The following is a 54,894-nucleotide window of genomic DNA, read 5'->3' as shown; positions in this document are numbered from 1 at the left end:
TGACGGCGAGGGCTCCGTGTGGGTGTGTCGGGTCGTTGAGGTGGGTGTCTAGAGGATTTCAGGAAGCCAGGTAGCCCCGTCCACTCTGAACGGGCGACAGGCCCAACAGTGTCTGCCACGTTCGCCCCAGATCCCATCTCAGAACCAGTGAGTCGGAAGTGACATTCAAGCCCCATTACACAGTTTCCCAAGTTTTGTCACCTACGTTATACCCTCCAGACAGGTGGACGAGGGAGAGAGAGGCCCAGAGACAGAGGAAGGGGCCACAGGGAGACTTTTGTCCCAAACGGAAAACTTCAGCTGAAGAGACACACGATGTATCTTTCGGAGGAGCTGGGAGCTGAGCAAGGGAGATGAGCGAGGGAGGGCGCAGAGCGGTGACATTTGTGCAGCTCTTCGCGGTTAACCCCGGCAGGTGGCGGGTGGCGCAGACCCTTGCTGGAGTGGCAGCTTGTCCAGTAAGATCAGCCCCCCGTATGCCATGTCCCCCCCCAGGCGAAGCGCGCAGACAGGAGACAGTAGGAACACACTCCGCCACCCTCGGGGTGGTTCGGGCGCAAATCCTTCTCGGTTCCGCTCTGTTCAAATTGTCGGCCGCGGGGAAGAGAAGAGCATGATGTCGCGTTAGCCCTTCTCACAGTTCTCAGTCCTTTTCCTCGTGAGTTCGTCCGCTCTTCCTTTTTCTCTCTTTCTTTCTATTGCGGGAGAATATGCCTAACGTAGAATTTCCCACGCTCACCGTTTTTAAGCGTACAGTTCGGTCTCATTAAGTACATCGCATTGTCTGTCGTGCGGCCACCACAGCCACCGTCATCTCCAGAACTTTTTCATCTTCCCCCAAATAAACTCTGTCCCCACTAAACACTGGCAACCACCCTTCTACTTCCTGTTTCTTTGACTCGACTGCTCCAGGGACCTCACGTAAGTGCAATAATACAATGATTTGTCCTTTTGCGACCGGCTTATTTCACATAGCATAACGTTCGAGGCTCATCCACGTTGTAACGTGTCAGAGTCACCTTCCCTCTTCAGGGTGAACACTCGGACATTCGGTGGACATACCACATTTTCTCTATGCGTTCGCCTGTCGATGGACCTTGGGGTGGATTCCACCTTTTGGCTCCCGTGAATAATGTCGCTATGGACATCGCTCTGCAAATACCTGTTTGAGTTTCTGCTTCCCGACGTTTATTCGGGGATTTTCATCTGTGTCCTCCTCCAGGCTCGGCCAGCTCCTTGGGGTCTTGTCTTCAAGAAGCTTCCAGCCAGGTGGGGAGAGTGTCACAGTCACCTTGGGAAGCTTCAGGGGGCTGGGCGAAAGGAGATGCCACGTCGCCAGGGCCGACGGGGGTGGCTTCATGGAGGCGAACTCCCAACCGTGTCCGGAAGGACGACATCCGTTTCCAGACGGAGGGAGGGAGTGGGAAGGGTCTCACGGAGGCCAAAGGAACAGCACAGCGCAGAGCCGTGCGGGTGACCAGACGCCCAGAAGGCGCGAACGGGCTTATGAGGGGCATCGGAATGTGCGTGGGCCCCAGGTCAGCACTTTGGGGTGCACGTCCTCACCCTGCCGACCTTGGACAAGGCACTCTACCCCTCTGGACCTCGATTTCTTCACGTGCAGCGCGTGGGTGACGACAGCACTTACCCCGGATGGCATCGTGCGGATACAACGAGGGAACACATATAAAACGAGCCTCAGGACGCCTGCCCTGGGTTAGACCCCCAGGGGGTGGCGGGGAACCTCATGGTCGAGGTCGCCGGTTCTTCTCTTGGGCGTTGAGTGGCCACTAACGGTTTTCAAGCAGGTAGTAGTGACGAGGCCCGGTGGGGACTCACTGCAGGAGCACAGTGCCGGGCAGACGAGGGACTGTCCTCCCTGTTTTCCTTGGCACCATTTTTGATAATATGGGAGACAGAATGAAACGTCTCAGTGCTGCGGCAGGTGGGCGTGGCCAGCCAGGCGTCTGGGCCCGACCCACTTGGCCCAGCCAACCATCGGGCCGAGCAACAATTCAGTCGTTTGTCCAGCCCTGTCCCTCCTCCCTCCTCTTAGCGCCCCGAATAGCGCCTGGCACAGAGAAGGCCCAGATAATTGCTGCACGGACCAGCAGAATTCCACGGCCGCGCCTTTTCCCCTTCACGCCTTCCCTTCCACCCCCTTTCAACCGGGGTGCCAGTCGGAAACACAGGAACAAAATGCCCGAGCCAGGAGCCTCGAGGTTCTGGGCCGTAGCAGCCTCTGAGAGGCAAGCGGCAGCTCCCGACCCAAGACTGCCACTCTGTGTCCCGGCTTTAAAAGTCAGCCTCATGAAAGCCGTTTCCAACACGCATTTAAAATCATCCATCCAAAAGATAACTAAATCATGGCCATTCATTATTCTCGACCCATCACACTGCAATGAAAACATGTATTTAACTGGGAAAACACAGAGCCTTCACTCTCCCTGGCCTCTGCTTCCTTTCTTCTCCCTTCCTTTGAGGGCTCGAGATGTTAGGATTCATCTCAGCCCTGCCCCAGGCAGCAGTGAATTGCAGGCTCAAAGAGCCAGAGCCCGGAGGGGTCCGGGAGAGAGCGCCCCTCGGCTCATCCTGCATTCTCTCTCCGGCCAACTGTGTTTGTTCTTTGACTTCTTTTGATCATCCCTAGAACAGTAGCCAAGCAGAGGAAATTAAGCTTTTGTGTTTTAACTACTCCATGACCCTGGATAATTTGTAAGAGACATCTATGGGAGGGCGGGGGAAGGGGTGTCAAAAAACGAACCCTCCGACTGCTCTGCTCGGCGTGGATGCATCCCAGCCACCCCGCGGCTCCCTCAGGGGTTTCGGTGACGAATGGAAGAATGTCAGGGTGTGCGGTGGCCTTTGGGAACAGCTGTCTAGGCCAACGCTCTTGGTTTGAAATACGGAGAAACTGAGGCTCGGATTGGGGGAAGTGACCTCCTCAGGGCCCTAAAAGGAGTTTGTGGCTGAGTAGGGATTTGCTGTCCTAAGAGAACTAGATAATTTAGCACGACGTGGCCCTGTGCTTGTTAACCTGTTACCCGACAGCTACCACCTTCGGCAAAAGCACCAGCCCGAGTCACACGCTGTGGCACCTCGTTATTCTTCAGCAGCCTCTAAGGAAGGGGTTAAGGGTCTGACGTCAGGATTAGGGGTTTGGGCTCTGGGATCAGAACATGTGCATTCTCCCGCCCCGGTCCCTTGGAGGAATAAGGAAATTTGCCCCTCCGGCTGTTGGAAGCATGAAATGAGTTCACCCCTGTAAAGCGCTCGTGGTGATGTCCAGCCCCAAGAAGCTGAGCTTTTACAGCAATCCCCACCTGTCCCGCTGTCCTTCTCACAGAGGACAGCTACAGAGAAGGACGACTACGAATACCAGGACCCTGGACCTCATATCAGCTTCCTGCGCCAGGTTGAGACGCCCTGACTGCAAGGTAGAAAACGCAGAGCCTCGTGGGGTCGGGGGGCGGACGGGCGCACGAGCCCCCGCCCCGTCACTGCCTGGCTGTGTGACTCCGGGCCAGACCACCAGCTCTGTCTGCCTCAGGGGTCCCACCGGTGAGGTGCTCGCGTGTACCAAGGACTGCCGGCCGCTCCCTCGGGGCCAGGCACGATGGCAGGCACCTGGGCTAACCAGGGAACAAAACAAAGATCCTGCCCCTTGCCGCTCACATTCTAGCGGAGGAAACAGACGATAAATCAACAGAAACACATAAACCGACACCTTCTTTCGGGAGGTGAGATGAGCCACAGGTGGTATGGAGACCCCCCCCCAAGCTTCCTTCTAACTGACAGAAGCCAGTATCTGCAAGGCTTCTTTCTCCTTTTTCTTCTTCGTTACAGAAATTTTCAAACATACACAACAGAGAGAAAGAGAGTAGAAAGAACTCTGCTCTCACGCGCTTCGCCAACGATCCCCTTTTCCAGGACTATCTCGAAGCGAACCTCAGACAGTGTATTATGCAGTTCATAAACATCTCCCATGGATCTCTGAAAGATAACACGCTATTTAAAAACCACGAGCCCAATGCCGTTATCCCACCTAAAAGTTAACGATAATTTCTTATTATCATTAAATAGCCTGGCAGTGTTTAAGTCGCTTTGTCTCATAAGTTTTAAAAATTACAGTCGATCGAAAGTAGCGTGGAAATGAGATCTATACATCGCGCTCTGTTGCTATGTCTCCCCAAGTTTCGCTATATCCCCACAGCGTCATTAAACAGGTTCCTCTGCCCCCCCTCTCCCCTCCCCCACCGTACTTCTTAAACATTGTTAGCTCTAGAGGCGAAATCAGATTAAGTTCTACTGTTAGAAAGACTATTTTATAGATGGTATTCTATTCACAGGGCCCTTTATAAGCTGGTCGTCTCCCTTTTGGTGATAGTTTAGAGCTGATCAGTTCCTAGATCCACTACTTCATGGGGGCCGTGACCGAGTGACATCCCAATGATATCATTCCCTAATCATTTATGAGCCCTAATCCTTCCTGAAAGAGAAACTTCTCTCCATCAACTGTTTGGTTGTTCCGAGGCACAGATAGTACATAAAGGCAGGAGGAAGGTTTGATCCTTTCTCTTTAGTTACCATTTTTCAGAAGAAAGAGTAGGTCTCACAGCTTTCTCCAAAGGTCAGCGGGGTCATGGCCTTAACTCTATTCTATGTCTTACAACCCATTCCAGTTATTTTTCTTGATGCACGTATGTATGGTCAGTCCCTCTTTGGCCGAAGTGAGCTTGTTTTAAGTTGGATCTTGTCTTCTTAATATAATTTCAGTAATCTTTTGAAAGTCTCCTGCTTGTTGGTAAAAGATGACCCAGCATGTCTGGTACATTTCCTGCCTCAGACGTGGGCTCGGCCATTTCTCCAAAGGTGTCCTGGTCCCTTTTACAGGGGAAGGGAATTCAAAGTCACGGTCCGGGCACGGAGGTGCTTACGGCTGGGCATCGAGCATGCGGAGACACGAACAAGGTGGATGTGGCACCTGCCTTCGAGGCTCCCTGAGTGGACGTGGAAGACAGGAGTGGAGAACGTAAGGAGAGAGGGGTTCAGGGTCGGGAAGGGCAAGTTCAGGGGGTCACGTCAGTGCTGCGGCAGGACCTAGTTCGGGATGAGATCTCAGGAGAGACTTACGGAGACAAATAGGGACTAGAGGCGAAGCACTTCCTGCCTGGCCTGTCTAGTTGTATAACTAGACATTGAGCTCTCAGAGGGAGACTTCAATGAGGTAGGCAGTGAAGCCGATATGCAAAACGTAACAGCTAGACACTGAGCCTCTAGCCCTGGAATTCAAAACACCCAGCCCGTGGGAAGGGCTTTGTCCCGGTGGGCTAAATATTGGCACCTTTCAAATCAAGGAGGGCCGACTTTCTTCCCTAATAGCAATAATCAATTACATGTGCGCGGTCTGATTTAATCTTCACAACAAGCCCTGGAGGGCAGGCCTTGTTTTTGCCCATTTAAGAGATGAAGAGTCTGAGGCTTAAGTGAGATTAAGGAACTTGCAAGGTGACCCAGCTAGTAATTAGTGGTGATAGGATTTGAACCCAGCACTTCCTGAGGCCAGAGTCAAGGCTCCTTAACCACTCACTCCACCTTGCTCCACCACCTGGTAATCACATATAAGTTTTAAGTCCTTTTTAAAAAAGGTTAAAAATCACTTACTTCCCCCCCAGCTGAGAGCCTAATCCTTATCTCCTCAGCTCCCAGTGCTGGCTTGTTCCCTGCCCCCATGAGGCCTGGAGCTGCATCCCAGCCCTTAGAAATGCTCTGTGGCAGGGAGCGAATCCTTCCACCTCTCTCTCTCTCTGAGCCTGTTTCCTTATCTGTGAAATGGGGATAATAACATTGATGTGATCTAGACACAGCATTTCACACAGCGAGTGCTCAATACACAGCCATCGTCACTGCAAATGATGAACCAATAGCTAACCTGTACATACACCATCGGATGGGCATTACAACTAGAAAGGTAGGTTTATCTTTGCCTCATGTTATAGAGGAGGAAACCGAGATGCAGCAAGGGGACTTCCTGTGGCGAAGGCCACAGAGTCAACGGTGGCTCGGGCATGGGAACCCAGACAGAGCCCTCGGGTTTGATTAAGCATGCTCTGTCGCTTTAAGAAGGAGTCTTGTCCAGCAAGGACAAGCCTTGGGGCCCTGTCGGTTGAGCCCACTATGCTGGTAAAAAAAAAAAAAAAAAAAAAGGGAGGTTTGCCCAGAGCCAAAGGTACCTGCTTCGGGAGGCCTGCCACAGGTGGACGCGAGCGACCCATGTCGCAAGTCCATTCTGCAGACCTCAGCGGCCTGGAGTGGAGGCGGCGCTCAGCCCGACACCAAGGCACGGGGTGGCACTCAGTGACTTCGGTGACGTCTGCCTCATACATGGCTTTTCCTTCCCACAGAGCTCAAAACGAAAACATGTCAACTGCTAGTGCCGCCCGGCCCGGGAGGAGGGTGGATTTTAAAAATTAACTTTGCATTCAAACCTTCGGGTGAGGCCGCAGATTTTAACCGCTGCTTCAGGAGAGGCTGCGGAGAGGGAGGGGCCCGGTGTACGCGAGGGGGCAGGGCTGGCGTTTGGGGAGCAAGCTGTCAGTCAGATGAGCCCCCTCCCTGCCCCGGTTTTTTTTTTTTTTTTTTTCTTTTTGGTTGTTTTCACAGCTCCATTTCTTCAATCCGCTGTTACGAAGAACATAGGTTTGAGTCTGCAGGAACAAATTCTTTTGGCCCTTGAAGGAAAATATTTGAAGGGGGGTTTTATTAGGCCGCATTGCTGGATAAACGCTGCAACATGCTTTCCAGCATGAATCATCCGAGGAGGGCGACGAAAAAGAAGCTTGAAAAACCAGGCAGAGCCAAAATATTGGCAGGCCTCAGCCACCCGGGGCAGATTTCAGATCGCATCTTCTTTAAACCACCCCCTCAAAAAAAAAAAAATTAAATTAAAATTTAATCTCGTGGTGACAATTCCCAGGGAGGAAGGACGGCTGCAGTATTTTGTCTACGACCCTCCAGCCGCCTCGGAATCGGACTCCCGACCATCGGAGATGGAGAAGCGCCCCCCAAGGGTCACCTCGGCTGGCCCCTGGGCTTCCTCCTCCCCCTGCCCAGTGTCCCTGCCGCGCTCGCTGGGCGGAGGAGGAGCGGGCTGGGCTTTGATTAGCAACACATGCGCGGGCCGCGGCGCTCGGGGACAGCCCGGCAGCCCAAATGGATGGCCCTGGGGCCGCGACGAGACAGACGCGCGCGCGGCGCGCTCAGGTGGACAGACGCGGGCCGCGGCGGCGGGCGCGGGTTCCCAGGCGCCCTTGGACGTGGGGCGCGGGCGGGAGCGGAGCCCGAGCCAATGACTGTACGTCTGTCTGCACTGTACCGAGGGTCAGCCGGGGCGCGGGGCCGCCGCGCAGCGCACAAAGGCGCCGCGGCCTCTGAATGAAGGCGCAGGGCAGCCGCGGCGCCCGGCGAGAGCCGTGACTTAATTCTCCCCCTTTCAGCGGTGCTCAGACTGTGACATGCACACAATCGCGCCCTTCCCTCTAAGGGGCGGCAGGAGAGGGGCCGCGGCCGCGCGCCCCGCCGTCGGCTGGGCGCAGGGAGGGAGAGTTCACTCCGGGGACAAGGGCGTCGTGGCCCCCGGGGCTGCCCGCAGCCGCGTCCCCTGCGCGCCCGGGGCGGCCGCGCCCCTTTTCCCGCGGCCTTTCGGGACCTTTGGTGTTAGCAGCGCCCTGGCCGGGGCGTCGGGCCTGCCGGGGGCGCGGGCCCAGCGTCCCCTCTGCGGGCCACTCGCCGGCGCAGCTGTCCCCAGGCTCCACGGGCTTGTGAGTTTCCCCCCAATAATCAAAACAAGAAGAGACGAAGAAATACCGTAACCACGTAAAACCTACTCCCCTGTATTTAAATTATTGGCATCGAAAAGGTGTTCTTTGAAAAATAATCTGTGCTATTTTTTTTTAAAATGCAAGCACAGCGCCTATGAATCTCAAGATGATTACAGGGTTTAGAATATATATTATTTATATTTATATTTATATTTATATTTATATTTATATTTATAATCAATCTCATTGTGCCTCCCAGGTGCCTGCCCAGCAGCCGGGACCCAGGTCTGAAGTCGGGTGACAAACCGCACACGTCCTTTTTCAGTATCTCTACAAGGGATTGTGTCACTTCACTTGGGGAGACTGTCACAAGGGTAAATGGATCTTGGGACAAACGCCTCCCAGCCTCTCCTCTAGGCCCGGGCTCGGGGGTCGCGTTCATCCTCTGTAAGTACCCACCCAGCTCCTGGCGCCCAGCATCGTCAGCCCGGCGGGATCCTCGCAGGGGCCTGCTGGCCTGCCTGGTGCCACGACTTCCCTCCCAGTCCTTCTCACCTCCCTTCCGGTCGGCAAAGCCGGGCGCAGAGTGCCAGGACCACGGAGCCACCCCTGGGCCTGTGTTCGTCGCACCCGGGGGGAATGGAACGTGCCTTAGTTTCAGGAACGAGGGGCACAGGTGCACCCACTTCAGCGCCCCCACTACCACCCCTCCCCTCGGAAGAGGAAGGGAGTGGACATTGATCAAGGACACCTGCCACCTTTTGTTGAGTACCCGCTACGCACCAGGCACCTGCTCGGAATTTAGCATAGATCGTCTTTCGATGACCACAAGCCCCCAAGGACTGGACGCTATTGGGCAGGAAGGAGGTACGGGATCCCTAAAAATCACAGGCAATAAATGGGGGTGAGTTTGAGCCCCTGTGGGAATGATTTCCAGGTTCTTACTGACCATGCCCGTGACCTCCTCTCCATCCCCTACTAGGCAGGGCTGGGGACATCACACACTTTCTGTCACTGGATCCCCCGTAATATCCTGGGAAATAAATGTTTTTCTCATTCCTCTTCTCCTCATTTAACAGATGAAGAAATTGAAGCTCATGGATGTTAATTACACAACGCAATGACATCCAGGAAGTGGCAGGACCAAAGCCAACGCTCTTTGCTCCGTGTGTGTGTGTGTGTGTGTGTGTGTGTGTGTGTGAGAGAGAGAGAGAGAGAGAGAGAGAGAGAGAGGGGTGGGGAGGGGCAAATGGGGGCAAACAGGAGGGGCTCATTAGAATCATATAGGAAGCTTCTTTATGACATGGAAGTCCGGCCCCATCCCTAAAAATTCTGATTTAAAATTATGTACAAATTACCCTCAGCCCCATCATCCAGGAAGCTTCTGTTAACAGTCTGATGTGTTTCCTCCCCATTTGGTGAAGAGTGTGGGTGCTGGAGCCCCGACCGTCCGGGTCCAAGTCCTGCTTGCTTGCCCTCCTCCCTCCCTCCCTCCCTCCCTCCCTTCCTTCCTTCCTTCCCTTTTTTCTCTTACCTTCCCTCCTTCCCTCTCTCCTTCCTTCCCTCTCACTTTTTCTTGCTCTCTTTCTACCTATTTTCCCGTATACATATTCCTGCTATGAAAACAACCTTGGGAAGGTTCTTTTTTCTTTTAAATTGAGGAAAAATTCACAAAAGATACAATGATACAATTAAGCATTTCGAAGTATACGATTCAGTGGTATTTAGCTCATTCGTAGTGCTGTGTAGCCATCACCTCTACCTGCTTCCCAAAGGTCTTCATCGCCTGGACAGGAAGCTCTGTACCGCTAGCGGTGGGTAACTCTCCACCCCCTACCCCCTACCCCCAGCCCCTGGCCACCACTAATCCGTTTCTTTCTCTACGGATTTACCTGTGCTGGATATTTCTATACATGGAATCAGGCAATATGTGATCTTTTGTGTCTGGCTTCTTTCACTTAGCATCAGATTTTCAAGGTTCATCTATAGTGAGTGTAGCATGTGTCAGAATTTCATTCCCTTTTGGGGCCGGATAATATTCCTGGGACAGATACACGTTTTGTTTGTCCATTTATCAGTTGATGGACATTTGGGTTATTCCCCTATATTGGCTATTGTGTGTAGTGCTGCTATGAACATTTTTGTAGAAATTTTTGTTTGAATACCTGATCTGAATTCTCTGGGATTTACACTTGGGAGCGGAATTGCTGGGTGGGTGGTTCTATGTTTAACTTTTGAGAAACTGCCTGTTTCCCACAGCACTGCACTGTATTGTATTTCTACCAGCAATATTTGGGAATTCCGATTATTTCCACATTCTCGCCAACACTTATTCTCTGTTTTTATTTTATTTTTAAAAACTGAAAATTTATTATTATTATTATTATTATTATTATTATTGCCACCCTCGAGGGTGTAAAGTGGTGTCTCATCGTGGTTTCCATCTGCATTTCTTTAATAACTAACTGGTTTTTGGCCATTCATGCATCTTCTTTGGAGAAATGGCTATTCGAGTTCTTTAACCATTTAAAAATTTGGGTGGTTTTGTTGTTCTTGAGTCATAAGAGTCCTTTATATATTCTGGATACTAGGCCCGTATCAGATATATGTGGTTTAAAAATGCCTTCTCCCGTTCTTGGGCATATTCTTAACCTTGCTGTTTTTTAATATTCTCGTCTAAAAGGTAGCCATGATCTGCCTTGCAAGGACTGTTGCGAAGAGGAAATGGAATGATGATAGTCCTGGCATCATGCCTGGTATATATAAGTGCTCAAGAAATGTTGCTTGTGGCTTCGTGGGCATCATTCTTACAGAAAGTCTCCTATTGGGCTCTTAGTCTTTCATTTAAGGTTATATCAGGGCACCTTCCCATGGCATCCCATATTCTTTGATAATATGATGATTTTTTAATGACGGTCCAATAGTCCGTCATTAGAATGAGGCTTAACTTATTTAAACGACCCCCTATCGGTGGGGGTTTAGCCCCGTCCTTCCCTTACCACTTTAAATCCTTTGATTTTTGTCAAGTTATTCGTGTTTCATATATGTGTGTATGTATATATATATATATATGTGTATATATATATATATATATATATATATATATATATTCCCCTCCCCCCCCAAATGGATGACAGGTTCGGTAACATGACAAAACTAGTTAGCTAATGACTGAAAACATAAAACAGTGAGCACCTTTGATGAGAAAACTTTTTCAAATACTTCGACGTTTTCCACGTACAGATTCTCTCTCTCTCTCTCTCTCTCTCACACACACACACACACACACGGCAGTAGGCAGCCAGCCTCTAAGACTGCCCATGCAGTCTTGGCGTTCATACCCGTGCTTTGAGTGCTGACTGGACTCAGGGTTGTTTCTAATGACGCGAATGAGGCAAATTTGGGGGCCGTAAAAGCCAGTGTGGTATCACTGTCTTTCTGTTTCCCTCTTACTCTTATGCATCACCGGCTCTGAGGAAAGCCATGTCGGCAGCAGCCTTAGGGAGGCCAGTGCCCGTGGCCGGGAACTGAAGCTTCCTGCTGACAGTCATGTGAGTGACCTTGGCAGTGCACCCACCAGCCCCCTGGTCAAGACTTGAGGGTCTACAGCCCCGGACGCGAGACCCCGAGCCAAGACCCTTTGGGTTCTTAACTTTAAGAAACTGTATGAGGTAATAAATATTTGTCGTTATGAGCTGCTTGAATTTTGGAGCGATTTGTGATGCCTCAATAGGTAACTAACATGCACGACGCACGTGGACAGACTTGCTCCAGAGACAGAGCCGTGCCCTGGAAACCCGCGTGTGCGCACACGTCTGTATCTACAGTTCGGTGGGCCAAAGTCTCCGATGCTTGCTGGCGGATCCAGTGCCTAGAAAAGATCGAAGCGTGACCTCGGCGTGTAGTCGTGGGCGGCGGGAGGGTGAGACGTGTCGCTTGCACTCACACAGCTCGAGGACCTCGGCGGCACTGTCATTGTGCCTTGCTTGTGCGGCGGGCATCACTCTATGCTGTGGATCCATTCCCAGAACGCTGCATGAGCGAATAATGGCTTTTTGTCAACCGAATCGTGCTGACGGTTCGCTAGGACTGCGAACTCGAAGGCGTCTCTACTGAACTCTCTTGCACCTGGAATACATTTGGTAAAAAGAAGGAGGCATTTCCTAACTTGTCAGGATGGGAGTTTAATAATACATTCCGTTTTCTTCAAGTAGGGCACATCTGCTTTATTCCTGTTGCCATCAGTATTATCATGAGCATAAGTATAATGAACAAAATCCATAGGCTGCAATCAGATTTCCATAACCGGGGAGTTCTGACGCGAGTCAGAAGGGCATGGGCAGAAACGAGACCCTCCTACGACATCGCGACATCACACATCCTCCGCCTGAGGAGGAGCAGTGCAGGCTGTCAGCAGGAAAATGACCTTAACCTTGAAAACAGAGGCTTGTGGGGTCTGGCTGTAGGAGAGAACTTGGGGTAGAAGAATCTTGAACTGACTTTTCTGCCGTGGGCAAGCGGCAGGACCTCCACGATCATCACGGATGGGGTACTTCCACGGCGGGGGAGAGTTCCCATTACATTAAAAAAAAAAAAAAAATACCGAAGCAGGTTAACCAATCTCATGCTTTAGTGGGTTTCACTCAGACATAACACGACGCGCTGTAGCTGTGCTATTTACAAGGCGATTTCAGAATGTACAAAAGTTTATTCATAATATGCTGTTTGGCTGGTGGGAACCTATAACTTACAGTTGTTTGCTGCTTCGTGTGGCTGTGCACAGGCTAGTGATTCTCAGACTGAGCCGGACTGCTTGCTGTAACGCAGATGGCGGGGACCCACGGGCTGGGGCCTGGGAACCGATAGTTCTAGCATGTTCCCAGGTGATGCTGCCGCCGCTGGCCGGGACCACACCGAGAGCCGCTGGCTCAGACTGTCTCTGGAAGGCGTCCTGGGAGGCCGCCAGCAGGGTTTGCACGGGACGAATCGGGGGGCTGGGATTGGAAGGCACACTCCTGTCACTAAACACCCTTTCCCCGTAATGCCGAGTGCTCTACTTTGTGCATGTCGTATCCGTTCACGTGGTACTCCGAAGCTGATGTCCCCAGCACACAGGAGGAAGGTTGTCATTTTGTCGTTCCCTGAGAGGCGGACTCGTTTTGTGCTTAGGACTGGGGACTTATCCCGTGGCTCGGGCACACTGTGACCTTGTCTAAGGTGGACCGCTAGTTTTAAACTAGGCCCACAAACTCTTCTGCACTCTTCTCTTAGGGTGAACTCCTTTTAACAGACACGACGTGACAGAAACGGCCTCCTGTGACCTCCGAGATTAGGCCGTCGAAGGCGCCGTGGCTTCCTCCTCGGTCTCCCCCTTGGACCGTCCAGCCGCCATGTCGTGAGGGTGCTCGAACATCCCTGCGGCAAGGCCCCCGGGGTACAGAACTGCGGCCTCCGGCCAGTGGCCATGTGAGGGAGCCCCGTGGCTCCTCCAGCTGCAGCCCAGGGAACCTCAGCCCCAGCTAACATCTTAACTACGACCCTCTGAGAGACCCGCAGGCCCGAACCACTCGGCTTTGGTGTTCCCAAGTTCTCGACCCACCGAAACGCCGAGATAATAAATGAGCGTGGTTTAAGCCGCTCAGTTTTGGGGGTAGTTTTAAACACAGTCATAGAGAACAAACATGGGATTCGGGCCTTTCTAAACCTCAGCTTCCTCCTGTGTAAAACAGGCTAACACGGGTGTCGATGCCACACGGTGTTATGAGGTTTAACAGAAGGGCACTTGGCACAAGGAAGCGCCCAGCGGTGGACAGTTCTTGTCACCGATGCCCGTTTGCGTTTCCAGTCAGCGAATCTCCCCAGGGGCTGGTTCCTTCCTCAGTGGTCAGGCCTCATCCAAGGCAGTGCACAGGGAGCCACACACTTGTCACCTTCCCGTGGCCATTGGCCTCTGAGCTCTGTTCCTTCCTGTCTTCACCCTCAGCTATGCTGAGCCAAGAAGATCCATCCTAAGGGACCTTGCGGAGACAGCCAGTCACTTCTCTGCGACGGGCTGGGAGACCCGGCACCGAGGCGCCTCCCTGGAGCCCGGAGGAGGAGAAAACCCACTCTCCTCCCTCTCGCGGCTCCATCATTGTCCCGCCCCTGCATAAGCCCACTTTGTCCTCGTGAGTTTTCCCGATAGGATTTTAAAATCAGGGCTTTGCGAATCAGGCTGGATTTTAATGACTATTTTAACTGTCAGAGCCTTAGAAAGTCTTAGCCCGTCTGCTGCTTATAGCTATGGCTTAGGTTTAAACGATCCCCATAAGGAATTTATTTTCGGTTTAATAGTCTACCCCAGGTCTGACTTTCTCAGTCATTTCTCTGCCAGATACAGAAACGGTGTCCAGAATCTGACACGAGCCGGGCGGGCTGTGATGAAGCCGAAAGGTGCTGGTATGCGGACACTTTGCCTCGAGATGAGCGGCCGGGAGGGACACAGTCGGCTTGGGGAGCACCTGCAGGGTGTTCTCAGATGCGGGGCCCACGGGACAAAAGCCCTGGTGCCAGGGACCACGAATATGGGTACAGAGCTGGACTCAACCCCGACGTCCGGCTGAGAGCCGAAACTGAGCTCGAGCCCAGCCTCGGACGCTCCCTGGACCCCCAAGTCTGCAAATGGGTCCACCGGGTGGTGGGGCAGAGGGTGAGCAGTAGGGGGTTTAAGACACTCTCTTTCCAGAAGAAATGGCAGTAAACTCAGGCCTGTAAGAGTTGGGGCACAGCGAGCGAGGTTACAAGCAAGATAATGAAGACGGGATTTTTGTTAGTTAAGACTATTTTTTTTTAAGTGGCGGAAACCCAATTTATATTAGTTTAAACAGAAAAGAAAAGGTGTTGAACAGAAATGAAGAATTTACACGAGAGACGGCCTTCAGGCTTGGCTTGATCCAGGTGCTCAGGTCCTGACATCAGGATGCTTTCACCTCGACTCTCAGCCCCGATCCCTTTCCTTTGTCCTCTTCGTCAGGCAAGCTCTCCCTGGGTGGTGACGAAATGGGGAGCAAGGGCTCCAGACTTCCACGCGGTGATCTCGGCAACACCCCCGGAAAAAAAGGGGCCCTTTTCTTAATGTTCCAGCTAAAGCCATAAGTTTGACCCCGATTCTTCCCGGCGGGGGTCTCCGGCCGATCCCGGAACCTGTGGCTGGTCTGGGTCACGTGGGGTGGGGGGAGGGCTGCCCCACCAAGTGCCTCATGGCCTGAGAGAGAGGGGTGGTTCCCCAAAGGGGGGATGGACGTTGGGTGGAGGCACACGCCCACCCCAGTTTGCTGACAGCTCCCCCGGAGAAGGCAGGGCGCCACCTTGGCTTAACGTGCCCACAATAGGGCAGTTTTGCCTGCTCAGGAAAAAAAATGGTTTGTTTGGTTTTTTTTTTTTTTTTTGGTTGGTTGGTTTGTTTTTAATTTGGAGACGAATTTCCTAACAGGCAAGCGATTAGCTAGTCTGGGCTGCCTCCTTAGTGTCTCCTCACTGTCCAGACCTGTCCTCCTCTCAGACTCCTTTTCCGGAATTCTCTTCTGTGTCATGATGGGAACAGCCTGTGTTATGCTGGGCACATCGCGTCCTCTCTCTGAGTCTCAGTTTCTTCAGGTGGAAAAACGAGACAAGAACTCTCCCACAGGGCTTCCTTCGAAGGTCAAATGAAAAAAAAAAAATCGATACCAATAACAAGTATTTAGTGCCACAGTAACTGTGTGCCAGGCACTGGGCAGAGGACCGTGTCCTGAGCTGGGAATTGTTGTTGCCACCCATTGTGTGCATGAGGCATCGAGGCGCAGAGAGGTTAAGCGATGTCCCTGGGGTCACTCAGCCCCGCACGTCAGCAGGGGGTCGAGGTGCGTGCGTGTGAATATTTGGCGTGCGGGGCTTCCCGGCCTGGCATGTACGAGTTCCCATCCCGCACGCAGGGGTGCGTGAACGTGCACAGGGAGAAGCAAAACCTTCATGTTCACTAACCCCGACCTGAGATGTATGTAGCGTTTCCTTTCCTGATGAGCGTGGGCCGCACACCAAAAGCTCGACGATGATCCTGACGCCCTGAGACTCACGGGTGGTTAGCTCCCTGTCACGTTCCATTGACCGACACTTTGTAAGATCGTCTGTGCTCATCACTGCTTCCAATCACGTGGGACGTTGCCTCTTGTTATTCAATGTTCTAATGAGGAAAGCGCATAGCTGATTGCAAATTAACAAAAATATTTCTACCACTGGATTTTAGTTGCTTTCCTTTGTAATTCAGAGTATTTCATGCCTTTAAAACCATAGGTTTTTGGTCTGGGGTCCAGTCCAAGGCACCAGAACCCCAGGGGAGGGGTGAGGAAGGGTCTAGGTCTGTGGGGCAGGTTCGCCCCAAACTGTTTCTACTGAAGGCGGCCCCAGGGGGCATTAGCCCCAGGCAGGGGCAGGGCCGGCATCCTGCTGACTGACTCACCCCCAGCTGTGAATTCCCGGTTGCCAGGAAGTTACTGGATGTGACTGTAGCCAAAGGAACGGAGTGGCCTCTGACTTAACGGCTCCAGTGACACAGGTTTTCCCAGCGCCTCGGGCCTGCGGCCGGGCCGAGGGCCCATCCTCGGAGCACCCGCGGCGCCATCGCTGGGGAGTGGGCAGCTGGTAAGTCAGACAGGCACAGGGCCCGGCCTCGGGGGCCCCATCTGAGAAGTGCGCACGTGATTGCTGCCCCCCAGGGATGGTCGGGGCCTGTGTCCAGTAAGGAATTTAAAGTCCTCCCTCCGTAAACTGTAAAGCCTGTCCGCGTGCTGGCGATGGTTTTGTTCCTGTCTTCAGGAGGCGAGGAAGGACACCTGCTCGTGAAGGTCGTGGGAGGATGGGGGCGGGGCTAACAGGTGCTGCTTGTCCCTGCCCTCCATGTATCTGGCTACACCTGCTCAGTACCACAGAGCGTGTGAGGATGGGAAGTTTAGATTCTTGCACCTTCTCTACTTGCGAGATCTACTTGCCTGTTCACGTCTATAGAAGCTCTGTGCATGAGCACGTTATATATTTATGTCCCCAAAGTCCCGCATGTCTGAAGGGAGGAGGGTCAGATGCGTAGGACAGAGCCGTCGTTAGTTGTTTTATCGACAAACAGCTGGAAAGTGAGGAACACAGGAGACAGCCGGGCAGAACGTGTGGGAGCCTTCTCTAATATTTATGTTAGACCCCCGGAAGATTTCTCTGAACTAAGCGTAGAGGGTGCACTTCCGAAGTGTGACTCAGGAAAGTGAAAGCGGCACACACGCACACCTGTGCACGCACGCACGCACCACACACACACACGCACACCTGCGCACGCACGCACGCACATTCGGCTTTAATCTGAATGGACGCCTATCTGTTCGTTTACAGTCTTTTCCTGGTACTGCCAACCTCACGCGAAGCAGGAATCTGTCCACATCCACCTCCCTTTCCTGGACTTAGGCTCAAACTCCAGGAGCACCCGATATGGGATGTTCGTCCTTGAGCAAGTCACTTTGCATCCCTGGGTTTCAGATGGCTCCTCTAAAATGGGGATGACGACGGCACCTGCCCGCAGGTGATCTGCGACAGTCAGACGGGATGGCTCAGAAGATGGGCCTGGCTTGCGCCCCGGCAAGGAGGCGGAGCCGGCGGCTGCCGTCTGTCCCCGCGTGGGCAAGGGCACAGCGTGCTGAAGGCTGAGCATTGCCGCAGACAGTGTGCCGGGGGCCGCGGGGACACGGGTGTATTAGGACAGCGTGACTTTGTACAGTTCAGAAGCCGAGGGGCAGACAGACGGGGTCACTCGCCCGAGACACTGGGCTGTCCGACCTTTCCCATTCCACACCCTTCACACCGGTCACATGTCCTCGGATCTGCCCTGGGCTCGGAGGACAGGTACAACCGACGGTTGTTCGTGACAGTGAAGGCATGTCTTCATAACCGCAGGCGAGGCTGATCCTGTATCGCCCATAGTGCGGACGAGGAGACTTGAGGGCCGGGAGGGGGATCCCCCGGGGAGCGTGTGTAAGGGGCAGGGTGGGCACCCTGCTAGGTGCACAGTCCCCAGAGTCCCCACGTCACCACTATGTCATACTGCCTCCGACACAGAAGGAGGGCTGAGAGTTTCTTTCCCCAGGTTAGTCCAAAAATACACGGTCCCTTTCTACCTCCATTTTGGGTTTAAAAGAGCTCACTTCGAACCTGACGTCTGTCAAACAGGGGTCTTGGCACCACCCCTCGCTGCGGCGCGGCCTTTGGCAAGACCCTTCGGCCTTCTGAGCTCGGTTCCCTCTGCTGGGAAACAGGGATGGGGACTCGGTGATCGCGAGCTGGCCGCGGGCTTTTCGGAGCACGTCTGGGGAGAGGCTCGCGTGGGTCAGGGTCTCGCAGGGCTCCCGTGAGCGGAGGGAGGGCCAGCCCCGGCTCCCCCGGTCCCGGTGGGACCGGAACAGCCAGTGCGTGCAGGTGAGACAAGCTGACGCGCCTGCTGCTCTTCCCACAGTCCTGGTGCTGAGCGCGCCGAGGAGAAGGGGCGGCTGCGGGGATGGGGGCACCCAGCCCTCTGCCCCTCGCTGCCCGCCGCGGGCACATCTTGAACCGATTTAGACCCCACGTGTAGCCCCGCCTGTCACACACAGCCCTCCGGCCGCACAGGCTCGTTAGGGGTGGCATTCTTAATAAACCTGGAGCGGAGTTTCAGCACTGGGAACTTTGTGCTCCAGGCGGATGGCTCCCCATGTCACCTCGGGTCCCCTCCTGCAGCCTCTGAGTCTGACCCCTGCCCACACCCTCCGGCCTGCAGGGCCCAGCATTTTATTTTTATTTATTTATTTCCACAGTGTTTGCCTCCTTTCGATCTGCTTTCACAACGCAGAGATGCTCATGCCCAAAGCCCCAGGCCTGGGTTCTGAAGCTGCACCCTCTGCAGACCTCGGCGTTTGGGACCGGGCTTTGGAGGCACTGGGAAGCGGGGGGCTCGGAGGCCTCCCCGGGGCTTTCATTCCAGCCCAGCAGGTGTTTGTGGGAAACCTTAGTGCTGGGCTCCCTGAAAACTGGTTAAAAAGGACAATGAAGTCACAGGCTCCGCCTCAGGGCACCTTCGGTCTGCAGACAAGGTAGGAGATTAAATAGCATATTTCGACAAAATGCCCTAACTGCAGAGATCCATCTGTCCATCCGTTTGTCCATTCTTCCATCCATCCATCCATCCATCCATCCATCCATCTGTCTGTCTATCCATCCATTCATTCATTCATCTTTCCATCCATCCATCCATCCATCCATCCATCCATCCATCCATCCATCCGTCCATCTGTCCATCTGTCTGTCCAGCCATCCATTTATCCATCTATCCCACAAATACTGAGGGCCTCCTCTTATCTCCATCTCTCCTTCACTGGAGACAAAATAGTGAACAAAATAGATAAGTCCCTGATCGTGTGACAGATGATAGGCCAAATAATTGAGGGGAAAAAGTGTATTTACTATGCCAAGGGGTGATAAATGCTATGGAGGGAGAATCAAGCAGAATAAGGGGACAGGAAGAAATCGATGTGTGGAGAGGATGGTGTGCAGGGCGTGTCTCTGTGTGGGGTGTGTGTGCATGTGTGTGCGTGCGGTGAGTGGGCGTGTGTTTGCGCATAGGCTTTTTTTTTAACATCAGATTAGGAAGGCCACCCTGAGAAGGGAGACATTCAGCAAAGACCTACAGAAGTGAGCCTCTTGAATGTTGGGGGGCTGTGGGGGGTGTTTCCAGACAGAGGGATTGGCAAGTGGGACGCAGGATTCCCAGTTTTCAAGACAAGTGGAAGCAGCAGATGCCTTAAAACAGGGGACCAGAATGTCACAGCAAATATGGTAAAACAGAGTGCGACGGGGACTTTATCTGGGAAAACGAAATAAAAAAGTTATCACAGGTGTGTTGATCGTATGTTCAACAAAACAGAGACGAGGACCCAGCTCGGGTCACGTGCTGTAACGAAAGAATGACGCTGGGTGTTAGCGTCCTGCAGGGGCCATCGCACTGGACCCCTATGGCTTGTCATCGTAGGGACGGCGGTTCTGTAAATATATTCGAGGATTTCATCCGTCTTCCTAAGCATCATTTTAAATCTCTCGCGATTGGCATCTGTTCGCTTTTGAAGCGCTGTCATCTAGGGCGATCTCTCCAGCCGCCGTCAGCTGTTCTGACTCCGACGTGACCCCACCTGTTACACCCTTGCCGAGTGGCTGGGAACCGGCGCCCGTCCCTCTCTGACTTCCGGAAGCGCTGTGTCTTCTCTGTGCTGCATCCCTCGGTGATGGCACAGGACAGTCAGCAGGGAGGACCCTCCAGGCACCACGGGAGCTGGACCTACGTGGGAAGCCGTGTCTTAGCGTGACTCGGTTTAAGCGGCCAGTTCACGAGTGGACACTTCTGCATTCCGATGGCCTATGCTTCGCCCCGTGGGCTCTCGCCAGAGGGTCCGTGATAGCCACATGCCAGGAGGCCCCTGAGTGGCAACAGGGTGTGATGGGTGCTCAGAGGAAGGACGCCTGTCTTTTTATTTGTCCCTGAAAGGACGGTCTGATCATATAAACAAAAGGAATTAAGTGACACTCTGTTATTTATTAAGGACCTTACCTAATTCTCTAACTGAATTATCCACCTCCGCTCTGTAAAACTGGTGATGTTATGATCACCTTGCCACAGGTTAAGAGAGGCTGAAAATTGAAGTGACTGCCCAAGGGTTGGTGACTTTAGACTGGAACCCAGACCCCTGCACTCCCAAAGTCACCGATGTATGCCCCTTTTCTTCTCTCTCTCTCTCTCTCTCTCTCTCTCTCTCTTTTTTTTTCTTTTCAGACGAGCCCTGAGCTCTATTTGTAAATGGGATGGCTTCACTGGATAAATCCCAGAAACTGAAGCCGCCTGAGGTGATTTTCCTCTGACTGCCGATGACAAACATTCCCGGAGATGACAGAGCTGAGTCCTGAGTGCCTCCTTAGCACCAGACATGCTGCTTCTGCTGGATGGGCGTCCTCTGATACATCCTCAGGCAACCGGGAGGCAGGTATTCTGAGCTCTGGTCTGCTGACAAGAGCAAACAGCTTTGGCAAAGGCCCCCGCAGCTGGTCTGGTGGAGCTGGAATTCACACCCAGGCTCAGGCGCTCTACCAGGGGCCCCGGGGGTGAACGGCCGTCGTCAGACCCCGGAGATAGCAGAGAAATGGGGTTTCGACATAATGCTCACGTATCTCTTGGGAACTCTAGAGCATCGTCAACGGTTTGCAATGAAGGATGAGTTTGTTCTGTGTGGGTTTTTCACTCCTAATCCATTGTGGACCAACACTTCTACGCGAGGCCGTAAAAACGAATTTCTGGGAAAGCGGTCCTACCTACGACGCTCTCTGGGAAGTGCTAAGATGCCGCGGCCACGTTAAGTGGCGCGTGGTGTTTCACACACTCCTGTCGACCTCTCGGGCGGAGGGGCGGGTGGCAGGCAGACCAGCGTTTGCGAGAGCGGCGGTTTCTCACCGACTCTGCCGTCTCCTTACCTATCACGGGAGCGAGGGCCCAGGCGAGACTTTCCACCAGGCGGTTCATAATGGCGTGATTGTATTGATGGTGATGGAGTTAATAATAATAGCAATAATAAAAAGAGCCATTAGCATTTATTGCATACCTAATATGAGCCAGGTGCTGCAGCAGGCATGTCACGCAGGTTTATTACACAACCGTTATACGGTGGTGGGTGTGAAAGCCCCGTTTTTATTATGACCAAGCGTGTAATTTATTTTTAACTGTCGGAGGAAGGAAGAGATGGACCTTAAATCAGGGAAGTCAAAGAGAGGGATTGTCAAGAGTTGGAGGGGCTCGCGGACGAAGCTGCGGAGCTGGGAGGGATGGAGGGGAAGCCGGGGTCCACAGGGGACAAACGGCAGGGAAGGAACGTGGCTGGACCCTGGGCCGGTCAGGGGAACCGGCTTCCGAGACGCCACCCCACCGCCAGCGAGCCGCGTCCCGGGCCACTCAGGACTTGCACTTCACTTCCCGTCAGAGCTGGTTTGCGTGGCCGATAGGATACGGTGGAAGGATGGTGCGTGACTTGCGAGGCGAGGCCGTCAAAGGCCGCCTGGGTGCTCCTTTGGTCCCTTGGCTCACTCGCTCCGCGGGAAGCCAGCTGCCACGCTGCGCGGACAGGCCTGACGGAGCACCAGTGAGGCCTCCCACGGACCGGCAGCTGCGTGATGGCTGATCGCTGTGGACGGATCTTCCGGCCGTCACATGACCGTGGTGGCCCTCGCTGACACCTGACCGCGTCCTCAGGAGTGAGCCCTAAGCCACAACCGCCCGGCCGAGCGGCCCCCAAATTTCTGACCTACCGAAATTACGCAATAATAAATAGGACTATTATTATTTAAAGTCACTAAGGGTTGGAGTAATTCGTTATGTGATATATAACTAATACAGTAGTTCTAGATGAATCTCAGGGAGACAGAGTTTGGCTGTTTTGTTTCTCCTGAGCGAGATTTGGTCCTTCTCTTTGAACTGAGTGTGCATCCGTTAAAAAAATAAAATAAAATGTTTCCTACTGTTTATCATCTCGGCTGCCTTTGAATCTGGGTCGCCACCTGGAATGTGGGGCCCGATGCTGAAACTGCGACACGGACCTGTGTTTGGGCGCACGACTCTGGGGCCAGGAGCCACCGGGGAGAACCCAGACGCCGACGCATCAGAGAGAGGGCACTTGGCAGGCGCGTCCTCGGTGGCCAAGGGGGAAGGGGCAGAAAGGAAAATGAGTGGAAGAGAAAGAAAGACGCGAGGAGCCGGAGGAGGGCCGCCTCCCTCCTAGATTTTGGGGGGAGCTCGCTGAACTCGGGGGCGGGCTCGTGTTTAGCGGAGCGCCCACGGGCGCCAGAGAAGCGACACTTTCTGTGCTGTTGGAGGGCTGGCAGGGGAAGCGACGGAGACCTCGGGCTGGAGGCGGAGATTGGGGCGGGGACGCTGGAACTTTCGCTGGGGGCGGGGCTGGGGAGGTTTGGGGGAGCCGGTGCGGAGCTCCGCCTCCGCCTGCGGGATTTCCCAAGGTCAGCGTGGGCCCCATCAGTTACTCCCCCACCCGATTTGCCCTTTCCCGTCCGACGTGACCCGCTTTTCTCTCCGCAAAGGCGCAGGCCCGCGCGGAACTGCAGGGGAGCTGGACTGGGGGCTCCCGGGCAACGGTCGCGGCCTCTGATGCGGACGGGGGTCCCGGAGACCAGGGCGTCCCCTACCGCCACCTCCTCTCTCCCCTTCTCATGACCCGGTGCTGGGCGGCCCCGAAAAGCCACCGGTCCCCACGGCTCCCCCCGTGAGCCTGTTCACTATCAGACCACTGAGGTGAATAAAAGTCGCAAACGCTTAAGGTGTGTGAGTCACCGTCACGTCCCACCCCGGCCTCGGCGCCCAAAGGCCCGATTCCCTCGTAAGATGTGTAAGTGAAAACGGCTTCTCTTCGGTGTCAGAAGCCTTTAGGAATCATAGCGAAAGTGTGAGAGGCCGGGCGGGCCCGGCGGCCTCTCCCTGGACCCCTGGACGGGGCTGCACGGGTGCCCGGAGGACCCCCCCACACCCTGGGGGTCCAGCATCACGACCCCGCCGCGGCGGTGAGCGTGGCCGGGAGACTCAGCGGCTCGCTGCCCCTGACCTGATGCGAAAGCGGAGATCAAACCCGGCCCCTCGCGGAGGCAGAGGCTTCCTGCCTTCTCCCACCGTCCATCAAGCCCTGGGCGTCGGGGTCCGCCTTCCCTACCCTGCCCTATTTTTTCACGGCTCCGTGTTTTCTCACGATGCGTTTGCACTGGAGGATGCCAGCCCCCGCCCCGCCTCCACCTTCGCCATCCTGCACTGCGCACCCCCGGTTCCCAGCGTGGGGTCATGCCGTCCCTCCGCGCACCTCTGCCCAGTTTCCACGGGCCTTGGCTCCTGCTGCAGTTTGCTCCCACCCACCCGCCCTGTCCGTTTGCATCGCCCTCTCCCCTAAGAGCATAACCTCCGAGATCAGAGATTAGCATGCTTTATCCACAAGGACAGCTGCACATTACAGGCTAGTTGTGTACGGCCCCGCCACCCTGAACAAGCCCGATCCCGCCTGATCTCAGAAGCTAAGCAGGGTCGGGCCTGGTTAGTACTTGGATGGGAGACCATCTAGGAGATCAGGTGCTGTAGGTGTAAAAAATAAAAAAAATAAATAAAAATAAAATTAAGGGATTATAAACTGACAAGGTCCTTGCAATCTGTGAGGTCAACCGAGGGTTGCCTCGCCTAAAAACCGAGAAAGACAAATGTTGTATGATGTCACTCACGTGTGGAATCTAAGACAAAAAAAAACCCAACCCTGAACTATACACAGAGGAAACAGATTGGTGGTTGGGGGGGGGGGGGGCGGGAGGCGGTTGTGGGGAGTGGTGAGAGAAATGGGTAGATCTTTATTTTTTAGTTTAAATAAATTGAATTTTTAAAAAAGGCTCCAGCCCTCCTCCCCTACCGCCCCCCCCCCCAAAAAAAAGACAATTACAAATCACTGAGGAAGAAGAGCATTTGGTCAAAAATTTTTTTTAAGAGAACAAACAAAATTCCTTTTTAATGATTTAAGTCCCCACGACTATCTAAATTTCGAAAGTCCAGAACAAAGCCTCCTTTATTCGCATCCATTTGCAAGCATGGCCGTGATTCTCCATTTAATTCCGAAGGCAAGACGAATCCCCTTAAAAAATATTTGAAACATCAAGATTTCCACAGGACCGTGTGTCAGGCACATATCATAACCATTAATGTAAATATAGAATCACAGTTATCTCATGCTTGTGCTGGACTTTTTTTTTTTTGCCCTTTCACACTAGAATCCAAGTCATCCCAGTATCCAGGGGGCACTGGTTCTAGGACCTCCCCCCGAACACCTGCATATACCAAAATCCACAGATGCTCAAGTCCCTTAAATAAAACGACGTGGTGTTTGCACATAACCTATACGATCCTCCCCGATACTTTAAATCATCTCTAGATTACTTCTAATACCTAATACAATGTAAATGCTACGAGAGTCATTGTTGTGCTGTGTTGTTTAGGGAGGAAAGACAAGAGAAAAGTCTGTATTTGTTCAGTACGGACACAGCCATCATAAGCCAAACTACATGGCACCTGTCAGCAACGATGTAACTTTAAAAAATATGTTTCGACCTGTGCTTAGTTGGATCTGTGAATTCGAACCCAGGGTTGACTGTACATATAAACTCATATGTCATACGTGATGCTGTCACTTGGCTTGTACAAATGTATTCGTGTAATCCTGCAAAAGTATGCAAAAGGGCTCCCCCAGGCAGATGTCTAGAGGTGCCGGCAGTGAATCTATTAACTTTTTCCTTCGTATGCTTGAACATTTATTTCGCTGTTGCGAAAAGCACATATCGCTTTTACAATAAAAACAATAATGACATATAATCTAAGAAAACTCTTTTGTTGTGATTTTCACTGGAGTATAGCTTTTCTCTAGACTCATTCTCAAAAGAGGACATCTGGCTTCCTAGCGAGAAACCGCATGTAAATATGGACTTAGCCAGTGAGTGATGATGTCCTGCGTGCATCTGCTAGCTTGTTTATTGTCTGCCTGTCTGCACTGCCGTATCGGCCCCATGAGAGTGGAAGACTGGCTCGGCTTCCCCTCGGGTCCGCGGCACTGAGGAAGGAATCTGGCAGACGGTAGGCACTCCATAAACTTAATGATCTTCACCTGCCTTTATTTTGCAGCGGTGAAGTGTCTTGCCCAGGGTCACAACCAGCTTTTCATGACAAAGTAATCATTTGTTCCTTGGATTTAATAAATAGTTATTCAACACCTACTACGTCCTGCTTATGAAATACCTCCTACACCCCATGCAAGGCTCCTGGCACATAAAAACAAGTAGGAATAATGAGATGGATAACGTCCCTGCTCTCCGGAAGCCTCCAGTCAGTTTGTAAGAGGAGAATCGCAACCAGCATGATGTCCTGTTACCGTGTGAACATTGGAACCCCCCAGCCCAACCAACTCAGCTGCGTGTTTCAGAAAAGACTTGCTTCTGGAAGGTAGGACAGCGAAATCTGCTTATTTACGAAACTTAAGAGATCCAGCAATTCCACTCCCGAGTATTTATCTGAAGAAAATGAAATAGCTATCTCAAAAAGATATCTTCACCCCACGTTCACTGCAGCATTATCTACAATAGTCAAGACATGGAAGCAACCTCAGCATCCATCGACGGATGAATGGATAAAGAAAATGTAAACTAGCTATACATATATATGTTCAGCCATAAAAAGGAGATTCAGAGATTCTGACTTTTGCGGCCACATGGATGGACCTTGAGGGTATTATGCTAAATGAGATAAGCTAGAGAGAGAAAGACAAATACTGTACAGTCTCACTCATATGTGGAAACCAAAATAAATAAAAACAAAAGAAAATTCATAGATACAGAGAACAGATTGGTGGTTGGGGGGTGGGCAGGTAAAATAAATAGGTCCAAGGGATCAAAAGCCACAAACTTCCTGTTACAAGATAAATATGTAAATAAGTTCTGGGATCTGGCGCTCAGCGTGGTGACTACTGTTAATAACGCCGTATTGTATATCTGAAAGCGGCTAAGAGAGTACATCTTAAACGTTCTCATCACAAGAAAAAGAAGTTTTTTGTAAGTGTGTGTGGTGATGGGCGTTAACTGAACACAGTGGAGATCACTTTGCAATGTACGCATATGTCAAATCGGTACATCGTACTCATAAAATAATACAGCGTTACATGTCAGTTACATCTCGGTTAAAAAAAAAAAAAAGATAAGGGACAGCTTGCCCTTCAGGACTTGCTTCAGGACGCCTGCCCTGCCGTGCCCGCCAGCTGAAGACTCTGATGTCATAAACTCTGCCCAGTGGCGGCCAGTTCCCTGCCTTGTAAGACCTGCCTTAGAATCACCTATCAAGGCCCCTATGAATGCCTTCCTCTAAATTCCCATTTTCAAGCACTCCTGAAACAGGCTGTACCCTCCCTGACGCCAGGACTGATAAACACAGCTTTGCTGGATCGGCAGGTTTTTCTGGTCGTCTTGTGGGGCTCCCACAGTCAACAGGAGGGCGGACGACATTTAAATAGGCAAATAAGCTAACGAGATCATATCGGGAATGACGGCAACTCTCAGCGGCAGAAGGGCGAGGTGACGGGGACCCACAGAACTTGAGTGGCAGCACGGGGCACACACACAGCTCCAGTGGCCGGAGCGGTCTCTCGGAGGAGGGGACTTGTCAGCGGAGACCTGGGCCATGAGCCTGGGGTGATCTGGGGAGTAAACGCTCCTGGCCGAGGGAACAGCTTATCCAGAGGTCCCAAGAAAGGACAGCGGGCGCTCAGGAATGTGCCCCGCTGTGAGCAGACGGAGTTAGGGGCATCCAGGCAGGGAGGGAGCGGGGGGCCTCACAGGCTCCGGGAAGGAGTTTGGGTGTCCTTCCGAGACCCCTGGCAAGTTGCTGGGGTCTTGATGCAGGGAGCAACTGTCAAAAAATACTATAAAAATAGCTGAAAATGTGACTCTCATTCGAACGTTATCATGAGCCGGTGCCAAAGTTTCATTTAACTCACTGAAGCGGGAGCCGGCCAGGCAGGTGGTAGGTAGAACTGGAGCAGAGTGTTTGAGGAACACAGCCCCACCCCGTACCCCCCCACTCCCGTCCCCCCCACCACACCCCCGCCCTGGGACGGTGATGCCGAGAAGCGTTTCTGAGCTAAAGACAAAACTGCTTAGGGCCGCAGCGCAGACGGAGCACTTTGCGAACATCACCTTGATTATCGCTGTTCTTTAGTTTATTTGTAGTCTGTTGGGAGGTGGTGGGTGCCCTACCAGCCACCATTCTGGCCTCTTGACGTTATTACATCGGGGCCCGCATAGAATGGTCAAACCTCCTTTGCCTGAAGTCTGCCCAGGGCGCAGCGCTTGAAGCACAGAACTGTCCCGCCCCGGGTGTCCAGACGGCTCTCCTCGTGACCTGCACCGATGCATGCGCTCGCTGGCGAGGTGGCCGTGCAGGGGCCGAGGGCTTTCTGTACATCTTCTTACTTAATCCTTACCATAACCCAGTGGTTCTCAGTGGGGAGGGGGCACCCCAGGGGGCGTTTGGCAATGTCTGGAGACAGCTTAGGTTGTCACGGCTGGTGGGGGGAGGCGGATGCTACTGGCATGTCTGGCATGTCACAGGTGTGGCCACGTGTGCTGCCGACCACTCCGCAAGGCACAGGACAGCCCCACAACGGACAAGTAACCTGTCCGATTTGTCGACCACTGAGGCCGGGAAACCCTGAGCTCATGCCAGGAGGATCCGGTCTGACTCGCAGTTTACTGAGATTTAGAGTCAAATCTGCTGCCCCCGAGGCCCCAGAGCTTAATATTTTAACCCAGGTCGTAGCTTCAGCCGCCATGCCAGGGACTGTTACTCCCACGGCGTCTCTGAGCCAGCCGAGGAGGGGCCAGCCGCTAGATCGTGTCAGTAGGAACGTCACAGGGACAGGTTTCTGCGGGGGAAAGATCACCGTGGCGTGTGGAGTGGCGGGTGGGGGCTGGACGGTGAGGGGCCAGGGGCCGGCGGTTGGTGGGGTGGACCTGGGGACCGAGGCTCTTGGTGAGGGCAGCGTTTTCCACACTCGCCAGGTCAAGAAGTGCAAACATGTGTGTTAACGCCGCCACCTCGATCCAGCCCCGCAGAGACAGGATTTCCCAGGCTGGCAAGGACGTCTGCTCGGGGGAGAGGCCCGGGCGGACTTTGTCATCAGATAAACCGGTAGATACCACGGTGCCCACTGGGCCTTTTGTGAGATCCGCACTGAGCCCACGGGGATGGAGAAGGGGCGGACGGGGCACAATTTAGGGACCGAGTCTAGGTGCTGGACACACAGCCACGGACAGGCAGACAGTAATCAAATGAGTAAGCACAGACAGCTCCCGCCTGCGATGGTTCGACTTACGATTTTTCAACTTTAGGGTGCTGTGAACGCAACGCGATACGCACTCAGTAGAATCTGCCCTTTGAATTTTGAACTTTGATCTTTTACTCGGGCTAATGAGGTGCTTTGCAGAACTCCCTCCCAATGCCGGGGGTGGCTCCATGATCGTGATGGTAAATGGCTGGTACTCCACAGAGCACTGCGTTGCCGGCGTTTTCTGAAGTATGGCGTTTTGTGTCTATAAAAGGCCCATCGATGTCTTCTGCTCCTGGTGAGAAGAGGAGGGAGGCCTTGCTCTCGAGATGAAACGCACGGTAACGGCCCAACTGCAGGCGAATAGTACAGCTGTTCTGAGCTTGTTCGGGGTGGGCTGGGCTGAGCTATGATGTTTGGTAGGCTCAGGGTATGAAATGCGTTTTGACCTAGCAATATTTTCAGCTTTCAATGGGTTTATCAGGATGGAGAGCTGTCTCCAATCAAGGAGCGCCTGTAAACGCCATGTGTGAGAAAGAGACAGAGGCCTTGGAGAAAAAGAAAGGATGGAAGTGGGGGTCGCAGGGAAAGTCTGGGATAGAGCCACATTCCTAACAATAGTGTCTTCCTTAGAATTTCTTTGGAATTTCACTGGAAGTCTTTGCAGTCAAGGATAAACTCTTCGTGACCCAGTTTTGGCTCAACTGGCCATTCAGCTGACGAACCATTTTGGGAACTGGCCTGCCTAGTTCCCGGAGTGGGGGAAAGGGGGGCGGAGCCCCTCGAGCACAGGGAAATCAGTCTGGTGTGTGGGGGACGGCCCCCAGAGATGGGGTGAGACCCAGGAGAGTTTTGCTGAGCAAATGAAGACAGGAAGAGGCCAACCGCATGTCCGGTCCACACCTGCCGTCCTGGCATCATTGTCAACGGGACCTTCATACTCTCGAGTGTCCAGGTTAGCAAGCAAGGTTTGCGGTCAGTCTAGAGACGGCCATGGGCTCCAGGGAGGGAGAACTGGTCGCCAGGGGGCAGGAGGGCCTGCAAGCAGGGAACTTACGAAGGGGACTTATGAAGGGGAAAGAACTCTCCAGGAGGAAATGGATAGGCATGCAGACAGAATACTGTCCCCCCACCCCCCAAAAAACAAAACAAAACAAAACAAAACAGAACAAAACAAAACCCTCGGACCAGACGTTGGTGTCAGTCCCAGCACACAGGTAGAGCTCGGAAAGCCGCTGGTGCTCAGCCCAATGTCTGGGCCTGCGGAGCGCAGATTTCCCTGTTATTTAAAGGGCAATTACCGAAGTCGCCACTCTGTTTCAACAAGAGACCAAATTAAAGTGGTTACTTAATTAAGCCATCTCCCTGTTGGAATAATGTTTGTCTTTGCAACGCAGAAAACACGCGATAATGTGATGAAGAAGGCGCGGCTCCTTCTCCTTCTCTCCAAAAGTCCTCCCCGGACCCCCCAGCTCGCATATCGCGGGGTCCAAGGTTTGCATCCGGCTCCGACTCCTGGTCCAGGTCTGAGCGCCTCCTTCGCGGCACAGCGAACGGCTGGCTCCAGCGCGCCCCCGCGCGGCCGTCGCTGAGAAGCTCACTTTCAGCGGAGGGAAAATCTGGTTTTGATTCAATTCGGTTAAGTCGGGGGCTTAGCGAAGTCTGGTTGGCTTGAGGCTCCGGTTGGTCAGGGACGATAAACAAGAATGTTTAGGCTCGTGGAGTGCGGAGGGGGGCACGTGGAGACGGATAACTATGAAGATGGGGTTAAGAGTGAACGATGGGAACCAGGCTGTCTCAATTACTTCTCCTGTCGCTACTGGAGAACTGTGACTTTGGGCAAGTCGTCGACCTTTTCCAAGCTGTCTCTTCCTCACACAGTGCTTGGAACACAGAAAGCGCTTGCAAATTGTTAGCTGCTACTATTACTATTACTATTATTATTATTATTATTATTATTTCTATTCATATCGCGGTGGTCTTTGTATTACATACACTCCCCACTCCCGTTCTCCATCCCAATATTAAGTTAAAAATATTAAACTTAATATTTTTGTAAAAGTAATGGAGAGAAATTTCAAAAAATGGCATCACACATGGCTACGATTAAATCATTTTCGGTTCTTCGAGCATTTGTTTCCCCCTTAAACTAACTCAGACCCAGGAGAAACGGAAGTACCTATGTTATATAATTCACGTTTAAGTCCATAATTAGCCATGGTCACTTCCTTCCTTCCCCACCCTCTGCACTTTCTGGGTGGCGGTGACTGTGCCATGAGCTGGCCTCACGTCCACCCTTGAGACTTACGTAAATAGGAACACAAATGGTTGCTTGATCTGAATATTAATAGATAGCATGACTTTTTATAAATTACTACTGACATTATGTAATTATATAGTAAGTTACATAATACTAATTAATAAAGTCTGTTACTGTTGAGTGGGGTTTCAGCACCGTTGGTAGCTTGGACCGCATAATTCTCTGTCGTGGCGGGGACTGTTCTGGACATTGTAGGATGTTTGTTAGCATCCCTGCCCTCTGCCCATTAGATGCCAGAAGCAACTCCCCAGTTGTGACATTGACAAATGTCCTGGGGGGGGACAAAATCGGCCCCAATTGAGGAGCACCGTTAGTGTGCTTTTTTTGTGAGATCATTGAGTTAGAGCAGATAAAAGGGAGAGTCCAGCTTGCAGCATTGTAAGGCAGCGGTTTGGGGATGGCATGTGGCCCCGCCTCCCTCCAGACGGCTGGCTATGATGTGGGAAAGGTCCCCACGACCCCTGCAGGGCTGGAATCCAGAGCAAAGGAAGTGGGAATTGAAAGCTGTTCCCAGGACCCACAATTCTGCCGCGTGCAGAAATCTCATGACAATTCTTGGAATCTTATTAGAACACAGCTAGTTTATAAAAAATGCCTGTTATACTCATCGTTAAACCAACATTATAATATGAAAGGAAAATTAATTTTTTAAGTGCCACAAAATCCTCATGTTCCTTGCATACTTTGGCTTTTATTTTTTGCAGGGTACTCGTGGATCTTCTGCACCAGAAGCTGGGAAACTACAGCTTATGGGCCAATTCTGGCCGGCTGCCTGTTTTTATAAATAAAGTTTTATGGGCACACGGCCACGTCCATAACTTACACGATTGTCTGTGGCTGCTTTTGCTCCACAGCAGCAGAGTAGTTGTGACAGAGACCACATGGCCGGGAGAGCCTAAAATATTTGCTGTGTAGCTCTTTATGGGAAAAAGCTGCCCATCCCTGCCACACATCACCCACAAAACTTCAATTGTATCACACTATTTATATGGCGCAGATCAAATTTAATATAATTTGGGTGGCAGGTCACAGGGCTTTCCTGCTGACCAAAACTCATCACAGCACCACTGCTACCTGATTATCACAATGGCCAAAGGAGGAAGGGAGGTATTGTCAATATTTTTCCCAATGACTGGAAGAAACAATGGAGCCAAGAAAAATGACATGACTGGCCGGAGGTCACAGCTGGTAAGGTCAGAGCTGAAATTCACAGGCTCATCCTGTGCTACCTGCCCCAAGCTGTGTGACTCCATCATAGACCGTGCTGTAACCTGCCATTCGCTTTTGGGTAATTTTATTATAAGCTAATTTTTCTAAACATGTAGCTTTTTAATAATCAGTGCCTTTTTTTTTTTTTTTTAATTCTTTTTTGGTTGGCATGTTTGGATTCTTAGCATGATGACTTACGGTAGAAATTTCCCCAAACCAAGGTCACTTAATTTTTCCCTCATTGTAAATAAATTAAGGCAGATATATAATTCGTCCCTTGTTTTACAAATATGAATGCAGAGCAAGGAGGAGACCGGGCTGGTACAGCATCTAAAAGCAAAGTAGGACTCGTAGGACTTGCATAGGAGGCTTATTTGTTTCTGCCCTGGCACAGAATTAACTCAGATATCTGAGATACTAGCTCTTTAGGCCATATGTAAAGTGTAATGTATGGGCAAAGAGAGTTGGGGGGCGCGGGGAGGTTCTGCGGTCCAATAAATTTGGGAAACACCAGTTTAAACACAGATAAAACAGGTTTATGCTGCGAGACTTCTCAGAGCCTTTAATATGCTAATGAGCACGTAATGCGCACGTACCTTTCCAGGGACCAAGGTGTGCGCTGCATTTGACAGCCTCCTTGGTGGTGGCCTGCTTGCTCCCACGCACATCGGCCTTTCTGAGACCTGAGCCATCTGTTCACGGGACGCGTTGACCGAAGACAGATGATCACCGTCCCCACTCCGCAGACGGACAGACGGGCTCAGGCTGGTTCCGCATTCCACTGCCAGCCGCCCACGCCAGGCCTGCGGTCCCAACTTCTGCCCCTCCACCCCCCATCTCCCGTGTTAATTGAATCGATCACATTCTTCTGCTTCATTAAGGGAATGGGGGGGAGGGTGGAAATGGTTTAACTTTCTCTCTGAGTTTTTCAGACTTTTCCCTGAGAAACTGACCTGCTTTGTGGATTTGTCGTGTTCCGACATAGTTTGAACGGACCGGAACATAAGCGACAGCCTTTCTGGCCACCGCAATGGCCATGATGAAGTCAGCTGGGTCCGATGGTTCTTGCTCTCAGTCCTAAACTTCAAGGTGGCCCCCGCGTGGTCACACAGAAGCGTATTATTTAGAATTTTGGGTTGCGAGTGAAGAAACCCAACAATTAAGTAAAAAGAGGACTTTACCGGCACACGAGTTTAAACAAGGGCTGAAGAACCAAGCTCAGGAAGGGCGGCGACTGCTTGCTCGCGGAAGTGCGTATGAAAGCGACCGAATCTTGCCTCTCAACTTGTATCTTGTACCCTTGCCATAATCCATCGTCAGTTCCTGAAGTCTTTTTTTAATTATTAATTATTTTCCACAGAAATACATGCATGTTGTGTTCCAAAATATTGCTAAAAGACGATGATAGTCGGCAGTTCCTTTCTCCCCAAGAATCTGAAACGAAAGCACATTTTCTAAAACCTGTTTGCCCAGCTATTGCTTGATGTACTAATTTCAGCCATTTTTTACCGACTTCCTATTATGATATACGAGATGTTCGCTCTCAAGTTTCCGTCCTCCTAATATGGCTCTATCCCAACTGCTGCTTACATCCATTCTCAGTGTTTACATCATCATACGCGGCTGAGCCAACCTGGGTATCGTCGCCTCTCCACTTCTGTCTTTCCCAGCGTTATTACTTGCTTCCCTTTTCAAACGTTTCTACGTGAGTTTCTTCGGATCTCAGACGGGACCTTTCTTCATCTTCCGAAGCCTCGGGTTCCCACGCCGCCGAACACGTCTGCTGGACTGCGGTCCTGTCTTGCTCCCCTTGGAGAAATCTCTCCGAGCTTTGAGAGCATCCTCCCAGGGTGCCACATAACTGTCACTGTCACCACCCAGAGGGCTCCCTTCTCTCCTCCCCTCTGTCACATCGGCCCTTTCCTGGACCTTGTAGCTCCATCTTTTCCAGTCTGTTCTCCTGTTTCCGTGGTGCTCATTAGCTAAAGGGTGAAAGGAAAGAGTCCTCTTTGAGAGAGTTTCCTCTTTACCCTATTCTTATCCTTGGCGGACGGTCTGGCTTCAAAGAGAATCTCAAGTTGACGATTTATCTTTTCTTAGGAAAATAGTTTGGCGTTATGTAGTCAGGTGTAAAAGTGTGCTTCCTTTTTATTTTTTTCCCCCCCAGAAATTCCACTCCCAGGGATAAACCCTGGACACAGTGTCACACGGACTCAATACTTATATGAGAATGCGTGTAACTTACTGCGTGAGCAGCGCAGTATGTGGGCAGGACTCACGGGCACACTCGATCCCCGAGCACTTGATTTCGATATTGCATAATGAAACACGCTGACGTTTCAGAAGTTCTGCTCGATCCGGTGAATCGATACAAAATCACGTCTTGGTAAAAGATCCCCTCGAAGCGCCAAGTGGGCCAACAGATTTTAATATGACAGGAAATGAAAAGTTTGGGGAGCCCAGGTGTGATGAGCTGCACCCCAGGCACCCTATGGGCCCACGAGCCCGAACCGCAAATGGCAGTGTGGATTACAGATTCCACGTCGCCACCAGTCTCGAAGAAGCAACCACGTGCACACTTTTGACATGGTATTAAGCAAGAGTATCCACCATTGTTCGTAAAAACCTTTGAAATATTCCTCCCTCTTCCACTCCAGATCTTTTCGCTACATTTTTGCTCATTTTGGAAAAAAAAAAAACAGGTATTTTTCATAAAAATATGTTAATCGTGCCTGTAATGACTCTTAGTTGTTATTTTCGAGCAAACGAATCAACATTTAAAACATGTCTTGGTTTTCATTTCTAAATATTGACGGATGTAACCCACATAAACAAAATCTCCATAGAGTCCTCAATCGTTTTTAAGAATAGTGAGGGATCTTGAGGCCTAAAGCTTGCTCTGCTGTGACGCGAATGGGTCGCCCCAGTGGAAAGGCCTTGCTGTCTCCCACTGTCCGTGCGTCTGTTCTCGTGGGCGGTGCTACGTCACTTGTCATAATTTTTGTTCCCTCCCTCCCTGTCCTGGCCACGCTCTGTGGGAGAAGAGGTAAAATTAATTTTGGCAATCTATTTTACTTAACCTAATTTATCCAGAGTATTATTTCGACCTGCAATCAACGCAAAAATTATGAAGGAGACATTTTCCGCGGGTGCCGCGGACCACGGCCCCGACCACTAGCCCCCCGTTCCGTGTGGGCCCAGCGCTTGCATCAGGTTTTCCGCGAAGGGATTTGCAGGTTTGACTCGAGCCCTCCACACCCTCCGCGTCCCGCCCCCGTTTCCACGAGGCCCCTTTTCAGTGTGGATGGGCCTGTCCCCCACAGGGCCCCACGGAGCCCCACCACCCCACCCTTTAAAAACAACATCTCAAATCCTTCTCATGCAGCCTGAGATTTCTGAGCCATGATTCATTTTAAATTTCAGCAGGGCTTAAGTGCTTTACTTTCTTTTTAAATAGAGTCGGGAGGAAAAATAAATAGCTCAATAGAAAAATGTGCAAAGGATATTAACGAGGGATTCGCACACAAGGAGGTACATCTGAGCACCGTGACAGGACGCCCGGCTTCTGTTCGCAGGTGACGGCCAACGCCCTCGTCAAACGGGGCTTTGACAGGGCGGCCTGTCGGTGAGCGTGGAGAAATGGGCTCTTCCAGAAACTACGCGCAGGCGTATATCCAAACGGCCCCTCTAGAGAACTAGGTGGCCTCAGGTAACGCTGACGAGGTGCGCACCCCGTGACCAGCACTTCTCCGTGGGGGCGTCTTCCTTTAGAGAACCCTCCTACCTGGGCGCCAGGAGGCAGACGCGAAGATTCTCACGGTGGCGTTGTTTGTCCCCCGAGGAATCTGGAATGACCTAAATCTGCTCGGACAGGGGGATGGATCATTCCTCTGGGGTGCGCAGATGCGGACCACAACGTGCCAGCGAAAAAGGATGGGCTAGCACTACGCGGAAAAGTCACACGGTCGAGGCGGAAAACCAACTCGCAGAATGGCGCGGGGAGTACGGTATGATCGTGCAAACGGGCCACGCTAGGCAGGGCTCAGCCGTTTTTACGGATGCTCACAGAGGAGTGTTGCCCAGGAGACACGTCAGCTCGATGGCGGGGGACGCCTTCGGGGACACGTGGAGGGAGACGGCCTCGGCGTGGTGCTCGGAAGGGACGACGGCTCCGTCTGTCGCCCGACATGCTTTCGAGGGAAGCGATATTCGCGCTTTACTTGTGGGATTTAAAATCAGTGAAGAGTATGGGCCCTTCTTCGCCGTAAGAAACAGAGGCAAACCTTCCTCCTTGGGGGCCGTCTGTCAAAGATCGTGGGTCCTGGGGAGGGTCCTGGTTCCCATGCCCTAACTCGTGGCATGACCTTGGGCACATCGCTTTCTCTCACACAGCCTTCGTCTCCTCTCTCCCGTAAGACGGATGCACCAGAGGGTCCCTTATACTTTGCAGCTACGATGGGTTGAATCCAAATGACTGCATGCACACGGCTGCTTCCGCGAATCAGAGGGGACTCACTGATCGCAGGGGCCGTTTCCTCCACCTGAGCTCGGCCACCCTCGGCGCAGCTGCTGCTTCGCCAGGAAACAGCGTCACCAACCGTGACGCTCACGGTAAGTTGTCAGAGGCTCGTGGAAAATGCTCTCCGGTGTCACATGTCACACTGGTGATTCGCGACCGAACGCAAGCGGCCTGACGCCCCCAGAGAACTGGGGTGTCCACTCACTCGGGAGACCACGAAGCGACATAGGGACAGCCAGAGAGAAGCCCTGGGACACAGCACCGAAGAGCCAGCCAGCCAGCCAGCCAGGGGACGCACGTCGCTCTTGGACCAAGGGCCCGGCTTGCGGTGCTCCGAAGGTCCTCCGGCTCCAGGCCACCTTGCACTGCTCCCGCCCCAGGCTGGTCCGATTTGGTTCCCTCCAGGACGTCCTCGCGGACTTGAAACTGAGCAAAGCTTCTAGAAGGGGCCATTTCAACTTGCGGGCCGTAGCATAACCTTAGAATAAAATTGTTTCCATTGATTTAGACTCACGCCCCAAGGCTGTCGTATTATGTGAGCTCATGGACCAGCACAAACGGTGATTCTGTCGAAGAATCGATCCCTCCTTCTCTGCCCCGGCTTCAGAGATCCAACTCTCTCAGCTCCCTTTTTCTTCCATCTTACTTTTTTTAAACGCGAGGAAACAAAGAATCCGCTTCTCCTTCCACGCTCCCCTCGGCAGCGTAACTTCTTGAAACGTTTCTCCCCTCGGTCTCCCATTCGTCCCCCGGTCTCTCTGCGGCCAGCTCCCAGGCCTCCCCTCCTCTGTCACCAACGCCGCGCTTGCCAAGGCCACCGGTGGCCTCCTCACTGCCGAATGCAGTGGCCGGGCCTCAGGCCCCACCCCTCCGGGCTTCTCGTCACTGGGCGACAGACTCCATTGCCTCCGCCTGGACGCGGTTTCTCTGCCTGGTCGCCAGGACCTTCCGCTCGCCTGGTTTTCCGACGCGGCTCACGCCCCGCTGTCCGGGCCGGTCCCTTCCTTTCTCCCTGACCACTCGGTGTCGTGCTGCCCCGGGCTCTGTCTCTGATCAGCTTCTCTTCCCTGACTACGTTCATCCCCATGATGATCGCTCGCCTTTGAACTGTTCATCTACGTTCTGGTGACGGTCAGGTTTCTGCCTCCGCTCAGGCCTCCCTCCCCAGCCCCGGCCGCCTGCACTCGCCACCCACGCGACCTCTCCTCTCGCCCGTCTGAGAAGCATCGCGCACTCAGGGGGCTCGGCTCTCCACCTCCCGCTCGCTCCAAGCCGTGCCCCCCACCGGCTCCCCGTCTCAGCTGACGGCAGCTGCCACAGTCCAGTTGCTCGACACCCCCAGTCACGAAGCCATCTCCACCCTCGACTCCTTCCTCTCCATCATATCCGGGCCATCGGCTCATCTTCCGGTTCTACCTTGAGCATTTTCCGGAATCTGACACTTCCGCTGTTCCCAGCCTGGTCCAGGCCACCCTCGTCTCTGACCTAGATGACTTCACAGTTTCCTTGATTTTACCCTGTTCCCACAAGACGTTCTTAACGGAGCAGCCAGGGTGAGCCTTTTGGAATAGAAATTAGATCGTGTAACTAACTCCCTTCTGCTCAAGACTACGCAATAGCTTCCCATCTCATCCAGAGTATAAGCCAAAGGCCTTGCTGTACCCCCTACACACACACACACACACACACACACACACACACACACGCATGCACGCACGCTAGACTATTAGCTCCATGAAGCTGGAGAACATGGTTTTATTCACAGGGTGGGCACCTGATCAACGAGGCTTAAACCGTTAGCTAATGAATGACCCCCCAGAGCACACGCGGAGGGGGCGTCTCGTCGGGGGGGAATTGTGAAGAGGGGTGAAAGGCACGGGTTTGGGTTCTTTGGGCTTAATTCTGCCCCCCTTCTTCCTTGGTGTGTGATCTTGGGCGACGTCTGCAGCTTTGGGGCTCCGTCCCCTCGTCTGCCACGCACAGATGATAACACATCTCCCTCACAGGCGTCTGGGGGGAAGGGAGAGACTCCACGCGAGGTGCTTGGAGCGAAGAAAGGGCTCACGGACGCTGCTGCCTGTCCTTGGAGCCTCGAAACGTCTCAGGATGAGGATGCAATGCCTTCCGACACCGACTACCTGCAGCCGGGTTGAACTTCACGGGTCAAAGTCGCCGTCCTTCACCAGACCGCCCTCCCTTCAGGAAGCGGCCACCAGTTCGGGGTTGGTGGGGGGGGGCAGTCCACCTGCACATCTGACCAGCTGGCACATTCGGGGTTCCCGCTGCTCCCTCGGTTTGACTGCTCCCTGGGATGACTCACAGAACTCAGCAAAGCGCTGCAGGTATGATTACAGTTCTGTTATAAGGGATGTAACTCGGAAACGGCCAATAAAGGGACACGTAGAACAAGGCCTGGGAGGGCCCCAGACATGATGCTCCCATGTCCTCTCCTCAGGACGTGAGGCCATGTCACCGTCCAGCACCTCGAGGTGTGACCGTACGCAGAGTGCTGCCAGCCAGGGGAGCTCACCTGAGCCTCGGCGCCCACGCGCTCACTGAGGTTTGCTAGCATAAGCACGGTTGGCTGAATCGCTGGCCACGAGAACGCGATCTCCACCGTCCCGCCCCTGGCCAGAGGTCAGGCCGAAACCACGCGGCTCAAGGCCCCGACCCCCTAGCCATGGGGCTGGTTTTCAGGGTCCACCGTGAGTCACCCTGTTAGCACAAACTCAGGTGTGGTCTTAGGGGTCCCCTACGGATAAGAAAGACAGTCCTCTCACTCAGGAAAGTCTTAGTATTTAGCGGCTGCCTTCCAGGTACTGGGGACAAGGGCCAGCCTGTGTCACACAGGCGAGAAGCAGAAGCATCATGGGAGTTAATACAGGTGACCAGGCCCTTCTCAGCACTGTTTCCTGTCTGTCCCCACTGGGAAAAGCCCAGGTGTGAACTTCCCGTGCCCAGGGCTCATATGAGTTACTTGTCCTCTGCGATCTGGTCTCCTTCCACGTGCTGGCCTCCCAAGGGCTCGTCCAGAGCTATCTCCCCACGTGGCTTGGTTCCTAGCCAGGGCCCAACGTCCATCTCTGAGCTGACCACTCCGAGTCTCTCTCTTTCCACCTGGTCCCTTCACTGTGTTCCAGACTCCCACACACCAGCACCCATTGGACGCTCCTCCAGGGTATCCACAGGCTCCTCGTGGTCCGTGACTTCCCAAAGATGCTCGTTCTCCTGCCCGTCAAACCCATTTCTTCTCTAGGTTCCTCTCCTGCACCACCTGCCACCCTCGTGTCCAAGCTGGAAGGCTGAGCATTGCCCTCATCCCCTCCCCCCCGCCCCCCCGAGACTTCACATCCTGGAGATTCTGCCGCCTACATGTCTCTGGTGCGTGTTCACTTCCTTCGACACTCAGCCGGAGGGTCACCCTGAACGTCCCCCAGCCCCAGCCTCCGCTTGCAGCCCCTGGGGCACGCGGAGGTGCATGATCTATGTCCCAGAGTCCCCCACCCGTCCTGCCTCATGATTGTCCCCTCCAGCACCTGCTGCGGCACCCAGCACCCACAGCTGGCTCAATACACGGGACTTAAATGAATGAATGAATGAATGAAAAAATGAGCAAGTGAACGATGAGACGGGGGAGAAGATGAGACCGGACAAGAAGTTTGGGGGTCAGATTCCAGTGGAAACAGCCTTTGGCCCGGATTGCTTGGCAGTGGGGAGTTACCGAACACTTAAAACTGGGGTGGCGTGGGGTTGACGTGATTCAAGGGGGACTTGTTAAAGATCAGAGCAGGAGGAGGTGCAAGGTCAAGTTCCAGACGCTTCCAGCACCTTTACAGACTCAGCAGAAGCTCTGCGGGTTGTTCGAACGGCTTCCTTTGATTGGTCCAGGGCCCCGTGGTCTAATTTCAGGGCAAAAACAGGACATGCAGGGAGAACACTGCAAAGACTTGTCAGGTTTGGAGAGAGGGGATCAACCCGGCTTACGATGGCAAATACACCTCCCCCTGGAGCCCGGGGACATGATGAGCTCACGACGGCATGAGTGCCTTCTGAAAACCCCTCCAAAATAGCTGGGATAATTGGGGTTTAGCTCTCTCGACAACAATGAAATAAATATGTCATAATTGCCCATTTCTAAAAGCTTCATCCTTCTTTCACCGAGATAAAATGATCCTGGTAATTTGGAGCTCGGAGCGGCAGGTCCATTACGTCTTGCCATCGCTCAGCTCCCCCGCTCCCCATGTGAAAGTCGGGGGGAGGCACCTCCCGTTCTCAGGCCCTTCTATCCCTGTTAAATCTTGTAGCAATTAGCAGGCATTTCACGGCCCATTTCTGTCAAATAATGTGACTGGGCCAACCTAGTGCCCTTGGAACCGGCTGAGGACTGCAAATCATTTTCTACCTTCCAGATGGAGAGAGATTTTGAAATTCATGGGCGGTGAGTCGCTGGGAACCAACTACGACTTCCCTGAACCCCGACCTCCTCTCTCTCTTAAACTCGAGGTCAGAGAGGAGAGGGGATATGTTCTGTCCCCAGGGGTCATGACCCCTCTGGGGCATTTGCTCCTCACCCCGTCCTCCTGGAAGCTTGCTTCTCTGCCGTACCCCACGCCTCTGGCTGGCTGCAAGTCGGCGCCCTTTGCAGCCGCTTGCTCCCCTGTGACCTGCTCTGTCCTTCTCCCCGGCCCCCACCCTCGTCCTCCTGTGATAGCCCCACCCACTGGCCGAGCTGGAGCTTACATTCAGACAACTCCCAGGGCTTTATGCCCAGCCTCACACTCTGGACTCACACCCAGGGGCCGGCCTGTCCGACCTCACCCCGTAAGTGTCTTGTCGGCCTTTCCAGCCCAGCGCGGCCCAGTGTGGTCCCATCCCTGCTCTTCAGAGAGGATTATCACGGCCAGCTTCCCACTGGGTCCCCTTCTCCAGACAGCACCTCCAATCCACCTTCACAAGACCTAGTCTGATAGCATCCCCCAACTCCGGATCCTTCGACGACTCTACAAAGATCATCAGAACAAGGTCAAACCCTATGAAACTCAAGGTTCCCATGGCCGCCTTCCTCTCTGGCCCTCCTGGACCCGGGCCCAAGCTCAGGGGTTAAGCTGCAGCCGGTGAGATGGAAATTAGAATTCTGGTTTTACCCCAAATGAGCCACATGTCCCTGGGAAAGTCACTTTACCCATCCATTCTTTAAGCTCCTCGTCTGTGAAATGGGGGATCATAAAAGTCCCCACCCAAAGAGGGGTTGAGGGGACTACATGCCCCAGGACACGCAGCTCCTGCCCACCAGCAGTCAGTCTCGAGGAGCACTGCTTCTTTGCCCCGGCACCTTGGGGTATTGCTTCCGCCATCCCTGGGTTCCCCCACCCCCTTCTGACCTCGTAGGCTGGCGTCTGCACAGTGCTCAGCAGCATACAGTCTGTATGGGGGTGTCCAGCTTGTCTGCACCTCCCTTCACCCCCACAGTGTTAGGGCTCGTGTCTCGGGCTGAATCTAGCACCCAACACAGCCCTCAGAGCCTTGCAGATGCAAACAGACATCTGTCGTCAAGGGAACAGATGGAGGGGTAAAGGGAAGGGTGGATGGTCCCCGCACGTGTGGGTAGTTACAAGGGCTTAAAACAAGTGTGCAAGCGCGAGCTGGACTCAGTGTTTTCCTCTCCTTTCCCCTAACGCAGCATCTTGCAACGATTGGGACTGGAACCGCTAGGAAGGCAGCAGAGGCTCAATTATTCTGCTTCTCCTCATTGTGCGACCCCAAGAGGGCGGATTCCCTCTCGCTGTCCCTCTGTCAACGCGGGGAGGATGACGACTCTCTGATATCATTGTGAATCCGCCACGTGGCGGCACACAGGTAACGCTCGTCCTCTCTCCTAAGGTGAACAGAGGGGTCTTGAGAAGGCGGCGGGTCTCTGCGCAGTGACCATCCTGCAGGGGGAGCCCCGTGGCGCATTTGGGGCAGGGCCGTTGGGTGAAGGGTGCTGGCAGATCCACATAAGACCCAGGGGGTTTGGGTAAGGACTAAACGCCCGCTGAGGCGGCGAGAAAGCGTCACCGCTGAATGAGACCCCCCCCAGGTGCCAGGGGTGCAGCGGGGGCGAGGGGCGTCTGTCTCGAAGTTGGACCCACAGCGACAGCAGAGGAGTGCGGACGGTGCTGGCGCTCGCCACTAGAGGGCGCCGCTCGCGCGACGGCACCGCGCCCTGAGCGGCCGGCGGACCCCGGCGAGAGGCGTCTTCTGCCTGGGGTTCCGCAGGACCCCGCGGCCCGTGAGGCCACCTGCAGGGTGGGACAGAGCAGAGGCACAGCGGCCACACCTGCTTGTGGAAATGAACCCAAGGGAGTCAGAACCAGATCCCCACGCCTTATCCTGACATCGCTGTCCCATGCCGTGTGCAAAATACTGAGCCCTGTTCTGTGTGTTCTAAATGGGGCGCATTACGCAGAAGTTTTGGTATGTTTCCATTGTTTACATATAACAAATTGATTTTTTTGTTTTTTTTTCTTTTTTGTTTTGTTCGTGTGTGGGTTTTGCTTGTATGTTTGTTTGCAAGCAACAGACTGATGTTTTTAACACACACACACACACACACACACACACACACATTTTCCCAGGATCTATGTGTAAATGCTTTGGGTGATAACGTCCATCGAAAGTCCAATTCTGAGGCCTCAGCCTGAGCCAGATGGCACTTGTGCCCTTCCCTCTGGGAGGCCCTGTGTACTGGGAACTCGCGCGTGCGTGTACCCAAATATGTTATTCCATTGCTAAAGAAACAGAGGGAAGAAGGCGGCAGTGGCCAGGGGGAGCGGGCCCTCGACTCAGTAGGGGACCGGGGTGATTCTCGCCGTGACGGGCGGCCACCCAAGGGCAGCGAGCCCCTTGGCTAGCACGTGGAGAATGGACAGAAGGCGGCCAAGATGGGAGTCAGGTACCACACAGAAGCCATAGCCATTGGCCAGTAGGAGAGGATGAGGGCAAGTGCCAGCGCTGTCGCCATGGAGATAGGAGGACAGGGACAGATGGGAGCTGTCTCTGAGACAGAGCTGACAGGACCGGCTGGAGGTGCGGGGAGGATGCTAGGGGCCTGAGGAATGAGTCTCGAGTGCCCAGGACCGGAATGTGCCTTTAAAATACGTATTTCTAGAATTTGCTGGTTCTCAGGCCAGGGCCTCTGTGGAGGCGCAGGGAGACAGGGTTGGGGAGGGGGCTCCCGAAGCCTGTGGGGGAGGGGAGGTCTTCCAAAGCCCTCGGGAAAGAGACACTCCCACTCCCTCCCATGCGGGAAGGAGAGAGGTGTTGAAAGCCTTGAGCATCACTCTCTCAGAAGCTAGGACTATCCCGCTGGGCAGGGGGTGGGGGGTGGGGGCGGCCTCCATTTCCCCTGTGCAGGATGAAGGAAAAAAGCCCGAGAAAGAGAAACTGTCCTCCCCTGAGCCTCATCGTCGATCAGCATGTGGGCTTTGCAGGAAATACCAGCCCCAAGAGAAGCCACAGAGGTCCCAGTAAGGGGGGACGTTGTGTGGCCATAAGAGACTGGGCTTCAAACACACTGTCCACCCTCACGTGCCCCACTCAAGGACAGTTGTGCATCCACAGGCCTGGCTTTCCTGAGGCAGGCCAGCGGGAATTAGGGGCGCTGGGGCGGGCTTGGGGGAGCTGGCCTCTCCTACCCCTGCCAGGAAAAGTAAACAAGAAGCAAGGACAGGGGCCAAGGTCATTAAATCCCAATTATCTGCTCGTCCTAAATACTTCCTGTGAGAACAATTTGTCACTGACATACTTAATTAGACTCTTGACCAATATTTTCCAGATGTGGGGATTTTTGCTAAAAACCCAAGCACAGACGTTTTTCCATATTTAACAAGACGGGTGAGGCAAACGCTCGGGGGAGGGGGGAGGGCCACGATAGGAGTTACAGGCTATGGCCACCGCTCGGTGGCTCAAGAAAGAATCCGCCGGCCTTGGGGGCTTTCAGGAGAAACAGACATCAGTGGCAAAGACAGAGGGTCGCTGAGGGGGCGTCCCCCGTGCTGGCCCAGCCTTCCGCCCCCTCTAGGCTTGGAGCAGCCCCGGCTCAGAGGACCTCTGGTCTATATTACATATCCGGGTGACCAAGGAGGGACTGTGAGAGCCGGGAGTAGTGCGGTCAACACTTGAACTCACATTCCTGCTTTACCCCCAAGTCCTCCAGAAGAAAAAAAAAAAAAATCGGCGATAATGACCCGCTGCCCGGTGCCGAGCGCGCCCCTGCACAGCGCCCTAGCTCCGGCCCCGAATCGCCATCATCGTCTCAACCCCGGCTCCGTTTGCTTCCCGCCTGCATGTAGCTGCCGCCTTTCCTCCTCCCAGGCAGCCCGGTGCCCGGCGGGAGGGACCCGCCAGAGCCCAGCCCCGCAGCGTCACCCCGTGACCCTCGGTGGCCCTCGGTGGCCCTCCGGAGAAGGCAAAGCTTTTGCGCTGCACGGTTGAGGCCGGCCCCGCCCACACGCCCCCCGGGCTCGCGTGGGCTCCGCCCCTCCGCCCTCGGCGCCCCCGCTGTACCCCACGCGGACACCCCTTAGAGCATGAACCTGGCCCCCTGGCCAGGCCGTCGCGAACCCCCACGCCCGCACGCGGGTGCTCCCTTCCGATTCCCAGCCGCCGTCCCCGCACAGAGCTCGGGGGTGCTCCGGGGTTTGCTGGGTGAGTGGGAGCTGGCGACGCTCACCAGGCCCGCCTACGAGGAAGGGGGGCCGGCAGGGGCGGGGGGGGCCGGGGAGCTGATGAGGGAGGGGACAGCTCACTGCAACTCGCCTGTCCCACGGACAGTGTCACCTGCTGGAAAGTGTTGACTTTGGGCCCCTCGGGTGCAAAAGACGGTGCAGGTGCTGAGCAGGAATTCATTTCAGTCCAGTCACTAGGGCCGTCCACGTGCGGCTGGGGCCGTGGCCCTGCTCCCTGCCCCTCGGTGCCACCTAGCGCTGTCACGTGGCCTCAGCAGGCATGCAGTGCGTCCTTTGCCCTCACTTTCAGATCGTAGAAACGGGGGGTTCGGGAGGTAAGTCGCTCGCACGAGGTCATGAGGCTGGAACCGTCGTCATCTCTAGGGTCATCAGCACCGTCATTTCCTGCATCAGAACCGCTGTGTACGGAGTGTGCCCCTCCCATGGGGGAGGGAAACTGAGGCTCAGAGAGAGTGGGTGACGTGCCAGGTGCCTTCCGCTGGCACCGCAGGCAGACGGCACACCCAACACTCGAGCTCAGGTCTCTCTGCGAGCGCATGCGCCTCTCTGGACGCCACGCACCGGGCACTTAACCCCACAACAGACCCCGGAGACGGCTGCTTTTGTAACCCCAACCTCTGTCCCGGGGCCCGGAGCTCTCCTCCCCCGGCTATCCTAAAACTCAATCCTTCTCACTGTTTAGATCTTAAAAGACCCCCTCCTGGAAGAGAACCTCCTAGAACATCCTATCCAAAGCAGGAACTGGACGCTACCTTCTACCCAGCCCCATTAACTTCCCCAGCAGAGCTGCTCACTGTTTGTATTGTTTCATTGTTTAGCATCCGGAAGTCAGAGCCACTACAAGCCTCGGGAGGGCGGGGACCTTCTCTACCTCCCCCGCCCCCCATACTATCCCCAGTGCCCACCACAGACCCTGACATGTAACAGAAGCTTAATGGACGCTTAGAAGGCTGAGGCCCAGAGCGCCTGAGTAACTGACCGAAAGCCACACAGCACACAGGAGGCTGACCTGGAGTCTAACCCAGGTTCACTGGCTCCAGAAGCTGGGCGTTTCTTCCCTGTGCTAAATGCTTTGGTACAGCTTAGGAGGGTACAGTAGTACATAATCCTCGCTGAACTCATTAAGTTTATTTCTTAAAACCCACTTCTCCTGCCCCTAGCCTGCGAGGATCAAAAAGCTGGGATTAGGTTTACAACTCCCTCACTTAGGAAAACCACTTTGATTTAGAGCAATGATGAGTCATTATGCCACCGAGTTTTGCTAAATTAACTGGTACAAGTCCTGTCTCCCAGGGCTCTGTGTTGAAAGGTTGGGGCTTTTATCCTAGGACTCTTAGGTGGGGAAAGGAATAATACAGGCTGAAAGGCTTAACTGATCACGGTGGGGAGCACGAGGCTGAGGGTACAAGCCGCAAAAATAAACTGTGCCAGGACAAAAATTAAAACCGTCTCAGCATTATTATGTACAACTTCAACAATTTCTCTTATTTTTATTGTAAACACAGTATAAGCATATGAAAGGCAATTTTGATTTAAAAAAAAGAAAGGAAAAAGAAAAGTCTTGCACAACGCTGACACCGCAGTTTTATTGCTGGGGTTCCCTCCGGTTGGGGGCGCCTGTCAGTGGGCGCGTGGTGGACGTTCCACGTCGTGTCTCATTGCCATTAACATTTGTCACACGTAAACTTCCTCGTTACATAGTCCTCACAACTGCCATTGTTATGGACTTCATACACAGGGTTGCTATCAGACTTTAGTGAACCGAGTCACGATGGTTGGATATTTATATTGGTTTCAAGCTTGTCTGTTTTTGGATTGCACCGTAATAAGCATCCTTAAATATTTAGATTTTCATTTTTTTCCCTTTAAGACCCTGTTGCCCTGTTCAATTTTTCCTACTAAGTGAAAGGATAGGAATGCCATATGCTCTGGAGGTATACTGTTACACCGTTTCCCGAAAGCCTTGTGGGACTTGACCCTGACGTCCGCTAAGCACAAATGGACCAGTTTCACCCCAATGCCACTGGAACTGGGCACCATTTAGCAAAAAAAAAAAAATACTTCAGGGTTAATTTAATAAAGCAGTAACTCGATGTTCTTAGTTCCAGCTCATTGATTATCGGTGTTGTTAAATAGTTTTCATTTTTTTTTTTTAAAGTTGCATTGCATGTTCTATGATGTATCGAACTGCCAGGATAAAACTTTTTAAAATGATGAGTCCTGTAGCCATTGAATGATACACTTTTAACAAACCCTACGCGAGCTGTCCCTCGATTAGCTATATATGCTATGGGAATCGTACCAGCCACATGAGCCAATGAGACGGGGTGGAGGCTTTGATATGTTCGCCTGAAAAAAAAAAGCTCTGTAACGAAATGGAAATTTGCTTATAGCTCTTTGTAAATATCTGTATTGTCATGGTGTTATGGCTCAGTGAAAGCTAATTTGCTTCTAGGTAACTTGGCTGATGAGATGGGGCCAGCCTGGTTCTCGGTCAAAGTCCACTGAGGGGGCAGGACCCGAGGAGGGAATATCACGTCTTGCCTGGGAGGGCGGAGACTCTTCCGTTACTCGGCCGATGCTCACTGTCCAGTGCGGCCTGCCTCGCGCAGGCAGGTTCTGCCTCCCGTAGCGGGGCTTCCCGAGCGTCCGCCTCCACAGAAGGGCCGGGCTTCGAGCTGTGAGCAGACTCCCCACCAGCACCTGCACCCCTTCTCAGCCTCAGGTGTGGCTTCCCTCTTTCTCTCATCCATGTGGCCTGAGGATTGAGGGCGGCCGGCCCTGGGACGTGGGAATCGGGAGACGCTGGAGGGAGGCGCAGGGACGAGCCGAGGTGGGAGGCACAGGCAGAGACTGGGGATGAGGCAGGGGTCCTCTCTTGGGGACGGTGGCCCTACTTTCAGAGAGGCTACCGACCCCAGCTGGCTCTCGGGCACAGGGGTGATCTGGCTTTAACGGGATCCACGACAGAGCAGCCGAAAGCATGTGCCCCTGAGTCAGCTCCAAATCCTGGCTCACTCACTTGCCGGCTGGGTGACTCTCGTGTAAAAGTGCTTAGCACAGTATCCGATGCTGGGCAAATGCTCCAGAAATGGTAGCTATGCGCTAGGGACATCAGCCAGATTACTGCCACATGCTGCAAGGGGCTTCGAGGAAGCACACCGGCGCTGGCCAAAGGCAGGAGTTTACACACATCCCGCATAAAGCGTTTACTTCACTGAAATAATTATCCTTGGAATTCAGAAGAGGAGGCTGATGTCTGCAACTAGGCCCAGGCCTCTCTAGGACTTTACTCAAAAGTAAAAGCATGGGAACTTCAGAGGAGGGGTTCAGTGGTGTGCAGGGGGCATAAGCTCCCCCTACATGGGCTGGTGGGTGCCCCGCTATGATACCGTGCGCACAGGAAGCATTACACACGTGTTCGCATATGAGCGTGCATGGGTGTAAATGGATGGAAAAGGCCAGATGGTACACACCAACAGAGGTGGTTTCGGGAGCGGTGAGTGAGGATTAAGGACTTCGATGTTTTATTCCATATAAAGTTGATTTATCTATCGTTAGCGTATTTTACAAGGAGAAAGTGTTTACCCGTTATTACCAGAAATAGAAAAGGACGAAAAACAGTAAATGGGGGCCGTACTGTGGATGCCGAAGGCCTTGGCCTTGACTCTGTGAGCAGCGGAGAGTATGGGGGACGTGGTAGGCCAGGGGGCAGAGAGTGAAGGCCCAACAACGCCTTTTGGAAGGATGGCTCTCGCTGGGATGTGTCGGGCTGCAGGGCACTCTAGGACAAGAAGCGGTGCCCTTGCTCATGCCCCCTCCCCCCAGCACCTGCCCTGTGCCGCAGGGTGTCACAGATCCTCGCAACAGCCCTGCCAACGGGGGGAGCGATACCTATTCTGCAGACTGGGAAAGTGAGGCCCCAGGGCACACAGCATCGGTGCAGGAGCCTAAGTGCCACCCCAGGTTGTCCCGAATCTTCGCCCCTTCTCTTTCCTCCGAGAGAAAAACAGCTACGAGCTGGGGCAGGGGCAGCCGGGGCGGCCCCGCGGCGGCCAGGTTCTGCGGTCTGGTGGGCGGGCCTCCCCCACTCCCCCCACTCCTGTCTTCACGCAGGGCCGCTGGCAGGGTTTCCGCCCTCTCTTCGATTTGCCTCAGTCCGGAAGTGCTGTGTCTAGGTGGCTTTGGTGGCAGGGAGCCCCGGGGGGAGGGGCGTTCATCCCGCTGGCAAGTCTTCGAGATGTTTAGATGTGCGGTGGATGACTTCGATCATTTTTGGAAAATTCTTAACTAGGATCTTTTCGAATACTTATTTTTTTTTTCTCTCTCTCTCCCTTCTCCCTCTGCGATTCCAACTGCATCGTCGCATCCAGGCCGAGCTGGACTAGGAGACGTGAGAAGAGGGTCAGGACGGGAACCCCATTCCTGAAACGTCCCGCCATATTGATCAGGAGGAGGAGTGGGGGGAACCCAGGTGACCGCGCAACATGGAGACCCTCCCTGCGGGTGAGATGACCTTTTTGGGAAATGGGACACCACCTTGTCCCGTGCTCTGACCTCGAACTGTAAACACGGACCCACCGGGTCAGAATTCTTTCTAAGCCACTGCCGGGGGGAGGAGAATAAACTTCCCAGGCCACCCATGTGTGTCTCCTCGTCCGCTGTCGCGTGGTTTTCACGGTTCAACTGTGTGTCTTGGAGCAAATGTCATAGTTCACGTAAGAAAATTCCATTGGTTTGCATATAATCCCCTCCTTAATTTTCGAGGCTTCACGGCAGGCTGTTGAATAGCTGTAAGCAAGTTCACTTCATCTTGACCCTACTCATGGACTTTTGGAATATTTTCAACTGCGGTTGTGACAAACGTCTCAATGAACATTTTCGAGCCTGTGTATTTCATCTGCGTGGGCAAGAATGGTTGGGGGCTTTTCTCATTATTTTAATTTCCCTTTTCTCAAGCCTCCGTTGTACCTGATTGAGTCATTCGAGCGTCTTGATTCACAGCATAGCGTCATTTTTGCCCACGTAAAACTGCTTGTTAGTTTTGTCAAATCTCACTGTTTTTTACTTATCTCATCTCGGTAGCTTTACTGTCGCCACAGGCGACCACATTCTTGTATGTGATGTGAGCTCTTCTTATCCACCTTCCATTGGTCATTCGCATTATCATATACACATCTCCAAACATTTAACGTTGTTCGGGGTATATTTATATTAACTCCATTACGCTGTGAAGTCACTCTTTTTCTTATTTTTATGCACATGTTTCTCTGTGTAGATCCAGCTCGTTTATTGTGACCACTCCATAGAATTCAAACGTATGTAACTATAGTGGTAGGACAATTCCTGAAACTGAAAGGCTGGATCAAAGAGTACGCACGTTGACAATCTGAACAGAATGTGTGTGGATATTTTCTAAATGGTTGTACTAAGTTTCGATCCCAATAACCGTGTAGGAGAATTTCTGTCTTCAATATCCTTTCCAAAAATGAGAATTATCAAATGTTTTAGCATTTACTACTTTTGAGTGAAAATAATATATATTTTTTTATCTTTCCACCAGCATTTATCTAATTCTGCCCAAGCACATTGTCCCAGGTTTGCCAGTCACCTGTATTTCTTTTTATTATTTTCAATTTCTTGTTTGAACACATCACCTTCCAATGTCTCCAGCTTGGCAATATTTTTAGAATTTCAAACTTGAAATGGGTGATGATGAAATTTGAGGTCACCAGTGGGTATCTGTGATTTATCTGTTTTTGAAAGGCTGCAATGATACCGAGGCAATTAAAAGCTTCTGTGCCTCAAGGATCCTGGGGCCAATACAATCATCATTGGGAAGTCTGTACTGTAGACTTGCTTGACGAAGGCATGAAATCAAGTTTGACCCAGAGTCACTTAGAGGCTGTTTTAGTTTAATTGTGATGCGGGCTGGCAGCTCCTCCTCGTTTCAAAACTCACGGCCATGCCCACTTCCTGCTCATCAGGCACATCTAATGTGTCTTGGAGCTCTGTGGGGGAATTAGGCCCACGACATGTCAGGACACATCTGGCACATCAGAAGGAGTTCTCTTAGCTTCTCCGCTCCCCCTTTCCTGCCAGCCTTCTCCCCTTTATTGGAGACAGAGCATCTTCTCCAACGAACAGGCCTCGGGCCGCCTTCCTTTCGTCAGATTTTGCTGATGAGTCCTAATGCTCCATTAAGGCTCCACCTCTTTCGCTGACAGCTTGGCATTTGCCTGATGTGACACCTTTGAGAGTTCTTAAGACAGGCGAGGGAGGTGAAGGAGAGGGCATTGCAGTGGGGGAAATGAGGGAGGGTGGCCCGTCCGCGCCACAGAGCCCCCGACGTGAAGAGACCACAGTAGACCCCAGTGCCTGCTGGCCCGTGAGGCTCTCTCTGTCCTGTCCGCCTCTCCGCAGAGCTCTCTCTCTGGCCTCCCCCCACCCGCAGAAACCCCGGGTTGCGGAGCCAGCACCGTGCCTGCTCAACCCCGTAGCCATTGCTAGTGGAACAGGGAGCAAGCTGTGCCACATAGCTGACCGTCACAGTGGAGGGTCCTGGTCCTGCCGAGGGCCTGGGAGGGTTTGGGGGTGCTCATTTGGAGTGGAGCTGGGGTTCCCAGAGGGAGGGGAAAGGCCATCTCAGGGGAAGACAAAGGAAAAATACTTTGTGGGGCCAAGGCCAGAAAGGGTCTTTGTGGAAGAGAATGTGTCATACGGATTTGCAGGTGGCAATTGTGTGCCAGCCAAGGTCAATCCCCTTCTCCCCCTCTCTTTCGGCCTCGGTAAAGTCACACACTAGTGAATGTGTGTGCTGCGAGGCTGTGTGAGAGACAATAATATAATTACATTTTAGGAGTGCACCTAATACGTGCCGGAAACTGCATTTCATGGAAAATCTCACTTAGTCTACACCACATTCCCATAAGACATTTCTGATCTCAATTTGCTTCTTGATCACACTTGTACACTATGATATTCTAGTAAGATACTATTAGTCTTGCAATGGCCCCAATAAATTATTGGGTTTTTTTTCCTGCTTCATTCAGGATTTGTCTGCTTTGCGAAGAGCAGTAACCTACTCAAATTAGTCGAGAAAAGTGGTTTCTTAGTAGGTTCCAAGGGGGGAATCGTGGAAAAGACAAGCAGGATTGAGCTGGGTCCTGTGGGAGGCGGAAGGGCATCGCGGCCACGTCCTTTGTTCTTGCCATCCCCGGGCCGACGGGCTTGTCTGCTGGTTTGTTCTCTTCTCCAGCCTTTCTCTGAAGATGGGTGTCCAGCTGCCGACTCTCCAGCTTGCACAGTGTTAAAAACGGGTCCCAAGTCCCGGGCTGTCAGGTGCAGGTTATCCACGTCTCCCAGGGGATTTCGTCGCCTGTTCCAATAGGAGAGAATCTGATTGGCTCACCAAGGGTCAGGTGACCACATCTCATCCAATCATCTGCGGCCAGGAGCGGAAGCCGTTGGGCAGAGCATAGTTTCAGCGCGGGCCGAGGGGTGCCGCTCCAACGCCCACTTAACAGAGGAGGAAACACGGGGTCAGAGACAGAAGTGCTTTGACTCTGAGGAGTGGGCAATGGAGTGACTAAGTGATGGGGACCAGTGTGCAGGACCTGGCTGAGGATGCGTTAAGGTTATTATCTAGCTGTCCCCGATCACGCTTTTGGGAGACTGACCTTGGGTGGTATGGTGGATGTTATCTCCTTAGAAATAAAAAAAATCCCAATGCTTCATATCGGGAAGGGTGATTCATCGGGGCTGTTTAATTTACAAATAACTAAACCCGGGTTGAAATGGCTTAAGCCTGAAGGGTCGTGGAACTGAAGGCCAGGGGTCCCAGCACGCGCCACTCCAGAGGCCAGGAGCCAGGTCTTATGCATTCTGTGGCCCTGCTTCCGTTACCGCTCTCTGCAGTACCGCGTCCTCCCACGACCCTCGACCCCCTGCCGAGGCCCACCTTCCCGTCTGGGTGGCAAGCGCCAGCCCACCCGGCAAAGCCCAAGTCAGATGCTACCACGACTGCATGTGTTTCTCTGACTGGCCTTTTGGCTCCATGCAGAACCAATTGCTCTTTTTCTTTTTCCTCCAAGGTCCTCAAAATTATTTATTCATATTCTAGCACAACGGTCACTGTACAGTTGTGTGTGTGTGTGTGTGTGTGTGTAATAACATATGTACAGAGACGGTAGGGCTCTCCAAATCTGAGCTTCCCTTCTTTATCCTGGTCACATGGTTTAATGGCAGTTTGCAGCCGCCTCTGAGTGAGGCAGGTCCATGCAACTGAGTTCTCGTCCCACCTAAATACAGACCACTTTTGGGCCTGGTCCCCCAAACCCCGCAAAGTCCTCTACACTGTCCCTCTCCCCTTATCTGTGGCCGGCTGTAGAGGATAAAGGCTGTGGAAGATGGCAGAGCCACCACCTGGCGGGTTACTGGATACCTGAGTGCCTGCATGGCACAGAGCACCCCTACCTCCCAGCCCGCATTGATGTATACTGTGAGTGAGAAAAAACTCTGCATTATATCAAAACGCCCTTTTGATTATTATCTATTGTTACATAACAAGCCATCTCAATACTTACTAGCTTAAAACAACATCTATTAAATTTTGTTTTTTAGTTTATTAATCTTCCCCCAAATTTTAGTGTGGATTAATTGGCAGACACAGCCGTATATACCTAAAGTGAACGATGTGACGATGTGATGTACATGTACCTCGTGAAATGACGTAATAAAGGCCGTATATTACAAGTCCACAGCTAGTGTCGTACTTAATGGCGAAAAGCTAAAAGGCTTTCTTCTAAATCAGGAACAAGATAAAGATGCCTCCTCTCACGACTTCTCGTCAACCAAGTACGGGATGTCCTCGCCACAGCAATTAGACAAGAAAAATAAATCAAGAGCCTGAGAATCTGCATGTTGCTAAGGGAGGTCACCGCAAGTCAGATTTGGAGCAATTCGAGTCTTAATTTATGGCTTGTCGGTGGAGGCTCAAAGCTTCCGCCAGCAGCAGGCATTCTGTCCCCCAGCTAGTCTTACTCTGTCTCACACCTCCCATGTGGTGGGCTGTGGACTAGGCGTCTGTAAAAAAGGAATGAGGGAGGGAAAGAGCAAGCTCTCAGCTCAGCCATGAGGCCAGGCTGGAAGGAGCCCCGCCTGTATGGATGGGACCAAGCCTGGCTGTGTGGTGCTGGTGCCCTCTGATGGTCACATGCAGAACCACAGGCACATCCCTCTGGGAATCGATGGTTCTTGGTTCATTTGAAAATCATTAAACGGTCACCAGGGCCACTTGGGACTGGTAGCAAATGGATTTTGATGAGGGCCACCT

General features: G+C 53.0%; 1 long non-coding RNA gene and 1 pseudogene across 1 annotated transcript; both read left to right on the top strand.

Moving 5' to 3' along the window:
- The first annotated feature begins 16,371 nt into the window (after positions 1 to 16,371).
- Positions 16,372 to 22,434, top strand: LOC118605491. The gene is made up of 4 exons (XR_004952191.1): positions 16,372 to 16,478; positions 17,214 to 17,720; positions 18,665 to 18,940; positions 20,671 to 22,434. It is a non-coding gene; the product is annotated as an uncharacterized LOC118605491 (long non-coding RNA).
- Positions 22,435 to 23,900: 1,466 nt separating this feature from the next.
- LOC118606242 lies at positions 23,901 to 24,018 on the top strand (annotated as a pseudogene).
- The last annotated feature ends 30,876 nt before the right edge of the window (positions 24,019 to 54,894 follow it).

The sequence above is a fragment of the Rousettus aegyptiacus genome, unplaced genomic scaffold (assembly GCF_014176215.1).
Source record: "Rousettus aegyptiacus isolate mRouAeg1 unplaced genomic scaffold, mRouAeg1.p scaffold_m13_p_7, whole genome shotgun sequence".
Classification (NCBI taxonomy): Eukaryota; Metazoa; Chordata; class Mammalia; order Chiroptera; family Pteropodidae; genus Rousettus; species Rousettus aegyptiacus.
This window is presented reverse-complemented; position numbering and strand designations above follow the sequence as displayed.